At 47.0% G+C, this 71,063-nt stretch overlaps 3 protein-coding genes and 1 pseudogene across 3 annotated transcripts in view; all 4 read right to left on the reverse strand.

Moving 5' to 3' along the window:
* The window catches only part of LOC141998072 (zinc finger protein RFP-like), a 15,305-nt gene extending 6,511 nt beyond the window's left edge, over nt 1-8,794 (reverse strand). Inside the window, exons 1-4 of the mRNA XM_074970709.1 lie at nt 8,378-8,794; nt 5,490-5,585; nt 3,506-3,736; nt 1,871-1,893 (exon numbers count right to left, since the gene is read on the reverse strand). Coding sequence (XP_074826810.1) covers nt 1,871-1,893; nt 3,506-3,736; nt 5,490-5,585; nt 8,378-8,794 — 767 coding nt within the window. The remainder of the gene's footprint in view (nt 1-1,870; nt 1,894-3,505; nt 3,737-5,489; nt 5,586-8,377) is intronic.
* A 13,371-nt stretch (nt 8,795-22,165) lies between these two features.
* LOC141998073 (E3 ubiquitin-protein ligase TRIM39-like) lies at nt 22,166-37,697 on the reverse strand (annotated as a pseudogene).
* A 3,801-nt stretch (nt 37,698-41,498) lies between these two features.
* LOC141998280 (E3 ubiquitin-protein ligase TRIM7-like) lies at nt 41,499-54,337 on the reverse strand. Its single transcript, XM_074971008.1, has 7 exons — nt 53,915-54,337; nt 51,634-51,729; nt 49,652-49,882; nt 48,076-48,098; nt 45,606-45,721; nt 43,992-44,024; nt 41,499-42,034 (listed from the first exon to the last, which is right to left on the reverse strand). Exons 1-7 carry the CDS (start codon nt 54,329-54,331, stop codon nt 41,499-41,501), a joined length of 1,452 nt encoding a protein of 483 aa, XP_074827109.1. The 5' UTR covers nt 54,332-54,337.
* A 12,365-nt stretch (nt 54,338-66,702) lies between these two features.
* Nucleotides 66,703-71,063, reverse strand: part of LOC141998234 (zinc finger protein RFP-like) — a 15,900-nt gene continuing 11,539 nt past the window's right edge. The window contains exons 6-8 of the mRNA XM_074970921.1: nt 68,684-68,716; nt 66,784-67,270; nt 66,703-66,739 (exon numbers count right to left, since the gene is read on the reverse strand). Coding sequence (XP_074827022.1) covers nt 66,703-66,739; nt 66,784-67,270; nt 68,684-68,716 — 557 coding nt within the window. The remainder of the gene's footprint in view (nt 66,740-66,783; nt 67,271-68,683; nt 68,717-71,063) is intronic.

The following is a 71,063-nucleotide window of genomic DNA, read 5'->3' on the forward strand; positions in this document are numbered from 1 at the left end:
TGGCAAATAAGACAGACTTTTTAAGAGTGTGGGTGAATTAACCATTGGAAGAAACTGCCAAGGGAAGTGGAGGATTCTCCATCTCTTGATGCTCTCTCACTCTTAACCTGCCTTAAAGGCACGTGATGAGGGGAGGGGGCGTAGAGGAGCGAGCAGGGGGTGGGGTCTCAGGGGAAGAGGCAGAGCAGGGGTGGGGCCATGGTTTGGCCACTGGTGGCCCCCCACTTCGAGGGAGCTTCAAGCGTTACTGTCTCTTGATGTCTTTAAATCTAGACTGAATGGCTTTCTGGACGGTGCTTTAGTCAACGCACATTGGGATTTAGTCAAATACAAGTTATTGGGCTGAATACAGGAATAACTGGGTGAAACTTAAGCACCTATGATACATAGGCACCCACTCTGTGCGTGCTCCGGCGCTGGAGCACCCACGAAAAAAAATCATGGGTGCTCAGCCCCACCAGCAGCCCCACAGATCAGCTTCCCCCCACTTCCCGCCAATGCCTCCTGCCTGTTAGTGGGCCCTGCTGATCAGCTCCTCCCCCTGCCTCCCAGCGCCTCCTGCCCACCGGGGATCAGCTGTTCAGGAGCAGGCAGGAGACACTGGGGGGAAGGGGGTGGAGCAAGGGTGGGAAGAGGCTGGGCATGGCAGGAAGAGCAGGGCAGGGCCTTGGGGGGGAAGGGGTGGAGTTGGGGCAGGGTCCGGGGCCGAGCAGGGGTTGAACACCACCAGGGGAATGAGAAAGTCGAAGCCTGTGCTGTGATATACAGGAGGTCAAATGTGATGATCTTACGATCCTTTCTGGCCTTCAACTTTATGCATCTATGAAACTCAGCAATACCATGAGGCAATGAGTTCCATGGGTTAATTATGAATTGTGTAAAAAAAAAGTATTTCCCTTTCTCAGCTTTACACTAGTTGCCTTTCAGCTGCACTGAACGTCCCCTTGTTCTTGTATTGTGAGTGTGGGAAGCAGGATCCCCTGACATATCCTGATACCATTTAAGGGAGATAATTAGTGACAATCCTTGTGGGGATGTCGATACCCATCGTACCAGGACCTGGGGTGAGACCCACTAACCCATTTCAAAGATCATTTACGTTCTTATTTCGTTCTTTGGATACATAAAATGGTCAGTCCACTAGCACAGGGGTTCTCAGCTTACAAAGGCTAGTGTGTGTCCACTCCACCCTGAGCAAGTGGCAAACGACTTAATGACCTTGCACTGTCCAACGGAGCCTTGAGCAGTGTGAGTCGGTGCAGTTCTGGGGGGCAGGGCTGGAGCTGGGGGGAACTGGCTAGCGCCTTCTATTGCTGGTTCATCAATGGCTGGGAGGTGAGTCGTGTGACACAGTTGGGTGTGTCCCTGCCCATGGGTGTCTGTGTAAGCGCAGGGCCCGTCTGACAATAGCACATTATAAATTCCTTAGGGCAGGGAATGTCTCTTCTATCATATCTGTTGCCACGCCAAGCCCACTGATAGAGCTCACTGCGTAATAAGAAACAATGAATAAACAGCTCATTGAATAGCCATCAGATGGCCCTGACTTTCCATCCCTACCAACCTAGGTGGAGATGGAGTCTATGACCTAGAAATGAAAAACTCATTCTCCATCCCCAATCTCCTGAGGTCTCCATTCCACCAGCCGCACTACAAATAACCCTATCTGTAGGTAAATCACTCTTTTCTCAGGCTGCTCTATTCTGGAGTCTAGTCAACATGACAAGAGCCCCAAGATTAGATTTAACAGAGGGAGACTGGGAACCACCCCCACATTCTGCATTGCTGGACCATGGGGAGCCATGTCTCATGTCCAAAATCACTTCTCTGCACTGGGAAGTGAAAAGGAGAGTGAGAAGGAGCCACCTACCTGGTCAAGGTGCCTTTGATGTCCTAAAGGAGAAAGATAAAAGGAAATTCAGTCCCATTGATCATATACTGGGGATCCCTTCTGCTCTGGAGGGGACTCACTTTGTCTTCACAGTTTTGAGTTTCCAAGTGAAATTATTTGTTCTTTATTAGTAAAAACAAAAAATATCAAACATGTTGCCTTTGCTCGTTTGGATAAGTGCTCTGACTGCAGGATCTGGGCCCAGGAAGTTTGTCTATGGAGGCACACTACCTCTTCAATAGAGTGACATCTGGATAACCAGCTGGCACATGGAATCAGAGGGCTCAGTCTTACGATGTGTTTGGGGAAGATCCACTCCTGGAGACTCCAGTGGATCCAGAAGGAGAAATGCCCCCAGGCTGTGCTGCTTCAATGCTGTAAACTTTCTTCCCACTGCCCCACAAACATTCGCAAGGCCCATCCTGTGGACTTCTTGACCTCCACAGGAAGTTGGGGCTGGGTGAGAACAATGAGGATTGGGTACAGAGTAACAGCAGGCCAATCACTGCCCTACACACCAGGTTCAATGTAGGAGATCTGGGAATTGAAGAACGCTGCCCACAGCAGATATTGGACACAACAGAGAATATGACCCTCGATATCAGCTAGAGAAGTCCAGTAGACTAAGATTTATTTCTCCCTTCCTTTTTTGCTACTTAGAGGCACTTTTTGAACATTAAAATAATTAGAAGGCTTTTGGAATTCTAACAACTACTTAAACTTTCAGGGTACCATAAGTAACGAACGCCTTGCCTAACTAAACTTCAGTTCTGGCAGAAAAAGTCACACCAGCCTCAGGCCTCATGTATCAATTTTGAGGCCAATCTTTTTCCTTTTTTGTGATATGTATTAAGAGAGGCAAAATCAGTCTTAACATGGAACAGGTTGAACCTTAGCTTTTTCCATAATTAAAGACTGGCTCTATCTTAGATCTTCTGAAGTTAGCATTTGGAACACAGGAAATGATCAACAGGATCAGACCTGAGGTCCATCTAGTTAGTATCCTGTCTCCAAAAGTGGACAATATCAGATGCTTCAGAGGAAGGTGTAAGAAAATCTGCTCCTCACATTCTCATGCTGCTCTCTAATAGCGAGAGACTGGCTGAAGCAATGAAGAATGAAGTTTAATATCAATTAATTTTTTTTGTTATTTCTTATAACTCTGGATATTCTTGTTGTCCATATAAATGTCCAATCGCTTTTTGAGTTGTGCTAAATTCTTGGTACCAGTGACATCCTGTGAGAATGAGTTCCATGGTCTAATTAGGTGATGTGTGAAAATGTTTCTTTGGATCAATTTTGAATTTGCCACCTTCTAATTTTATTGAATGTCCCTTTGTTCTTGCATTATGAGACAGGGAGAACAGAGTTTGGAGTTTGAGATTTTTGGAGGAGTGTTCTCCCACTAAAATTCAAAAGAAGAGCTTTTTTTATTCTTTTTAGGGCTGTATCCAATGACCACTGGAGTCAAGAAGAATATTTCCATTGACTTTAATTGGCATTTGATCAAGCTCTTAAAAAAATGTATATTTCACTCTTATACTCCAAAAGTGAAGGGTTAGGAGACTTTCTTTCCCTGTGAAAGGTTCTGGAGTGTTTCTAACACTGTCTCACCTGCAGGAATTCACTCGCTGGCAGCTGGCACTTCTGCTCCATCTCACTGATCAGGTGACTGAAAGAAGATATTTCCTCAGATAGTTTGGCAACATACTCAGCTCTCCTCTTTTCAATTTCCTTATTCAGCTCTTCCAGCTGGGCCAGGAGGAGTTGCTCTTGTTCCTTCAGTAACTGGTGCAGTTGCTGAACTTCAGACACAAGCTTCTGCCTCTCAGTTTGTAGCTGTTTCTGAAATGAAGAGATACAAACAGGGAAAGCACAGGTCAAAGCCAGGAACACGGGAAAATCATGGGATAGTTTATAAAGACTTATGTATGAACATGGAAGCATATCAGAGGCCACCTGCCAGGTCAGACCCCACACTCTATCAACCCCATCAAATTTAACGTCTGACATTTTATTGAGTGCATACTCTATGCTCAGTAGACCGAAGATTTTCCAATAGATTTTCAAGAGTCCTAACTGGTGTTTAGAATTGTGGCGCATGGCTAGAAAGGTTTAAACATCCTGCAAAATAAATAACCCACAGAAGACATGTGTGGAGATAATGTTTGTGCTTTTGTGTATTTATATATGTATGAGTAGGGTGGACAATGTAGTCAACGGTCCCTGCCTCTGCTGTATTCTGATAATTCAGAGGTCAAAAGAACATCCTATCGTGTAACTGAATTGTAAACACGAGATATCTCAGTATTCATCTCTCTTTGACATGTACTGTGAATGGTGGAGGAACAAGCAAATGGCCTTATGTTAATTGGGATAGCTAAGTACCGGTGACAGACCTCCTTCAAAGTCATCCGAATTACTTTTGTTCCCTGAGGAATTCCAACTTGACAAAAGACATGAAATTGTATAAAGGCTCCTTGGGTCCTGATTCTGTCATCTCAGATCTGCTGAGACTTCATCAGGGGAAGTTTGAGTCGCAAGACTGAGGTCCCAGTTACGCTGGTATGCCCTGGTATGAGATTTGGACATTGGACTATGACCTATGAACTGAATTTGAAAGGAACTCTTTGCATCTACAAAGCTCACCATCTCTGCTGTGAATCTGAACCTCAATGGACTGAACTCATGTCTGTATGTATACTGATCTTTTAACCATACTTCCTCTCTCTTTTGTTTTTTAATAAATTTTAGGAATTAGCTGTAGCATGTATTTGGGTAAGATCTGAAACATTCGTTAAACTGGGAGGTGACGTGTCTGATCCTTTGGGATTGGTCGAACCTTTTCTTTTATATGATGAAAGATTTACAGAAGTTTTCATCATATTTGACATGGGTACCTGGATGGAGGCCTGAGGCTGGATGACTTTAAGGCTTGGTAAATCTAAGTATTGGAATGTCCACCAGCTTTATGGGGATTGTCTGCCCCATTCTTTGCAGTTCATTCTAATTGAGTGACCGCAGCTGGCTCCCCACTAGGACCCCGGGCAAAAGAATATTCATTTTTGTGTTCTCATTGATTGGCTAAAAGGAGTGAGTCAAAAGGGAAAGAAAAGGATACAAAAAATTGAAATTTTGAAAATTTTTCAATTTTTTTAAACCAAAATTAAAATTTCAGTTTGAAATGACACAAAAATGTTTGCTTCATTTTGAAATGTCCTGTCAAAAAATGAAAAATTTGTTGCAAATGATTTTTTCCCATGAAAAAAGTTGTTTTCTACTAAACCCCATTTATCTACAGGAAGGTTTTTTGGCTGAAAAATTTTAACCAAACCTTGTTGAAAGACTAAAGGAGAAACTACTGTTAAGCAAACAAATGACAAATTACACTCACATTATCAGTAAAAATATTTGGATTATTAAAGCTCTTTCCTTAATGCTCCATTTTCCATAAACCAGAAGTTTCTCTTTACAATGACAATAAATAAGTAATAGTCTTTCAAAAAAGGGAACTTGTTGCTCCCTATTTCTCTTATGACACACAGACGAAGCAGTGTGTTGATAATGTCCATGTGCACATTTGCTTCTCGGTACCTACCAGCAGTTCCTGGCTTTTACTTTCCCCATTCAATTTAAATGTCAGAATCTTTTCTCTCTCTTTCTTCAAAATCTCCAAACGGCTCTGAATTTGGTCCTAAAAAAAGAAAAAGTGGTTTAGTTTTGGTGCTTTTGGAGGGTTTTCCCATATTTTTTTATATTTTCAAGAATATTAAATACATAATAAAATGGGTGAGTGCTCTAACCACCTGGCTACACAGTCATTCTCATGCGTCTGGTCTCTCTCTCTCTGGTCCAAATGACTTTTTATCCCCAGTGGAATAGCTTTGACAGAGGAGATGGAGGGAGCCCCACATCACAATATCCCATAGTCCATGGTTAGGGCACTCACCTGAGAGGTGGCTGATCCCTGTTCCAATCCCTTCTCATTAGGTGGAGGAGGGACTTGAACCAGTGTTTCCTACATATCAGGTGAGTACCCTAACCCCTGGGCTAAAAGTTAGAAAGGAGAGCCTGATCCGGTAGGTGTGCTCAGAGGCCACCTGCTAGGTCAGACCCCACACTCTAGCTAGGCAGCCAAACGCCTGTCTTCCTCCAGATTGTGAATCACTCTGGGGCTTAAGTCAGAAATAGGCATCTGGATACTTAGAAAGAGACAGCAGTGTGCATACCCAGAGACAGAAATATAGGGATGGTGATGGTGTAAAAGCTGGAACGAGCCAGTAAAGCCCAGAATGGCATTTTAATCAATAAAATGGTTGAAAAGACCAGCAGATACTGTTACAGACCGTTAAGAGAACAGACTCATAACAAATTGTGATTACCCTGCTGTCATAAATATAAAGGGAAGGGTAACCACCTTTCTGTATACAGTGCTATAAAATCCCTTCTGGCCAGAGCCAAAACCCTTTCACCTGTAAAGGGTTAAGGAGCTAAGGTAACCTCGCTGGCACCTGACCCAAAATGACCAATGAAGGGACAAGATACTTTCAAATCTGGACGGGGGGGAAACAAAGGGTTCTCTCTGTCTGTGTGATGCTTTTGCCGGGAAGAGATCAGGAATGCAGCCGTACAACTCCTGTAAAGTTAGTAAGTAATCTAGCTAGAGAATGCGTTAGATTTTCTTTTGTTTAATGGCTGGTAAAATAAGCTGTGCTGGAGGGAATGTATATTCCTGTTTTTGTGTGTTTTTGTACCTTAAGGTTTTGCCTACAGGAATTCTCCATGTTTTGAATCTGATTACCCTGTAAGGTATTTATCATCCTGATTTTAAAGAGGTGATTCTTTAATTAATTTCTTTAATTAAAATTCTACTTTTAAGAACCTGATTGATTTTTGTGTTGGGCCTGTCCTGTAGTAGGTGACTTCTGGGAACTCTTCTGGCTCTATCAATCTGTTTCTTCACTTCTGCAGATGGGTATTGTAGTTGTAAGAATGCTTGATAGAGATCTTGTAGGTGTTTGTCTCTGTCTGAGGGGTTGGAGCAAATGCAGTTGTATTGCAGAGCACTGTTCTTAAGATCCAAGGGTTTGGGTCTGTGTTCACCTGTACCAATTGGTGAGGATTATTATCAAACCTTCCCCAGGAAAGGGGTGTAGGGCTTGGGGGGATATTTTGGGGAAAGACGTCTCCGAGTGGTCTCTTTCCCTGTTCTTTGTTTAAAATGCTTGGTGGTGGCAGCATACTGTTCAAGGACAAGGCAAAGTTTATACCTTGGGAAAGTTTTTAACCTAAACTGGTAAGAATAAGCTTAGGGGATCTTTCATGCTGGTCCCAACATCTGTACCGTAGAGTTCAGAGTGGGGAAGGAAACTTGACACCTGTTTTGGCCCAGAACCATATTTTAAACACCAAAAAACACCTTGAGGACAATATCTTACCAATGAGAACTGCCGACTAGCACACCGTTATCAACCCATTCCATCCCAGAACCATTTTTAAATGCCAAATAGGATCTGGAACATACGTTTCCAAAGTGACCCAGAGGATTAAATGTAGACATCTAGCATATTACCTTGAGGACAATATTTTAGGAATGAGAACCGATTAGTAGCACACGCTTATTAACTCATTCCAGCCCAGAACCACTTTTTAACACTGTCGAAAGTTGTGGAGCAGAAATATTTAGGCCTATCTAAAAATTACCAGTGAAAAATAACAGACTCTAAGGTCTCACCTCCAGATATGAGAGTGACTCTTCTCAAAAATACAGAATAAATAAAAAATAACATGAAAAACAGACAAGCAGAATCAGTCACAATGACTTATGTGGTGAGTATGACTTTCACTGTGCCCTGGAAGGGTTTGTATGTCAGTACACCCAGGTCCCTGAAAATCTCTGTAAATTGGACCTTCCAGAAGTTACTGGTATTTTTAAAGAGGTGACAATATTGAAGCCAACCGCACTTGTTCATATGCCACGTTTCAGCTCGGAGACTTTTACTCTCCCCCTTCGTGTGCCTTTTTTGGAGGAAAATCCAGCAGTTTCTGTGGCTGCACTGGTTCATGACAAGCGCACAACACACGCACACGCACACAAGATTACGGTTGCCAACCTTCCAGGATTAATTAAAGATTAGGTTATGAATACTTCCGACCAAAATTGGCAACTACATAAAAGATGTATTTTTAATTTCATGCAAAATATGTGTCCCAGGTCAGCAGCAGTTCCACTGTAATAGTTCTGTGCTATATCTATAAATTTCAGCCCTGAGCCAATTCGGAACTGACTTTTCTGAGTCCTTATTGGTGTTAAAAATGGTTTGGATGCAGAAGTGGTTAATAACAGTGTGTTATAAGTCTGTTCTCATTGCTAAAATATTGTTCTTAAGGGTCTCTAACAGTATCTGCTCTTTTTTGCAATAAATTTTTTATTTAAAATGCAGTTCTTGGCTATTCCAGCTTTTACACCGTCTCGTGATTTCTTACCTTGTAATCCTCGGCAGCCTCCTCTATGGGAACCACAGTGTGTTCTTTGTGACCTCGGGACAGATGGCAAACCAAACAAATGGGTGTTTGATCCTCTTGGCAGAAGACATCTAAAGCCCTCTTGTGTGTTTCACACACTCTCTCAACTTCTGGTTCTTTTGTTGACTTCACTGTAAGCATTCTGGAAGCTTCTACAATATTCCTCAGCTGTCTGTTTGGTTTGAAGTTTCTCTGGGAGAAAGTTCTTCTGCACTCAGGACACCAGAAGTTTACACGCAATCCCTCCCAGCACTGAGCGATGCAGGCTTGGCAGAAATTGTGCCCACAATCTAGAGTCACTGGATCTTTAAAATAATCTAGACACACTGAACAAGTCACTTCACCTTGAAGAATTTTTGCTGGATTCGCAGCAGCCATGGCTGCTTCTGCAGAGAAGAGACTAATTTAGTTTCCTTTTCCTGTTCTCAGAAATGGGCTGATTCTAAACCTTGCACACAAAACAGGCACTTCCTGTGTATTTATTGTCTCATGTTACTCTTGTCAGGCCGGAAACACCTTGTGGTCTCAGTTGGCAAAGGGAGGCTGTACCACGAAAGACTGGCATGGCAGCACCGGACGCTGTTGGTCCCTGCAATGGTGCAGCACGGCCACCCTGCAGAACAGCATTTCTTCCCGCCATCGCTGGGTCACTGCGTTGTGGGACTCCGGAGGTACCTACAGCCTAGCTCATGGCACAGCTCTCTGCAGCAGGTGGTTCTGGGAAAAAGCACTGTGGTCTTCCAGTGGTATTTCAGTTTTTAGAGAGGGAACATCCTAGAGTCATACACCCCCCTGAAAAAAAAAAACAATAACTGTGGCAGTGACCATCTTTTATTCTGCTTAATGTTTGCCCTCTGTGATTGATACAATAATTTCTAAATACCGTCTTCTGAGCCATGTTCTCACAGGTCATCAGGGTACATACTCATGCTCTGTGACAGAGCAAGAGGGAAAACAAGTGGCTGGAATAGTGGCGGCCAGAGTCACTGCCTGATTCTCATCAACTGCAGCATGAAAACATTTTGATATCTTGAGCCAAGGGCTTTGCATGAGGCACAGCTGGCCTTCTTCGCCTCCAGCTAACTTCTGCAAAGTCCTGATGGGCAAAGTTATTCCAAGGGACAAAAAGGGCTGGTCAATCTATGTTGCTTCCAGTGACATATGAAATCAAGTAGTTTTCATTGTGAGGGGGTTTTAACCCATTTCTCAGAAAATAACCTGCGGATTCAGACCAAATTTTCAGATTCCAGAGCAGTGGACTTATCTTTGGGGGACAAACACTGTCAGTATGAGCCACTGTCACTTGCCAAGGTAGTGGAAGTTCCTGCTGCTCTTTGGGTTATAACCCGTGAGTTAGACTCTAATAAAATCCAGCTGGGAGACATTCGGACTATTATCAGAAGCGATTTAGGGCAAGAAAGCGTCCCAATAGGCCCTTAGTAAAGAAATCATTTTTTGACAGTAAAAATCTTCTCAGTTATTGTCCTGTCTATTATCTCCTTTTTAAGGGAAAGTTCATCAAGAATAGTAGCCTGGGACAGGCACAGATTGGCAGAGGAAGTGTCTTCCCAGTGCGGGGCTGAGGTGGGCCTTAGCCCCCCTCGCCACGGGGCCCTGCCCCCTGCTCCTCCTCTCACCCCGAGGACCCACCCCCAGTCAGGCCTGAAGCCGGCCATGGTAAGAGCCCCGGGGGGCCATTTCAGATTTTGGTAGGGGGGCAACTTTAACTGTGATTCCAGGAGCTACTTAGGCACCTGAAAACTATAGAGGTTTTTTTGCAGATTATTACCTAGAAATTAGCTGACAGGACACTGTATCTAATTCCTATTAGGGCTGTCAATTAACTGCCGTTAATGCCTGCGATTAATGCACAGCACAATTAACGCGTTACATTTTTGAGCTCAGCCCCACCTCTTCCCCAAAGTTGCTGGCCCTGCACCACCCCAGCCCCGCCTCTTCCCCAAAGCCCCGCCCTTTCTCCGCCCCAGCCCCGCCTCTTCCCCAAAGCCCCGCCCTTTCTCCGCCCCAGCCCCGCCTCTTCCCCAAAGCCCCTCCCCTGCTCCGCCTCTTCCCCAAAGCCCCGCCCTTTCTCTGTTCCAGCCCCGCCTCTTCCCCAAAGCCCCGCCCCTGCTCTGCCCCCACCCCTGCCTCTTCCCACCCCTGCTCCTCCCCAGCCCCTCCCCCACTCCCCTGAGGACTCCAGCCACAGTCGGGTCTGCACTCACCGGCAGCAAGAAGTGGAACAGCCCGCTCCGCCAGCTCGTGCTGGGGGGCAGTTCCCCCCTGACCTGCAAGCCTGGGGAGGAGATGGAGCGGTGGGGAAGGGGCATGGGATGAGGAAGAGAAGGGGATGGGGGAAGCAGGGGCCCAGCATGTGGATCCCCTTGGCAACAGCTGGGGCACCCCTGTTAAGCAGTTAATCCGGCCCCGCGCACAGAGCCTGAAAATGGAGCTCACTGCAGCTTGGCTGGTGAATTGTGACTTGCCCACAATGGGTTGTGCTTTAACCTTGATTTCTCTCTGCTAACCTAAGGACTCCCAATGCTCTGTTCCAAGTGATGAATAAACCCTACTCTGTTTTGAAAATGCTGTTTGCGGTATCCCTGCAACTACCAGCTGGGGTGCATTAGTCCCCGAAGAGTGTCCAAGTCTCTCACCAGGAGTTGGACTCACTGAGCAGAGCTCATGGTGTGAAGCCCCAGAAATTCAGTCTTAGGAGGCTGTGAGGCAACATGGCCCACCATGAATTAAGAGTGAGACCCCTTGGGGGTCTGGCAAACTAAAGGGGTTCCTCCAAGAGACTCTTCAAAAGCAGGGGGCACAACACCGATCCTGTGGCTCCGTGAGAGCCTTGTACCATGACTGTGAATTCTTCAGGGATGTCTTTTTAGTTCTGTTTGTAAAGCACCTATCCCCATGGGGTTCTGGTCCGTGATGGGGGCTCCTAGGCACTATAATAACAACAATATAATCTCCCTGCGTCTAAAAGTTCTGAGCGGTCCAGTCTACTTGACACACTGAATTATTGCATTTCTACTTGTGTCCATGGCAGCATCTAAGCTTCCTGGGTGGTTTCTCCATGCTGACCTAAGGGAGGTGTCATCACTTCCACTGTGCAGCCCTGTGCCCTAACTTGGACAACCTCACTACACGTCCTGCTAGTGCTTCTAATCACTTGCTGGAAGATAAATCCCAAGACTAGAAGAGGATGAACCAAGTTACACTATTAAATCTACAGCCCAAGATGAGAAACTCCAGATACCCACTCCAGGGTAGAATTATGGTACTTAGCACTTCAGATTTTCTGAAGCACTGAATATTGATCAGTATTTTAATACTCAGTACATATCTCCCATCTGAGACACATAAAGCACTTTATAAAAATGAATTAATCCTCAATGTCCCTGTGAGGTGAGCAAGTGTCTCCATTTTACAGCCGTAGAAACTGACAATCCGACGGCCAGTTCCCTCCTTCTCCCCTGCTCTTCGCACTGCTGCCAGCCTGCAACCTGGCTCTGGCTGTCTGCCAGTTATTCCCCTATGACTCCCATGGGTGCTGCCAGATACACTGCCAGCATGGCAATAGCTCACGCTGGGCATATACCAGATCAGTGAGGGTTTGTGGCAGCAGAGAACTGAGATTCAGGGAGGGCTCTGGCAGTGTGAAGGCAGGTCACGTGGGGAGCATACGCCAGGGATCAGAGACAGTTTGGGGCAGCACGGAAGCGGGGCAGGGCAAGAGTTACTCTAGGCAAATATCTCCGGCTACTGGTACCTATCAGCTGATGTAAGACTTCTCTAGTAACAGACTTCCTCCCAACTTCCCCACTGAGCTCCTGGACACCACAGAACACAGTTAGCGAGCCCGGGACGGGCCACCTCTAAACTAGCTCATTTCTACTGGCTGATAACTCAGGCTGTGTCTACACGGCATACCTCACAGTGGCACAGGTGTGTTGCTCCAGCTGTGACCTTAGAGCTCTCCTGCCAGCAAAATAAACCCACCTCCAATGAACGGCGGAGACAGGTCAGCGGTACAATGGAGAGAGAGCAGGGTTGGACAGCAGCCAGCAGGAGCTACGTGCCATGCAGTGCGCAGAGCGTGATGGTGGCCACTAAGTTCTCACCAGACTTGCCCTGCAAGCCAAGAGAGCGCTGAGTAGACATCACCAGATCTTCTGGTGTACGTAGGTGGTAGTGGCACGTATTGGGGAAAGAGGGAGGTTGAGTTGGTTCAATGAAATAAAGAGCAGAATAGCCAACACCTTACAGAGGGTCCTTCAAGGGAAAATGTGTGTCATGCTTCAATAAATTCTGCTTCTCTCACTTCTCCGTGCTTGTGCAGCCCAAGAGCCCCAGCACTTAGCAGCAGACTGGATCTACCCGCTGCAGCAAGGGCCTCTGGTTTCTGCTGTGTTCCACTGCGGTGGGTGAGCTGAAAGTTCAGCAGCAGAGTCTGTCCGTTAAAAATGCTTGTTCATTGAACAGCAAAAATATGCGTAATCCAGTCTGGTGAAACTTCCACTGGGTTATTTATTTTGATGCTACATTTCCTGCTTTCAAAGAACGGCAGTTTTTTATTGATTGGTGACTGCATTGTGGATGTTGGTTATCAAATGGATATTGAAGGAAAGCTGCAGGTTTTGTTGGCTACGCAGAGGATATTTGGGGCTTTTGGCACTTGGGAAGCAGTTTGAGACTGTATAATACATTGTATTAGTTGGGTCTTGAGTCCAAAATGCCCAGCTGTGAATGGTTAAATAGTGAATTTGAACTCAGCACTCCTGAAAAATCGGGCCTCAAACTGGTACCAGATATTCTTTATACTGAATCATTCAACTAGCTCTATGTTTTGCACCATTATTTCACTGATCTGCAAGTGAGCTCGTCAGAGAAAATTTGGACCTCTTTATTGATACCAGCTGTGGTGCTGACAAACGAGCTAAAATGTGTTTGACCCTTAGAGGCGTAACAAGAGGCATTGCTATTGTAATCAGGACTATTCACTTGTGTGAGAGTATCAAAGAAATGTTAATTAGATTAGCAATCACTAACTTATCCATGTGTAGTGATAAGGATTAAGGGTAGACACTAAATGTATGTGTCTATGTTTACCTACATTCTGTAGGAATCAGAGTAGCAGCCCTGTTAGTCTGTATTCGCAAAAAGAAAAGGAGGACTTGTGGCACCTTAGAGACTAACCAATTTATTTGAGCATAAGCTTTCGTGAGCTACAGCTCACTTCATCGGAAGTGTATCACTGTAACCAAATTAGTTCCAAGCACAGTTCCCATAATCAGGGTAATAACAATTTATTCTTCCTGCCCCAAAAACAGAGACACTGGGGATCCTACAGCAGCCAGAGTGACCATTTGGGCAGCTATGGCCTCATTCTAGGCGGGGTGGGTGTGCCTATGTAAATGAGATCGGCCCCTGAAGTTCTTTTCCACAACTTGCCACACCTCACCACCAGATGTCAGGGTGGAGCTCATCCTGACACTGCTTACATCCTCCCCCCAGCCAAGAATTTGTCATCCCGACAAATCACACTCCTTTTATACCAACTCATTGGTTTCCTCCAAAGGGCCTCAGGAAGCCCACTTTAGCTTCCACAAGCCTGTGTGCTAAATGTATTGGCTCCTCACTAGTCACCCCAGGTGCATCATAAGTTAACCGTTTTGCTGGTCTTATCACCCTGTCTCGTCTATTAAGAATCTTTGTTGCCGAGGTAGGGGGAACATCCTCTTGAGTGACGGATGGAGAGGCTTCCTTTGAGGGTCCCTTGGCTACTGGCGTAGGCCCCTGCACTCCTAGTTCTAACGCTGGAGGGTCCAAGGTGCCCAGGACATCCTCTACCTGTGTGTCTCCATTGTCCAATAACCTGTGTGTGTCATCACACGGGGGTCTCATCAGCGGCACAGGGGTGTCAGAAATGGGCCTAAATAATTCCGCCATGGGGTTTAGGGTTGAAGAGGGAGAACTCTCGTTTGGTTCAGCTGATCGAGACTGAAATCTTGTCTCCATCCCAGGATACACCAGGGTTGTGTCTTCCTCCTCAGACTCACTCTCAGATGTGCAGAATAGGGGTAAGTTAGCTGCACGGGGCCCGTTGTCTGTGTTGGATGGTGGCTTTGGTCTAGCACTTCTGTTCTGCCCGGCTGCCCTGTCGTGGCCCATCTCATAGGGGGTGCTTACTAATTCCCCCCCAGGGAGCAAAAGCTTTCTATGCACCGTCTTTATTTGCCCTGGACCATCTTCAGGTTTGATCTTGTAGACCGGCAGATCTCCCAGCTTTTCCATCACCAGGTAAGGTATTGCCTTCCATCTGTCAGCTATCTTGTGTTTGCCAGCAATACCCAAATTTCGCAGCAGGACTCTGTCCCCCGGCTGGAGCTCCTGCGAACGCACTCTAGCATCATATCGATGTTTGTTGCAGTCTGCGTTCTTCCGAGCCGCAGCGGTAGCTAAGTGATAAGCATCCCGCAGCTTTTCTCTTAGTCGGGATACATATTGCTGATGAGTTCCATAGCTATCTCCATCCTCTGATACACCAAAGCACAAGTCTATGGGTAATCTTGGTTCTCGCCCAAACATCAAGAGATATGGGGTGACTCCCGTAGCAGCGTTCTTTGTGGCATTGTAGGCATGCACCAGAAATGTGACATGCTGGCTCCAGGTTGCCTTCTGCTCTGGTCACAAAGTTCCCAACATATCTAATAGGGTTCGGTTGAACCTCTCTGGCTGAGGATCACCTTGGGGGTGATAAGGTGTTGTCCTAGACTTTTTAATTCCTGCTATCTTCAGCACCTCCTTCAGAAGGTGACTCTCAAAATCCTGCCCCTGATCAGAGTGTATCCAAGCCGGGAATCCATAGACTGAGAAATATTTGTCCCACAATACTCGAGTGTGGGATATGCCTGTGCATACCGTGTAAAATGGTCAGTCAGTACTAGAATGTTCCCAACATTCCTCTTGTCTACCTCTACAGACAAGAAATCAACGCATACCAATTCCAAAGGTTTGTTGCTGGTGATGTTCTTGAGATATGCAGCCCTCGTGGGCAGAATTTTCCTTTGAACACATCGAGCGCAAGTCTCACATTTCCTGCGAACATCTTCAGCCATTCGGGGCCAATAGAACCTACTACGAATAAGTTCCAGGGTCCTCTCCATCCCTAAATGCCCAAAGTCATCATGCAGAGCCCTCATGGCCAGGGCTCTGTACTTTTTTGGCAGTACTAGTTGTGCTCGTTGTTTTTGTAAAGGGTCGGTGGTCATTCAGTGTAGCACTCCCTGAATCAGTTTTAGTTTGGTCCATTCTCTCAATAGTAGTTTACTCTCCGGGTTAGGTGGAACAACCGCAGCTGGGCTTCGCCCCTCCCTTTTGGCAAGTAGTGTATCACGAATGTCAATATCTTGCCGCTGGGCTTCTTGCCAGTCAGCCAAATTGAGCATGGGCAAAGGAGATTGGTCCAATGCAATATAGTTCACTGAAGCAGAAGGCATGTATTCAGGGGGCAGGCCCAAAGCTTCTGCAACACATCCCTGAAGCTCTCACGGGCCTCTGGCTCTCGGCGACTCACACTGCAAATAGCTCTCACTCCATCTGTGGGTATCACAGCAACTTCTGGAGCCTGCGGATGCCTGAACAATGCATCTGCATCTACATTGCTTCTCCCTGATCGGTACTGAATGCTGAACTCATAGCTAGCCAAGGCTGCCACCCATCTCTGCCCTGTAGCATCCAGCTTAGCACTTGTTAACACATAAGTCAGTGGATTGTTGTCTGTCCACACCTGGAACTGAGCACCATACAAGTAGTCTCGAAATTTCTCAGTGATGGCCCATTTTAAGGCCAAGAATTCCAGCTTGTGGGTGGGATAGCGAGTTTCACTATCAGACAATCCTCGGCTGGCAAAGGCTACAGGTTTACGTTTGCCTTCCACTTCCTGGTACAGGACTGCTCCCAGACCCTCCAAACTGGCATCAGTATGCAGGATAAAGGGTTTGCTTGGGTCAGCAAAAACTAGGACTGGAGCATGAGTTAGGCAAGTAATGATTTCTCAAAAAGCCCTTTCACATCTCTCATCCCACCGTGGCCCAAATGGTTCAAAGGGGCCATAGTGTCTCTGCACAGGAGGCTTTGGGGACCTCCCCTTATTCTTGGTCTTAGATTTGTTCTTGCTGGACTGATGTCCCCTGGTAAGATCGTTCAGAGGCTTTACAATCGTAGCATAGTTTTTCACAAATCTGCGGTAGTAGCCACTAAATCCAAGAAAGGTCTTGAGTTCTCTGTAGTTACTTGGACGTGGCCATGTAGTGAGTGCTTCTATTTTATCAGGATCAGTACTCACACCCTCTTGGGACACGATGTGACCCACATACTTCACTGAGGTTCTGCAGAACTGGCATTTGTCAATTGAAAGCTTCAGACCATAATCCGCCAACCTATCAAGCACTTTAAGAAGTCTTTCTTCATGCTCCTCTAAGGTTCTTCCAAACACAATCAGGTCATCCAAATAAACTAACACTTGCAGTAAATTCATGTCTCCCACAACTTTCTCCATGAGATGTTGAAAGGTGGCAGGTGCTCCAGAAATCCCTTGGGGCATGCGTTCGAACTGATAAAACCCTATTGGGCAGATGAAGGCTGTCTTCTCCTTATCTTCTTCTCCCAGAGGGATCTGGTAGTATCCACTTCGAAGATCCAACACAGAGAACCACTGGCTTCCCAGCAAACAGTCTAAGGCGTCTTGCACTCGAGGCATAGCGTACTGGTCGACCACAGTACGGCTGTTTAGGGTGCGGTAGTCAATACACATCCGGATTTTCCCATTCTTTTTACGGACTACCACAATGGGTGAGGCGTATGGGCTGCAGGTCTCTGTAATGATGCCATTCGCAGCCAGCTCCTGAAGATGATGTTGCACATCTTCCATCTCAGAGAGAGCAATCTTTCTAGATCTCTCCCTGGAAGGTCGAGAGTCATGTAGTCTGATATTGTGCTCTACTCCTTTTGCACATCCCACATCCCACTCATGTAGTAAGAACACCTTGGATCTTTCACAAAGTTTCTTCCTCAGGCGATCTTTCCAGTCCTCAGACAATGGTGAATCTCCAAAGTCAAACTTTGCTGGGTCTATTGTCGGAACTTGAGTTTCACACTGGGGTTTTACAATCGACTCAGGCTCAAAGAGGTCTGCTATCTTTTGTCCTTGCTTCACAACAACAGCAGGACTCATTTCATTAGCAATCAGTATAGTCACCCTTTCCTGGGCTTCAGCAGGTAGGGTTATGACTCCACTGGGGATCAGCACTCCCTCAGGGAGCTCTCCTCCCATCGGCTGCTCTATCATTGCTAACGTCCGTTTACTGCCTTTCAGCCAGGTACTCATGACAAGCACTTCTTGCTCCGTCCTTGCAGGCACTACTAAGGGGGTCGTGCCCGCGTACTTCAGTGCCCCAAGCGGTAGCTCAGATGTGTCCCTTTTAGCACTCTCAATTTTCCTATAGGCTTCAGCACAAAGCGTATGGATCATCAGGGTATTCAGGTACTGGTCCCTGGCCCGCCTTCTGCAGTAATCCGCGAGTACCTTGAAGAGACTGGAGTTGGTCCCTATCAGCACAGACACATCAGAGGTCCCTTTAGGGTCAGGGCATATTAAGGCAGCTGTGTCTACCTCTTCTCTTACCCCAGCAACCTCCTCTGGGAATTCCAGGTGCACTATGACATACCCTTGGTAGGGGTATTCATCCATGCTGAGGCCACACAGGCCAAGGCCAGTCAGTGGCTGTATAGGCAGGTGCCTAAGCATCTGCTGGTAGAATGACTGAAATATAATAGTCACTTGAGATCCAGTGTCAAGCACTGCTTTACACTCCACCCCTTCAATCCTCACCGTGACCTCTGCTCGAGGCCCTATCAGTCCTGCGGGGATCCCAGCTGGACAGTCTTTTCTGGGGGAATCTTCAAATCCTGCAGACCTGGGGGGTCCCCGTCCCAGACCCTCTGTCAGCAACCGGAACTCTCCCAACTGATCCTCAGCTTTCCATACACTAAGGAGGGGTTTTCTTCATTACGGCACTTGGCAGCACTGTGTCCATCCTGACCACATCGGTAGCAGAAGAATTGACCTTTCCCCCTTCGCCTGGGTGGGATGGTGGCTGTAAGTGCGGGCTTCTCAGTCGCCACAGTTTGAGGCTTCTTATTCCTGGAAGTTTTAACTCGGTCAACGGTACTTTGCAGCTCAGCTATCCGTTCCGTCAGGACCTGCATTTGTTGGGCAAGTTCCTCTGTGGTGCTCACCATCAGTACACTGGCCGTTTGCAGTGGTGTTGTGCTGGCTGGATCCGATGTTTGGGCTTCCCAAAATTCACTGGCAGCCTGCCTTTCTTCCTCCTCTCTGACCTCTTTTATCAGCTGGGAGTAACTTGGGGGATGTTCCTGTCGTTCTCTAAGCTGGAGATGAAGTAGAATCGGGTTCTGATACTGAGTTCCTCTTACAATTTGAGCCAGTCTGGTCTGATCCATCTGCTCAGCAGTCACTGCTCCCCTCATGACAGCTCTCTGAAGCAGTCTCTCCAGTCTCTGTGTGTAGGCTGAAGCCTTCTCACCCTTTTGCTGTCGGGAATTAAGGAACTTACAGTAGCTGTCTTCAGGGCCCTCTATGCTCCCACAGGTGTGTTCAAGGGCCTCTAGGCAGTCCTTCACACTGACCCCAGGGTCAATGAGCTTCAGGGTGCGAATCATATCTAATGCTGGGCCGCCAAGGCTCTCTATGAGGCATCTTCGCTTTTCTGCATCTGGTACGGCCCACTCTTGCAGCATTTCAGTGGTATGCTCTAACCAGGGTTCAAACTCCTCCTCCCCAGCAAATAATCTAAACTTACGACAAGAGTTTGACGCAGCATGGGACAGCACAACCTTTTCCAATGTTTGCCCCAGAGCTTTTGTCCAATCATCAGCCGAGGCTGCAGCCTCTGAGCTAGAAGCTGCTGAGCCAGGGCCCAACAAACCTGACATATTAGCCATTATACAAACAGTAATTTCCTCAAAATATAAGCACAAACAAACAAAATATAAATTGTTTTCCAATGTAGTGGATCACTCAACAGGTGCTTGCGAGGGGTACTGACCCAGGGATCCCGGATGAGCCCCCAGAAATGTAACCCTTCTGCCCGTCAGAGTTGGCAGCAACAAGGGCCGGGTTCATTATCTAGGGGATCCATTCCAATAACACAATGCAAACCGGCTCGAGCCCCCACCCAGTGACCTGGGACAAATATATACCACCCCCGCTGGCACCTCCAAGAGGCAATACTTCCCCTCTCGCAAGCACATAGTCTGAGTGTAGCAAAAAGCTTTTTAATAACAGAGAGAAACAATGTGGCATTATGTTGGGGAAACACCACCAACAGGATTCATAACACAACCCAAGCAAATGGGGCATGCCCTTTCCCTTTGGTTCTTGAGTCCAGCAACCCCAAATCACCCAAAGTCCCAAAATTCCAATGACCCAAAAGTCTCTGTCCCTGGTTAGGGCAGCCCCAGAGTTCGAAAGTTTATCTGCGGAGCTTTACCTCCCAACCTGGGTGGAGATGGCGGGGCGGGGGAAAGAGAGGTAAGGGACACCTTACATGATCTGAAGCTGACTGCCCCACAGCTCCATAGGCCTTCGCTCCGCTCCACCAGCTGCCCCACGAACTGCTTTGCTCGGCTCCGCTCTGCGGCCCACACGCAGCTCCACCATCCCCCGAACTGCTCCACAATATATCTTCAGGCTCCCCCACTACTTAACACAACGCTCCGTGATTTCAGCTCTTAGTCAGTTCAGCTCTTTGGTGAATTCAGCTTGTAGTAGGGGATCCTCAGTGCTGGTGCACTATTAGCCCAAAGTGAGCTCAGCAGCCTGTAACTAGACTCCTAATGAATCAAAATTAGTTCTGATATTCCACAGTGGAGAGAGGAGAAAGTGCAATTAGCATGTAAGGCCCTCACACCACCAAGTATTAATACTTGTCCCCAGCCTCTCTCAATGCACAGAGTTTTGGAACCCATGTCCCTTGCCTAGCAAGTGCTACTTAGTTGATGGTGAGTCCCTCCATCATAACAAAAGGCCAAGTACAGTTCCAAGCACAGTTCCCATAATCAGGGTAATAACAATTTATTCTTCCTGCCCCAATAACAGAGATACTGGGGATCCCACAGCAGCCAAAGTGACCATTTGGGCAGCTATGGCCTCATTCTAGGCGGGGTGGGTGTGCCTATGCAAATGAGATCAGCCCCTGAAGTTCTTTTCCACAACTTGCCACACCTCACCACCAGATGTCAGGGTGGAGCTCATCCTGACACTGCTTACATATTGTTTTAAGGTTTCAGAGTGGTAGCTGTGTTAGTCTATATCAGCAAAAAAAATGAGGAGTCCTTGTGGCACCTTAGAGACTAACACATTTATTTGAGCATAAGCTTTTGTGGGCTAAAACCCACTTCATCAGATGTATCACTTTCATTTTTAGTTACAAAGGGGATTGGCTGCAGCGTGATTTTCGGGTAAGATCTAAAGTCTCTATTGACCTGAGGACAGGGGCTTTGGGACTGGAAGAACTTTACATGTGATTTCTGGATTTAGTAATCATTTATCACAAAAGACCAGTTTGGGTGGACAAGCCAGGAGCTGGAATGCCGAGAGGGGACTGTGCTTTGGCTTCCTGTTAACCAGTGTGGGGATATAAGAGCTCATTTTGTTACTGTTTTGGTGAATCTATATATAGAATAAACCACCAGTTTTTGGGGTGTATCTGCCCTGTCCCGAATTGGGTATTCTCAGTGGTGAATCATACCAGGCAACAGTCACACCAGTAACAATTCTACTGTCAGCAAATTTAATAATATGAACCCACACCGTCAAAATATGCATTCATCCACATTTTAGAAAGACCACTTTGGGAGAAAACTCAGATACAATAAATTGCTGACAGAAATATCAGGGAGATTTCTAAAAGAAAAATGAGTTACATGAAGAACACATATGGTAATTTTTATACACAGTTTGCACCTCATGAAAACAACTTGGATGTGACAGATGCTGGACATTTTTGTTTGAACTCTGTGCATCTGAAGGGGGTTTTCCATATGATCCATTCATTTTTATTTCATATTCCTGGTATTGCCAGAGTCATTCCCACCCTGACAGACTTAGGTGCTTTTGAAAATCCCACCTGAAGTTACTTAGCAGCACAAGTTCCATTGGAAATCAATGAGTCTGACGTCGCTTCAGTTCTTTTGAAAATTCCAGCCTTCGCACCTCGTACACACGCTGACAGTTGTATGCAAATATATATGAGCTGGTTTTGGCTAAATAACAGTCAGCTAACATGATTTTAAACACCCCTGTGTCCCCTCTCCCTAGCTTCCTCCCCCAGGGCTCCCCCGGCTCCCCTCCGCTCAGTTGAGGGGTCTCTCCCTGGCTCTCAGCTGGGTCCCTCCCACAGGGGGGCTCCCTCCTTCCTTGGTGGGACTCCCCTCTCCCCCCCACTCCACACTGAGTTGGCCTCCTAGGAGCATAGAGACCCAGCCTAGAGAGACTCACACAGACCTCCACAGCCATAGAGCTACGGGGAGAGCGTCACCCCCCGCCCCCCTTCAGCCCTGTCTGTGCGGGGGGAGACTGGCTGGCTGAGTCCTCCAGGTCACAGAGATCAGGAGGGAGGGGGCTAGAGGAGCCTGTTTCGGGGGGGCAGAGAGGGAAGCTCAGGGACACAGTGTGAGTTGGCAGCGTCGGCCCAGGGAACGGTTCAGTAAAGAAGAAGATCTTCCCTCGAATCCCGCACAGAAGAACGGGCGGATTCTCTCCCCGGCGAAAGCGGCCGGCGGGAAAGTGACAATCGGCTCCCCGCGACCAGCATCGAAAAACGTCACCTGCCCCTCTTCATAGTCCAGATAAACCCGGATCCTGCGGGGTGCCTGGCTCGGGGACAAGGGGGTGAGGCCATCAGGGGACGTGAGAGCCCGGTACTGATCTCCTCTGCCCTGCAGAGCCCAGATCCCCTGCTCAGGGGTAAAGCTGATCCGTCCCTTCCTGCCCACAGACTCTCTGGCCACCCCCACAGCCCAGACTCCCCTCCACTCCCCCTCCACCTCCACCTCCACCTCCCAGTAATGTCGGCCTGAGGTGAATCCCTCACAGCCCAGCACGCAGGGCTCATAGTCAAATCTCTCAGGGATGTGGGGCAGAGCCTGCCGAGTGCGTCCCCATGTCACACGTCTCCGACCCTCAGACAGGATGAGTTGGCGATGGGCCGTGTCTGGATCCAGAGTCACCTTCGCTGCAGAGAGAGAATCAGAGCGTGAGGGGCAGAGCTCAGCCCTGGGGCAGGGTCTGATCGTGTCTGTCACAGAACCTGCCCCAGCGGGGGAGCGAGTCAGAGAATCTCCCTCCAGGATTTACCCAGCTCTGCATGGGGAGCAGCGCTGAGATCTCAGCCATGTGCAGGGGGGATTCACACCCCTGACAGAGCCAGTTCAGTGACAGAGTGAAGGGATCAGCTCAGCTGAGCCAGGCTCCCAAACCCAGAGTCTGAGGCCTGGTCTACACTACGAGTTTATCGGATTTAGCAGCATTAAATCCAAATTAACCCTGCACCCGTCCACACAACGAAGCCATTTTTTCAACATAAAGGGCTCTTAAAACCGATTTCTGTACTCCTCCCCAACGAGGGGATTAGCACTGATATCTACATCACCGTTTCGAATTAGGGTTAGTGTGGACGCAATTCGAAGGTATTGGCCTCCGGGAGCTATCCCACAGTGCACCATTGTGACCGCTCTGGACAGCACTCTGAACTCAGATGCACTGGCCAGGTGTACAGGAAAAGCCCCGGGAACTTTCGAATCTCATTTCCTGTTTGGCCAGGCGAGCCCATCAGCACAGGTGATCACGCAGTCCCAGAATCGAAAAAGAGCTCCAGCATGGACCGAACGGGAGGTAGTGTATCTGATCGCTGTGTGGGGAGAGGAATCCGTGCTATCAGAACTATGTTCCAAAAGACGAAATGCCAAAACATTTCAAAAAAATCTCAGAGGCCATGAGGGACAGAGGCTACATCAGGGACGCAACACAGTGCCGCGTGAAACTTCAGGAGCTCAGACAAGCATACCAGAAAACCAAAGAATCAAACGGACGCTCCAGGACAGAGCCCCAGACATACCGCTTCTACGCTGAGCTGCATGCAATGCTAGGGGGGGCCGCCACCACTACCCCACCCCGTCCGTGGACTCCGAGGATGGGATACTCTCCGCTATGGCTGAGGACTTTGCAGACGGGGAACATGAGGAAGAGGACGAGCTTGGGGAGAGCACACAGCACACTGTTTTCCCCGACAGCCAGAATTCAAATGGGCGGCGGAGACTGCAGGAACTCTGGGATAGCTACCCACAATGCAACGCTCCGGAAGTCGACGCTTGTCTCGGTACTGTGGACACACTCCTCCGACTACATACACTTAGAGCATTTGTGTGGGGACACACACAATCGACTGTATAAAAACGCTTTCTACAAAACCAACTTCTATAAATTTGACCTAATTTCGTAGTGTAGACAAGGCCTGAGTCTCAGTTATTCCATCCTTGTTTTGGCGGAAAGACAAGGGGGGTTAGAGGGAGGTGGTTTTAAGCTTTGTCCTTCCTTTAGTCTACCTGGCCCCTAGTTACAGGGGCCTCAGGGCTGCAAAGCAGAGAGCAGCCATAGTGTGATGCATCCTGTCTATGCCCCCAGCTAATATGTGATGTCTACCTAACCCCTTTTGACATTTTTAGCATTTTTTTCTTTTCACTTATAAAGTAGAGAGATAAAACAGAAATGTATATTTTTGTATGTTGAATTTTCCTATTCTTCATTGTACCACTTGTGCATTTGCTAATAATAATCATGTGGCCAGGGGATGTGATGTATGTGCATAAAGAGTTCTGAAAATGAGGTGAGATGTTCCTCTCTGATTTTCCAAAAGGCTCATTTTTAAACTCTTAGATCTCTATGGAGATACCCTGCTCGCCCCCTCGCCCGCACCCCAGCCGCAGCTGGTTAACCCAACCACTAGTTAAAAATTCTAAATTATAATAGAGAAAAGAATCTACTTTTCTGTTTTTAGGAAAGATCTGGGTAGTCACCAGTAATATGGTGTTCAGCTCCTGTCAAATGCAAAATTGAAACAAAACTTGAAATATGGCGCTGCCAATGAGCCACCATAATTCATATGAAAGTTTTCACTCCCGCTTTTATACGAGAAATTTACCTTTGTCCAACTGCTGTCTAGACGACAGTGAGTCTAGAGGAAGAAAAGGATGAAAAAGACAAAATGTCAGGTTGTCGTGTTTATGAATATATTCACATTGTTAATGTTCTAACACAAAAGCCAAATGAAAAGAAAACAAACTTTATGAAGTTCTAGTTAAGGAGGTTAAGTGCAATTCAGACCAATACAAACCATTACACACATCACTAAAAAATAACCACAAACATTAAAAACTAAGCACATTACCTAAGATTACATGACATACTCAGAGATGTTTCACACAGCAATTAAACACCTGTGGCTGGCCCATGACAGCCTGTAACAAAGCGGCCTCTGGCAAGACACTACTGAGAGTATCAATTCAGGACAAATTGCTTAGAGAAGGGCAGTCACAGCCCAAGGGTAGGACGGCACACCAAACCAACCAACCAGAGAGGACTTCGGTCTCACCCTACTGGCTAACCAGAAGTCATACAAGCAATTCCCTCAGACAATCCCGTTTCCCAGTATCACCACCAGTGCCACTCCTTATGGGGATGCAGCAGTAAAAGGAAAAAAAGGTCATAAGGTGTATCTGCCTTCTCTCAATGGGTCACTTGATAGCTGATGGTCCTTAATGGGCCATCAAGCAGGCTAGGCAGTGCTGATGCCAAACTGTCTGAGGTGTCACCCAGAAGCATAGCACAAGTTTGAAATGATACATGCATACAGATAGCATAATCATAACCAGCAAATCATAACCTTTTCATAGACACGTTACTTGACCTCCTTTGTAAAAGATTTGCTGCCACTGTAGGACCTTGGTTGCAAAAATGATCTGTGAGGTCACACAGCCAACTTGGGCTCACAGAGCTCGGGGAATGGGGCTGTTTAATTGTGGTGTAGATGCTCGGGCTTCGGCAGAAGCCTGGGCTCCGGGACCCTGTGACAGGAGAGGGTCGCAGAGCCCAGGCTCCAGCCCCAGCCCAAACCTCGTGAGCCTGAGTCAGCAGCCACGGACCAGCCACAGGTGTTTAATTGCTGTGTAGACAAGCCCTCTGAAACACACACATCATTCACAGACAGACCAATACACAGAAACTTTCTCACTGATTAGCATTCAATCAACATTAAATCTGCCCCTGTACCATTAGTACGTAGTAAACCTGGCTCATCCTTCCTGACAGACCTGATGGTCTCATTATCTCCAGCTCAGGGGGATAAAAGGTGGAGAATATCTAAAGCGGGGGTGTGGAACCTACGGCCTGCAGTCCAGATCCAGCCTGTTGCTAAATTTCATCCGTCCCGCAGCACCACTTCCCTCCCCCGCCGCAGGGATGGAGCCGCAAGTGCCGACTCGCCCTGCCGCGGGAGGGGGGAAGCCCCGAGTCTCTGTGAAGAGCTGCAGGAACTGGAGTGGAGAGGGTGCTGCAACACCCCCCAGGTTTTGCACGTGGTCTTGAGCCTCCATGCACCCTCTCTGTCCCCGTGCGGGTGAGTGCCCATGATTGATTTTTTTCTGTGGGTCAATGGCCTGTGATAGAAAAAAGTTTCCTCACCCCTGCTCTAAAGCAAGAGAGGGACTCTGATGACACAGGAGGACTTGCAGACAAAAGATTGAAACAAACATACTTCAAAAACAGTTAATTCAGCAGAAAGCTCAAGCTCAGGTTCATGTTCATAGCTGCTAGGAAAGGAAAATCCCCAGGGAGTTCAAATTTAGGACCCTAACCCAGTGTGTATGTGCCGCATTGAGAGCTGAGGAGGGAATTCATAGGTTCCGAATGATTAGTTGACTATCTCCGTCCACAATTATTTTTCCTCAGACATGTCCCCAGCTCTGTCAAATATCAGCGTAATATATGTGAGAAAATTCCCCAGGTGACTGTTTATTACCTTTGAATTTCTTCATTATGGTCTCCAGAGATGCATTTCTTTGAGAAGATTCCCAGATTCTCCATTTCAGTTCCGAAGAAAAGGCCACTGGGTTCTGAAACTTCTCCCTCTCACATCTGAAGAACAACCCAGTGTTACTCCTTGTGGAGTTCATTCATATTTGTGTTTTACTAAAATGTATTTTATTCTAGTGAATGCCTGTAGCTCAGCAGACCCTGGAGGATTAAATTCTCTCTGGCCCCAGGAATAGGTCCACTACCAGCTTTGACACTACAAGCTTCCCCTTCATTTTGGTGAGACCGATATTGGAAAACTGCATCCAGTTCTGGTGTCCCCATTTTAAAATGGACGTTGAAAAAGGAGATGGTGCAGAGAAGACCCTCAAAAATTATTTGAGGGCTGGGGTAAAAATGCCTTGCACTGAGAACACCCTGGCACTTGAGTATGGGACATAAACACCGTCCCGGGGAGAAAATACTTGGTACTAAAGGGCTCCTCAGTTTAGCAAACAAAGGCACAACAAGGACCAATTGCTGGAAGCTGAAGCCAGAGAAATTCAAATGGGAAATAAGACAGACTTTTTAAGAGTGTGGGTGAATTAACCATTGGAAGAAACTGCCAAGGGAAGTGGAGGATTCTCCATCTCTTGATGCTCTCTCACTCTTAACCTGCCTTAAAGGCAAGTGATGGGGGGAGGGGGCGTAGAGGAGCGAGCAGGGGGTGGGGTCTCAGGGGAAGAGGCAGAGCAAGGGTGGGGCCATGGTTTGGGCACTGGTGGCCCCCCACTTCTAAGGAGCTTCAAGCTTTACTGTCTCTTGATGTCTTTAAATCTAGACTAAATGGCTTTCTGGACAGTGCTTTAGTCAACGCACGTTAGGATTTAGTCAAATACAAGTTATTGGGCTGAATACAGGAATAACTGGGTGAAATTTAAGCACCTGTGATACATAGGCACCGACTCTGTGTGTGCTCCAGGGCTGGAGCACCCACGGAAAAAAAATCGTGGGTGGTCAGCCCCACCAGCAGCCCCACAGATCAGCTTCCCCCCACTTCCCGCCAATGCCTCCTGCCTGTTAGCGGGTCCTGCCGATCAGCTCTTCCCCCTGCCTCCCAGGATCTCCCGCCCACCGGGGATCAGCTGTTCAGGAGCGGGCAGGACACACTGGGTGGAAGGGGGTGGAGCAAGGGTGGGAAGAGGCTGGGCATGGAAGGAAGAGGCGAGGCAGGGCAGGGCCTTGGGGGGAAGGAGTGGACTGGGGGCAGGGTCTGGGGCCAAGCAGGGGTCGAACACCCCCAGGAGAAAGAGAAAGTCAAAGCCTGTGCTGTGATATACAGGAGGTCAAATGTGACGATCTTACGGTCCTTTCTGGCCTTCAACTTTATGCATCTATGAAACTCAGCAATACCATGTGACAATGAGTTCCATGGGTTAATTATGAATCGTGTAAAAAAAAGTATTTCCCTTTCTCAGCTTTACACTAGTTGCCTTTCAGCTGCACTGAACGTCCCCTTGTTCTTGTATTGTGAGTGTGGGAAGCAGGATCCCCTGACATATCCTGTAGACCATTAGTGAGAATCCTTGTGGTGATGTCGATACCCATCGTACCAGGACCTGGAGTGAGACCCAGTAACCCATTTCAAAGATAATTTATGTTCTTATTTCGTTCTTTGGATACATAAAATGGTCAGTCCACTAGCACGGGGTTCTCAGCTTACAAAGGCTAGTGTGTGTCCACTCCACCCTCAGCAAGTGGCAAACGACTTAATGAACTTGCACTGTCCAACGAAGCCTTGAGCAGTGTGAGTCGGTGCAGTTCTGGGGGGCAGGGCTGGAGCTGGGGGGAACTGGCTGGCGCCTTTCTATTGCTGCTTCATCAATGGCTGGGAGCTGAGTCGTGTAACACAGCTGGGCATGTCGCTGCCCTTTGGTGTCTGTGTCAGCGCAGGGCCCGTCAGGCATGTAGGTTGACATCAACATCAAGGTGCGAGAGGCAGCCCAGGTCGGGGATTTGGAGGGCTCAGCAGTCCCACAGTCCATGTTGCACCCCGGCAACCCCGTCACACTGATGTAAATCTCCCTTGTTGCAAATTAAACCAATTACTTCTTGTTCTACCCGCACTGGACTTGAAGCACAACTGATCACCGCTCTCTGTAGAACAGCCTCAGACATATTTGAAGACTGTTATCAGGCCCTCCCTGAGTCTTCTCTTCTCTAGACTAAACATACCCATTTATTTCAACCTTTCCTCACAGCTCATCCATTCTAAACCTCTGATCATGTTTCTTGCTCTCGTCTGAAATCTCTCCAATTTTCCCCCATCTTTCTGAAAGTGCGATGGCCAAAACAGGACACGGTATTCCAGCTGAGGCCTCACAGTGGCAAGAAGGGTGGAACAACATCCACCTGGGTCACTCCTGTTAATATGCCATATGACAGTCTCGTTAATACATCTGTGATGGGATGTTCACCCCACATCAGCCCCCAAAAAGGATGAAGGAAGCTGAGAAAGAGGAGATTAGTGAGACAGGCCACACATGAGCGGTTTAGGCCAGAGAAGCAACCCCTGATGGGAAGATGAAGCTCAGCTGAGCAGTTGTGGGCTGGGCTAGTAGAAAGCCAGGAAACTGGCAACAAAAATTGGCTGCAGTGAGAAAGTCTCCAGCCACCCTCTGTGCATTAGTGAGGGAAAGAGGGAACCCAGGGGAAGAATAGCATGCTTGGAGCCTGGCCCTGAAGGAAGGGAGCACTTAGAATCATAGGGCTAGAGAGGACTTCAAGGGTCATCTAGTCTAATCCCTATAAGAGAGAAGGGTGGAGAAGAAAGCCTATGAGAGGTGAGTAGGAAGCAGCCCAGGGAGAGAGCAGACCTTGCCTGCATGTGGCCTACCATGGTCCCTGGGCTGGAACCCGAAGCAGTGGACGGGCTCGAGTTCCCCTACCAGCCACTGATGGAGGGTCATTGCCTGGACAGTGGAACCAGGGAGACTCTATACCACAGAAGGAGAAACCATTTAGTGATCAGGCTGGAGGGCCGAAGAGGAAGCTGCAGCTCCTGGAGCGAGAGATGAGGCTGCAGAGTGAGAGAGAGCACAACCAGGGGAGAGACTGCAAGTGGAGGTGTTGGACCTGGAAGCAGAACAGAACAGCCAGGAGGAGTCAACACCTGCGGTGAATACAGCAACCTGGGACAACATCCCAGAATGACATTTGCCTTTTTCACAACAGCATCACACTTCTGACTCATTCAATGTGTGATCCACGTGAACCCTCAGATCTTTTTCCACAGTACTGCTGCCAGCCCAGTTATTCCCCATTTTGTAGTTGTACATTTGATTTTTCCTTCTGAAGTGCAGTACTTTGTCCTTATTGAATGTCCCCTTAAATGTATTATAATCCTTCCTCCCTCCGCCCTTGTTCTCGTGTCTATTTAGAATGTAAACTCGTTGGGGCAGGGACTGTCTCTTTCTGTGTCTGTGCAGCGCCCAGCATGCTGGGCCCTGATTTTCCCTTGAGCCTCTCAGCCCTGCCATAGTGCTACTGATAAGAGCACATTATAAACTCCCTAGGGCAGGGAATGTCTCTGCTAGCATATCTGTTGCCACGCCAAGCCCACTGACAGAGCTCACTTCATAATAAGAAACAATTAATAAACAGCTCATTGAATAGTCATCAGATGGCCCTGACTATCCATCCCTACCAACCGAGGTGGAGATGGAGTCTATGACCTAGAAATAAAAAACTCATTCTCCATCCCCAATTTCCTGAGGTCTCCGTTCCACCAGAAGCACTACAAATAACTCTATCTGTAGGTAAATCACTCTTTTCTCAGGCTGCTCTATTCTGGAGTCTAGTCAACATGACAACAGCCCCAAGATTAGAGTTAACAGAGGGAGACTGGGAACCACCCCCACAGTCTTCACTGCTGAACCATGGGGAGCAACGTCTCATGTCCAAAATCCCTTCTCTGCCCTGGGAAGTGAAAGGGAGAGTGAGAAGGAGCCACCTACCTGCTCAAGGTGCCTTTGATGTCCTAGAGGAGAAAGATAAAAGGAAATTCAGTCCCATTGATCATATACTGGGGATCCCTTCTGCTCTGGAGGGGATTCACTTTATCTTCACAGTTTTGAGTTTCAAAGTGAAATTATTTGTTCTTTATTAATAAAAACAAAAATATCAAACATGTTGCCTTTGCTCTTTTGGATAAGTGCTCTGACTGCAGGATCTGGGCCCAGGAAGTTTGTCTATGGAGGCACACTACCTCTTCATAGAGTGACATTTGGATAACCAGCTGGCACATGGAATCAGAGGGCTCAGTCTTACCATGTGTTGAACAAGGATCTTCCTAACACACAGGTTTGGGGAAGATCCACTCCTGGAGACTCCAGTGGGTCCAGAGGGAGGGATGCCCCCAGGCTGTGCTGCTTCAATGCTGTAAACTTTCTCCCCACTGCCCCACAAACATTCGCAAGGCCCATCCTGTGGACTTCTTGACCTCCACAGGAAGTTGGGGCTGGGTGAGAACAATGGGGGTTGGGTACAGAGTAACAGCGGGCCAATCACTGCCCTACACGCCAGGTTCAATGCAGGAGATCTGGGAAGTGAAGAACGCTGCCCACAGCAGATATTGGTCACAACAGAGAATTTGACCCTAGATATCAGCTAGAGAAGTCCAGTAGACTAAGATTTATTTCTCCCTTCCTTTTTTGCTAGTTAGAGGCACTTTTTGAACATTAAAATAATTAGAAGGCTTTTGGAATTCTAACAACTACTTAAACTTTCAGGGTATCATAAGTAACGAACGCCTTGTCTAACTAAACTTCAGTTCTGGCAGAAAAAGTCACACCAGCCTCAGACCTCATGTATCAATTTTGAGGCCAATCTTTTTCCTTTTTTGTGGTATGTATTAAGAGTGGCAAAATCAGTCTTAAAATGCAACAGGTTGAATCTTAGCTTTTTCCATAATTAAACCCTGGCTCCATCTTAGATCTTCTGAAGTTAGCATTTGGAACACAGGAAATGATCAACAGGATCAGACCTGAGGTCCATCTAGTTAGTATCTTGTCTCCAAAAGTGGACAATATCAGATGCTTCAGAGGAAGGTGTAAGAAAATCTGCTCCTCACAGTCTCACGCTGCTCTCTAATAGCTAGAGACTGGCTGAAGCAATGAAGAATGAAGTTTAATATCAATTAATTTTTTTTGTTATTTCTAATAACTCTGGATATTCTTATTGTCCATATAAATGTCCAATTGGTTTTTGAGTTTTCTAAATTCTTGGTACCAATGACGTCCTGTGACAATGAGCTCCATGGTCTAATTAGGTGATGTGTGAAAATGTTTCTTTGGATCAGTTTTGAATTTGCCACCTTCTAATTTTATTGAATGTCCCTTTGTTCTTGCATTATGAGACAGGGAGAACAGAGTTTGGAGTTTGAGATTTTTGGAGGAGTGTTCTCCCACTAAAATTCAAAAGAAGAGCTTTTTTTATTCTTTTAGGGCTCTATCCAATGAGCACTGGAGTCAAGAAGAATATTTCCATTGACTTTAATTGGCATTTGATCAAGCCCTTACAAAAAATGTATATTTCACTCTTATACTCCAAAAGTGAAGGGTTAGGAGACTTTCTTTCCCTGTGAAAGGTTCTGGGGTGTTTCTAACACTGTCTCACCTGCAGGAATTCACTCGCTGGTAGCTGGCACTTCTGCTCCATCTCACTGATCAGGTGATTGAAAGAAGATATTTCCTCAGATAGTTTGGCAACATACTCAGCTCTCCTCTTTTCAATTTCCTTATTCAGCTTTTCCAGCTGGGCCAGGAGGAGTTGCTCTTGTTCCTTCAGTAACTGGTACAGTTGCTGAACTTCAGACACAAGCTTCTCCTTCTCAGTTTGTAGCTGTTTCTGAAATGAAGAGAGAGAAACAGGGAAAGCACAGGTCAAAGCCAGGAACATGGGAAAATCATGGGATAGTTTATAAAGACTTATGTATGAACATGGAAGCATATCATTGCATATGCATATCAGAGGCCACCTGCCAGGTCAGACCCCACACTCTATCAACCCCATCAAATTTAACGTCTGACATTTTATATAGTGCATACTCTACGCTCAGTAGACAGAAGATTTTCCAATAGATTTTCAAGAGTCCTAACTGGTGTTTAGAATTGTGGTGCATGGCGAGAAAGGGTTAAACATCCTGCAAAATAAATAACCCACAGAAGACATGTGGGGAGATAATGTTTGTGCTTTTGTGTATTTATAGATGTATGAGTAGGGTGGACAATGTAGTCAACAGTCCCTGTCTGTGCTGTATTCTGATAATTCAGAGGTCAAAAGAACATCCTATCCTGTAAATGAATTGTAAACACAGTATTCATCTCTCTTTGACATGTACTGTGAATGGTGGAGGAACAAGCAAATGGCCTTATGTTAATTGGGATAGCTAAGTACCGGTGACAGACCTCCTTCAAAGTCATCCGAATTACTTTTGTTCCCTGAGGAATTCCAACTCGACAAAAGACATGAAATTGTACAAAGGCTCCTTGGGTCCTGATTCTGTCATCTCAGATCTCCTGAGTCTTCATCAGGGGAAGTTTGAGTCGCAAGACTGAGGTCCCAGTTACGCTGGTATGTCCTGGTATGAGATTTGGACATTGGACTATGACCTATGAACTGAATTCGAAAGGAACTCTTTGCATCTACAAAGCTCAGCATCTCTGCTGTGAATCTGAACCTCAATGGACTGAACTCATGTCTGTATGTATCTTGATCTTTTAACATACTTCCTCTCTCTTTTGTTGATAATGTCCCTGTGCACATTTGCTGTTCAGTACCTACCAGCAGTTCCTGGCTTTTCCTTTCCCCGTTCTATTTAAATGACAGAATCTCTTCTCTCTCTTTCTTCAAAATCTCCAAACAGCTCTGAATTTTGTCCTAAAAAAAGAAAAAGTGATTTAGTTTTGGTGCTTTGGAGGGTTTTCCCACATTTTTTTATATTTTCAAGAATATTAAATACATAATAAAATGGGTGAATGCTCTAACCAGCTGGCTAGACAGTCATTCTCATGCATCTGGTCTCTCTCTCTCTGGTCCAAATGACTTTTTATCCCCAGTGGAATAGCTTTGACAGAGGAAATGGAGGGAGCCCCACATCACAATATCCCATAGTCCATGGTTAGGGCACTCACCTGAGAGTCAGCTGTTCCCTGTTTGAATCCCTTCTCATCAGGTGGAGGAGGGACTTGAACTAGTGTTTCCTACATAGCAGGTGAGTACCCTAACCCTGTGGCTAAAAGTTAGAAGGGCGAGCCTGATCCGGTAGGTGTGCTCAGAGGCCACCTGCCAGGTCAGACCCCACACTCTAGCTAGGCAGCCAAACACCTGTCTTCCTCCAGTCTGTGAATCACTCTGGGGCTTAAGTGAGAAATAGGCATCTGGATACTCAGAAAGAGACAGCAGTATGCATGTCCAGCGCATAGGCATGGTGATGGTGTAAAAGCTGGAACGAGCCAGTAAGGCCCAGAATGGCATTTTAATCAATACAATTGTTGCAAAAACCGGCAGGTACTGTTACAGACAGTAAAGAGAACAGACTCATAACAAATTGTGATTACCCTGCTGTCATAAATATAAAGGGAAGGGTAACCACCTTTCTGTATACAGTGCTATAAAATCCCTCCTGGCCAGAGGCAAAACCCTTTCACCTGTAAAGGGTTAAGGAGCTAAGGTAACCTCGCTGGCACCTGACCCAAAATGACCAATGAAGGGACAAGATACTTTCAAATCTGGACGGGGAGGAAACAAAGGGTTCTCTCTGTCTGTGTGATGCTTTTGCCGGGAAGAGATCAGGAATGCAGCCGTACAACTCCTGTAAAGTTAGTAAGTAATCTAGCTAGAGAATGCGTTAGATTTTCTTTTGTTTAATGGCTGGTAAAATAAGCTGTGCTGGAGGGAATGTATATTCCTGTTTTTGTGTCTTTTTGTAACTTAAGGTTTTGCCTAGAGGGATTCTCTATGTTTTGAATCTGATTACCCTGTAAGGTATTTATCATCCTGATTTTACAGAGATGATTCTTTTACCTTTTCTTTAATTAAAATTCTTCTTTTAAGAACCTGATTGATTTTTCAGGTTTCAGAGTAACAGCGGTGTTAGTCTGTATTCGCAAAAAGAAAAGGAGTACTTGTGGCACCTTAGAGACTAACCAATTTATTTGAGCATAAGCTTTCGTGAGCTACAGCTCACTTCATCGGATGCATACTGTGGAAAGTGTAGAAGATCTTTTTATATACACACAAAGCATGAAAAAATACCTCTTCCCACCCCACTCTGCTGCTGGTAATAGCTTATCTAAAGTGATCATTCTCCTTACAATGTTTATGATAATCAAGGTGGGCGATTTCCAGCACAAATCCAGGGTTTAACAAGAACATCTGGGGGGGCGGGTAGGAAAAAACAAGGGGAAATAGGTTACCCTGCATAATGACTTAGCCACTCCCAGTCTCTATTCAAGCCTAAGTTAATTGTATCCAATTTGCAAATGAATTCCAATTCAACAGTGTCTCGCTGGAGTCTGGATTTGAAGTTTTTTTGTTGTAATATAGCAACTTTCATGTCTGTAATCGCGTGACCAGAGAGATTGAAGTGTTCTCCGACTGGCTTATGAATGTTATAATTCTTGACATCTGATTTGTGTCCATTTATTCTTTTATGTAGAGACTGTCCAGTTTGACCAATGTACATGGCAGAGGGGCATTGCTGGCACATGATGGCATATATCACATTGGTGCATGTGCAGGTGAACGAGCCTCTGATAGTGTGGCTGATGTTATTAGGCCCTGTGATGGTGTCCCCTGAATAGATATGTGGACACAGTTGGCAACGGGCTTTGTTGCAAGGATAGGTTCCTGGGTTAGTGGTTCTGTTGTGTGGTATGTGGTTGCTGGTGAGTATTTGCTTCAGGTTGGGGGGCTGTCTGTAGGCAAGGACTGGCCTGTCTCCCAAGATTTGTGAGAGTGTTGGGTCGTCCTTCAGGATAGGTTGTAGATCCTTAATAATGCATTGGAGGGGTTTTAGTTGGGGGCTGAAGGTGACGGCTAGTGGCCTTCTGTTATTTTCTTTGTTGGGCCTGTCCTGTAGTAGGTGACTTCTGGGAACTCTTCTGGCTCTATCAATCTGCTTCTTCACTTCTGCAGGTGGGTATTGTAGTTGTAAGAACACTTGATAGAGATCTTGTAGGTGTTTGTCTCTGTCTGAGGGGTTGGAGCAAATGCGGTTGTATCGCAGAGCACTGTTCTTAAGATCCAAGGGTTTGGGTCTGTGTTCACCTGTACCAATTGGTGAGGATTATTATCAAACCTTCCCTAGGAAAGGGGTGTAGGGCTTGGGGGGATATTTTGGGGAAAGACGTCTCCAAGTGGTCTCTTTCCCTGTTCTTTATTTAAAACGCTTGGTGGTGGAAGCGTACTGTTGAAGGACAAGGCAAAGTTTGTACCTTGGGGAAGTTTTTAACCTAAACTGGTAAGAATAAGCTTAGGGGATCTTTCATGCTGGTCCCCACATCTGTACCGTAGAGTTCAGAGTGGGGAAGGAAACTTGACACCTGTTTTGGCCCAGAACCATATTTTAAACACCAAAAAACACTTTGAGGACAATATCTTACCAATGAGAACTGCCGACTAGCACACCGTTATCAACCCATTCCATCCCAGAACCATTTTTAAATGCCAAATAGGACCTGGAACACACGGTTCCTCAGTGACCCAGAGGATTAAATGTATACATCTAGCATATTACCTTGAGGACAATATTTTAGGAATGAGAGCCGATTAGTAGCACATGCTTATTAACTCATTCCAGCCCAGAACCACTTTTTAACACTGTCAAAAGTTGTGGAGCAGAAATATTTAGGCCTATCTAAAAATTACCAGTGAAAAATAACAGACTCTAAGGTCTCACCTCCAGATATGAGAGTGACTCTTCTCAAAAATACACAACAAATAAAAAGTAACATGAAAAACAGACAAGCAGAATCAGTCACAGCGACTTATGTGGCGAGTATGACTTTCACTGTGCCCTGGAAGGGTTTGTGTGTCAGTACACCCAGGTCCCTGAAAATCTCTGTAAATTGGACCTTCCAGAAGTTACTGGTATTTTTAAAGAGGTGACAATATTGAAGCCAACCGCACTTGTTCATATGCCACGTTTCAGCTCGGAGACTTTTACTCTCCCCCTTCATGTGCCTTTTTTGGAGGAAAATCCAGCAGTTTCTGTGGCTGCGCTGATCCAGGACAAGTTCACAACACACGCACACAAGATTACGGTTGCCAACCTTCCAGGATTAATTAAAGATTAGGTTATGAATACTTCCGACCAAAATTGGCAACTATATAAAAGATGTAGTTTTAATTTCATGCAAAATATGTGTCCCAGGTCAGCAGCAGTTCCACTGTAATAGTTCTGTGCTAGATGTATAAATTTCAGCCCCGAGCCAATTCGGAACTGACTTTTCTGAGTCCTTATTGGTGTTAAAAATGGTTTGGGGCCAGAAGTGGTTAATAACAGTGTGTTATAAGTCTGTTCTCATTGCTAAAATATTGTTCTTAAGGGTCTCTAACTGTATCTGCTCTTTTTTGCAATAAATTTTTCATTTAAAAGGCAGTTCCTGGCTATTCCAGGTTTTACACCGTCCCGTGATTTCTTACCTTGTAATCCTCGGCAGCCTCCTCTATGGGAACCACAGTGTGTTCTTTGTGACCTCGGGACAGATGGCAAACCATACAAATGGGTGTTTGATCCTCTTGGCAGAAGACATCTAAAACCCTCTTGTGTATTTCACACACTCTCTCAACTTCTGGTTCTTTTGTTGACTTCACTGTAAACATTCTGGAAGCTTCTACAATATTCCTTAGCTGTCTGTTTGGTTTAAAGTTTCTCTGGGAGAAGGTTCTTCTGCACTCAGGACACCAGAAGTTTACACGCAATCCCTCCCAGCACTGAGTGATGCAGGCTTGGCAGAAATTGTGCCCACAATCTAGAGACACTGGATCTTTAAAATAATCTAGACACACTGAACAAGTCACTTCACCTTGAAGAATTTTTGCTGGATTTGCAGCAGCCATGGCTGCTTCTGCAGAGAAGAGAGGAATTTAGTTTCCTTTTACGGTTCTCAGAAATGGGCTGATTCTGAACTTTGCACACCAAACAGGCGTTTTCTATGTATACATTGTCTCATGTTACTCTTGTGAGTCCGAAAACACCGTGTGGTCTCAGCTGGGAAAGGGAGGCTCTACCATGAAAGACTGTGGAGTGACAGCACCGGACGCTGTTGGTCCCTGCAATGGTGCAGCACGGCCACCCTGCAGAACAGTTGTTGGAAAACAGCACCTGCCACATCCACACCCAGCTCTCCACAGCATTTCTTCCCGCCATCGCTGGGTCACTGTGTTGTGGGACTCCAGAGGTACCTACAGCCTAGCTAATGGCACAGCTCTCTGCAGCAGGTGGTTCTGGGAAAAAGCACTGTGGTCTGCCAGTGGTATTTCAGTTTTTAGAGAGGGAACATCCTAGAGTCATACGCCCCCCTGAAAAATACCAATAACTGTGGCAGTGACCATCTTTTATTCTGCTTAATGTTTGCCCTCTGTGATTGATACAATAATTTCTTAATAGTGTCTTCCAAGCCATGTTCTCACAGGTCAGCAGGGTACATACACATGCTCTGTGACAGAGGAAGAGTGAAAACAGGTGGCTGGGATAATGGCGGCCAGAGTCACTGCCTGATTCTCATCAACTGCAGCATGAAAACATTTTGATATCTTGAGCCAAGGGCTTTGCATGGGGCATAGCTGGGCTTCTTCGCCTCCAGCTAACTTCTGCAAAGTCCTGATCGGCAAAGTTATTCGAAGTGACAAAAAGGGCTGGTGGATCTGTGTTGCTTCCAGTGACATATGAAATCAAGTAGTTTTCATTGCAAGGGGGTTTTAACCCATTTCTCCGAAAATAACCTGCAGATTCAGACCAAATTTTCAGATTCCAGAGCGGTGGACTTATCTTTGGGGGACAAACACTGTCAGTAAGAGCCACTGTCCCTTGCCAAGGTAGTGGACGTTCCTATGTCTCTTTGGGTTATAATCCGTGAGTTAGACTCTAATAAAATCCAGCTGGGAGACATTTGGACTATTATCAGAAGAGATTTAGGGCAAGAAAGCGACGAATAGGCCCTTACTAAAGAAATCATTTTTGACAGTAAAAATCTTCTCAGTTATTGTCCTGTCTATTATCTCCTTTTTAAGGGAAAGTTCATCAAGAATCTTTTGTCAAGGTCACTCTAGTGCTAGTTGGGGGGAACCTCAGATTTCCTTGACTCCTGTCAGTGTGGTTGTTAGCCAGCGTTTAGTACACAGACTACATTGCTAAAGGACCCTCTCCAGATCAGGGTGAAGATCAAGTCAATCATGCTGTCAGAAGTCTTTGATATACTGACTATGGTGAATTGTAACTTACACTGCTACACTTGAGTGGCTTTGTCCTTTTCTTTCCAGGAGGATCCCATGGGTAGTGCTTTGCAATTTTCTGTCTGCCCTGAGGACATTTTCATGCAGGCTGCCACAAGCTTCTATTCTCAAGTTAAGGAGAAAGGTCTCTGAGCTGCTTTTCCAAATTTTAAAACAAGACATTCAATTGTGCACTTTGTGTTGGGAGGTTTCATTTTTAGGATAGAGCAAATATGATAAGTAAACATCATAGTGCGTGGCAAGAGTTCATGGGCATAATAATTTAATCTAACCTTATCACTGCTAATCTGAAGGCTAAAGTCCAGCCCAGCCCTATTCTCGGAGAAGGGTGACTCTATAATTTATGGGAAATTACAAAACAGCATTAGGAAGTCCTGTATTGTGACTGGCCATTAGACATCATGTTGTGACATACATTGCAACCCCACGCAGTATCTTTGGTGACCACTGTATTACATTGATGAAAGGTTTATGTATGATTGTGTCTTCCTCCCTGGGGGAGGGTACCACAAGTCCTCCAGGAATTCGAAAGGGTGTGTGGGTGGGAGAGGGATTAAGGGGAGTCACTGAATACTGTAAACAGCCCCCAGAGGTGCCAACTGCTTCAGGTCTCCGCTCCTGTGATACGGCCACATGGCCTCCCATTTCACGCACACCCCACACCTTGTGCAGCCAGCAGAAAGGGGTGTCAAAGCTTTAACTGAATGAGGGAGGTAGAGTGTGTTCAACAACTCAACCTTCTTCAGAATATGCTGCGTCAGGGCCCTCACGGCCGCCCATGTTTTAACACAAGCGTAGTAGCCTGGGGCAGGCACAGATTGGCAGAGGAAGTGTCTTCCCAGTGCGGGGCTGAAGTGGGCCTTAGCCCCCGTCGCCACGGGGCCCCGCCCCATCCTCCTCCTCTCCCCCCCAGGACCCACCCCCAGTCAGGCCTGAAGCAGGCCATGGTAAGAGCCCAGGGGGGCCATATCAGATTTTGGTAGGGGCGCAACTTTAACTGTGATTCCAGGAGCTACTTAGGCACCTGAAAATTAGCTGACAGGACACCGTATCTAATTCCTATTAGGGCTGTCAATTAACTGCCGTTAATGCCTGCGATTAATGCACAGCACAATTAACGCGTTACATTTTTAAGTGCACGTTCATCGCAGACCCTCTGGGCAGGAAGCAGTACTGACGCCGGGCCCAGAGTCGGAAGGGGCCCCGGCCAGCCCGATCCCCTGGCCGGCTCAGCCAGCCATGAAAGCTGCCTCCACCCCTGCCCGGCCTCGTCCCCAAAGACCCGCCCTTTCTCCGCCCCAGCCCCGCCTCTTCCGCAAAGCCCCGCCCCTGCTCTGCCCCCACCCCGCCTCTTCCCCAAAGGCCCACCTCTGCTCTGCCCCCACCCCGCCTCTTCCCACCCCTGCTCCTCCCCAGCCCTTCCCCCGTTCCCCTGCGGACTCCAGCAGCAGTCGGGTCTGCACTCACCGGCGGCGGGAAGTAGAGTGACCCGGCCCCAGCCAGCTGTGCGCCACCGGCGAGTGCTGGGGGGTGGTTCCCCTCTGCCCCCCAGTCCCGAGTCCAGAGCAGAGCGGGCTAGGGCCGGGTCACTCCACTTCCCATCGCCCCGTAAGTGCAGGGTCCGGCCTGCCCTGCAATCACCGGGCGGCAGGAAGTGGAGTGACATATGGAGTGAGAAATGGAGTGACAAATATCCCTCTCGGGTCCATTTACTGCGGGACTTTAATAAGGTGAACAGGAGAACACAAGCAGTTTGCCCACACGGGGACAATTCATTATTCTAGAAAATATATTAACACATTAAAACTAAGACAATGGTAAACATGACTTCGGTGCTTTTGAAAATCCCACCTGCAGTTACTTGGCAGCACGAGTTCCACTGAAAATCAACGAGTCTGACGTCGCTTGGGTTCCTTTGAAAATTCCAGCCTTCGCACCCCGTACACACGCTGACAGTTGTATTTAAATATATATCAGCAGGTTGTGGTCAAATAACGATCAGCTAACAGGATTTGAAACACCCCCATTTCCCCCCACCCCGACTCTTCAGCCAGGCATCCCCCCCTGCTTTCCCCCCCGGCCCCCCAGTTGAGGGGTCTCTCCCTGGCCCTCGGCTGGGACCCTCTCCCACAGGGGGGCTCCCTCCTTCCTTGGTGGGACACCCCCCCCCCCCCACACTCCACACCGAGTTGGCCTAGGAGCATAGAGCCCCAGCCTAGAGCGCCTCACACAGACCTCCACAGCCATAGAGCTATGGGGAGAGCGTCGCCTCCCTTCAGCCCTGTCTGTGCGGCGGGGAGGACTGGCGGAGTCCTCCAGGTCATAGAGATCAGGAGGGTGGGGGCTAGAGGAGCCTGTTTCACGGGACCGGACAGGGCACCTCGGGGACCCAGTGTGAGCCGCACACTAAGCGCATGGTCCCAGGAGAGAGGAAAGGGAAATGAAAAGCAACGGACCAGAGAAGAGCGGGCGGATTCTCTCCCCGGCGAAAGAGGCTGGCGGGAAAGTGACGATCGGGTCCCCGTTGCCAGCATCGAAAAATGCCACCCGCCCCTCTTCATAGTCCAGATAAACCCGGATCCTGCGGGGTCCCCGGCTCGGGGAGAAGGGGGTGAGATCATCAGGGGACGTGAGAGCCCAGTAGCGATCCTCACTGCACAGCACAGCCCAGATCCCCCGCTCAGGGTTAAAATCGATATCTCCCTTCCTGCTCACAGACTCTCTGACCACCCCCACAATACAGACTTCGCCTTCCTTTAGCTCTATCTCCCAGTAATGTCGGCCCGAGGTGAATCCCTCACAGCCCAGCACACAGAGCTCAGTGTCAAATCTCCCAGGGTTGTTGGGCAGATCCTGCCATGTGTCTCCCCTTCTCACACTTTTCCGATCCGCAGACACGATGAGTTGGGGATGGGCCGTGTCTGGATCCAGAGTCACGTTCACTGCAGAGAGAGAATCAGAGGGTGAGGGGCAGAGCTCAGCCCTGGGGCACGGTCTGATCGTGTCAGTGACAGAACCTGCCCCAGGTGGGGGGTGAATCAGAGAATCTCCCCCCTCCAGGATTTACCCAGCTCTGCAAGGGGAGCAGCGCTGAGATCTCAGCCATGTGCAGAGGGGATTCACACCCCTGACAGAGCCAGTTCAGTGACAGAGTGAAAGGATCAGCTCAGCTCAGCCAGGCTCCCAGACCCAGTGTCTGATTCTCAGTTATTCCATCCGTGTGCTTGGGGGAAAGACAAGGGGGGTTAGAGGGAGGTGGTTTTAAGCCACCTTTGTCCTTCCTTTAGTCTCCCTGGCCCCTAGTTACAGGGGCCTCAGCGTTGCAAAGCAGAGTGCAGCCATAGTGTGATGCATCCTGTCTATGCCCCCACCAGAGCCGACCCTTGGGTAGGGTGAATCGGGCTGACCACTCTGGGCCCCACGCTTTGGGGGGAGCTGCAAGCAGGTGCAGTCAGTCGCAGAAGAAACAAATCTGTCACTTCAGCCCCGGACCCCACACGCCCCTAAGGACAGCCCTTGCCCCCAGCATGGCCCTCCAACCCGGCCCCCCAACCCACTCCTACAATAACGGCTGGGAGCAGACTTGCTGTAGACAACTTCACACGGACGGGGGTGGCTCCCTTGCACAGAAGCTATTTTCTGGGGACTGTTTCCATGCATATTAAGGCCCCTTTGCGCTGACAGAGCAGCAGCAAAGGGCCTGACAATCTTTCCCCATCTGCACCCACCTGTCCCCACAGATGTGATTAGAGATCCTGGCATCATAGGAGGCTCCCAGCAGATTACAGGGAATCCAAAGTCCTCCTGTATAAAATTGCTTTTTTAGAGACATCACAGGCCCCCCATGACTCTGTGTAGCTGCGGTGTGGTTGAGGACACCGCACACTTACTGAATGGCTGCTTGTCTTGTGCTGGTCTATCAGGGGACTTTCCAAACTCCACACTGATGGCCCCAAGGCTATACAATGGCTAATACAGTAATGCCAACTTCAAGAGATCAAATCTCATGAGATTGGCCCAAAAATCGTGACCTTTTTAAAAAGGACTATATTGTGATTTTTAGGTCTTGAGTTTGAACTCCCCTGGGCCCTCCCCAGGGCGTGCACATGTGACAATCAGTGTTGCCCACTCTCCCACATGTACGGGATAAGGTGATTTTGGCTCCTGCTGAAGGAGCTCTCACCCCCACATCTGCCCATCTCCTGCCCAGCAATTAATCCTGTCCCTCAGGCCCCCGTCAGTTCTGTCCCCACCCAACCCCCCTCAATTCAGTCCCCCAGCCCCCATCATCACTGCCCCATCATCACCGCCCCATCAGTTCAGCACCCCTACCCCACTGCCCTCAGTTCACCCTCCCAGCACTCACCCTATCTGCTCAGAACCCACCATCGATACAGACCCCCCAGCCCCCTGCTCACTTCAGGCCCCCTACAGCTCCCAGGCCATAATAAAGCCCACCCAGCCTCACCTCTGCTCCTTCTAGGGTTCTTCATCCTCCCTACGCCTGGGGGCTACAGTGAGGTCTCCTCACCCACTTCCCAGGCTGGCAGGGAAGGAGCCGCACCGGGGTGGCTGACAGCGGGATCCCCAGCCACACCCAGGGCAGCTGACAGGATTTCGAAGTAAAATTAAGCCTCGTGTTTAGAACTCTCAAATGTCGGGATATTTTTTCAGCCAGAGCTCTATCGCGAGATCATGAGTGAGTCTCAATTCTAAATTATCATAGAGAAAAGAATCGACTTTTCTGTTTTTAGGAAAGATCTGGGCAGCCACCAGTAATAACGGTGTTCAGCTCCTGTCAAATGCAAACTTGAAACAAAACCTGAACTACGGTGCTGCCAATGAGCCACCATGATTCATATGAAAGTTTTCACTCCCCCTTTGGTTCCAGAAATTTACCTTTGTCCAACCGCTGTCTAGACGACAGAGAGTCTAGAGGAAGAAAAGGGTGAAAAAGATTGAATGTCATATTCACACTGTCCATTCTCTAACACAAAAGCCAAATGAAAAGAAAACAAACTTTATGAAGTTATAGTTAAAGAGGTTAAATGCAATTCAGACCAATACAAACCATTACACACTCACTGAAAAATAACCACAAACATGAAAACAAAGCACATGACCTAAGGTTACATGACATACCCAGAGATGTTTTACACAGCAATTAAATACCTGTGGCTGGCCCATGACAGCTGACTTGGGCTCGGGCAATGGGGCTGTTTAATTGCAGAGTGGATGCTCGGGCCTTGGCAGAAGTCTGGGCTGTGGCACCCTGTGACAGGAGAGGGTCACAGAGTCCAGGCTCCAGCCCGAGCCCGAACCTTGTGAGCCTGAGTCATTGGACACGGGCGAGCCACAGGTGTTTAATTGCTGTGTAGACAAACCCTCTGAAACCAACACATAATTCACAGACAGACCAATACACAGAAACCTTTTCCCTGATTAGCATTCAATCAACTTTAAATCTGCCCCTGTATCATTAGGACTTAATAAAATTGGCTCTTCCTTCCTGACAGACCTTGTGGTCTTATTTTCTCCAGCTCAGGAGGATAAAAGGTGGAGAATCTTTAAATCAGGGGTGGGCAACGTACAGCCCATGGCCCAGATCTGGCATGTTGCTAATTTTCATCGGCCTGCAGCACCAACACCCCCCTCCTACCGCAGGGTTGGAGCCGCGAGTGCAGACTGGCCCGACATGGGGTGGAAGCCCCAAGCCTCTGTGCAGAGCCACGGGACTCGGCGTGCAGAGGGTGCTGCAGCACCCCCAGGTTTTGCGTGGGGGTTCCATGCCCAGGGTACCGGATGGCTGCCAGACCCCCACCTGGGGCTCTGCTCCCACCCCCAACTGTGGTCCCAGTCTCAGCCCCCTTACCCCTGTCCGCATTCCGCCTCCCCCGCGAGGTCACAGCCCAGTCTTGGCACCAGCTCTGGGCTGAGGGGGCACAGACATGGGTAAGGGTGTACGCCACGTAAAAAGTTTGGGACCACTGGCTTTCAGCACCCCCACTCTTCCAGCGCTACTGCTTCCGCACCCACCGTGGGGCTAGCGCCGCGAGCAGCGGCTTGGCCTGCTGCAGGGGGGACGTCCCAAGCCTCTCTGTCCCCCCGTGGGGGAGTGGCCTTCGATTGATTTTTTCTGTGGGTCAATGGCCCGTGATAGAAAAAAGGTTCCCCAGCCCTGCTCTAAAGCAAGAGAGGGACTGTGAGGACACAGGAGGACTTGCAGACAAAAATTCCAAACAAACATACTTCAGAAACAGTTAATTCAGCAGGAAGCTCAAGCGAAGGTTAACGTTCATAGATGCTAGGAAAGGAAAATCCCCAGCGAGTTCAAATTTAGGACCCTAACCCAGTGTGTATGTGCCATATTGAGAGCTGAGTAGGGAATTCATAGGTTCCAAATGATTAGTTGACTATCTCCATCCACAGTTATTTTCCCTCAGACATTTCCCCAGCTCTGTCAATTATCCGTGTAATGTATGTGAGAAAATTCCCCAGGTGACTGTTTATTACCTTTGAATTTCTTCATTATGGTCTCCAGAGACGCAGTTCTTTGAGAAGATTCCCAGCTTCTCCATTTCAGGTCTGAAGAAAAGGCCACTGGGTTCTGAAACTTCTCCCTCTCAAATCTGAAGAACAACCCAGTGTTACTCCTTGTGGAGTCCGTTCATATTTGTGTTTTACTAAAATGTATTTTATTCTAGTGAATGCTTGTAGCTCAGCCGACCGTGGAGGATTAAATTCTCTATGGCCTCAGGAATACGTCCAATACCAGCTTGACACTACAAGCTTCCCCTTCATTTTGGTGAGACCGATATTGGAAAACTGCATCCAGGTCTGGTGTCCCCATTTTAAAATGGACGTTGAAAAAGTGGAGATGATGCAGAGAAGACCCACAAAAATGATTTGAGGGCCGGTAAAAATGTCTTGCCCTGAGAGCACCCTGGCACTTGAGTGTGGGGTATAAACACCGTCATGGGGAGAACAGACTTGGTACTAAAGGGCTCCTCAGTTTAGCCAACAAAGGCATAACAAGGACCAATTGCTGGAAGCTGAAGCCAGAGAAATTCAAATGGGAAATAAAGCAGACATTTTTAAGAGTGTGGGTGGATTAACCTTGGAAGAAACTGCCAAGGGAAGTGGAGGATTCTCCATCTCTTGATGCTCTCTCCCTTTTTACCTGCCTTAAAGGCAAGTGATGGGGGCAGGGGGCTGAGAGGAGCGAGCAGGGGGCAGGGCTTTGGGGGAAGAGGCAGAGCAGGGGTGGGGCCATGGTTTGGGCACTGGTGCCCCCCCCCCCACTTCTAGGGAGCTTCAGGTGTTACTGTCTGTTGATGTCTTCAAATCTAGACTGAATGGCTTTGTGGACAGTGCTTTAGTCAACACACGTTAGGATTTAGTCAAATACAAGTTACTGGGCTGAACACAGGAATAACTGGGTGAAATTTAAGCACCTGTGATACAGAGGCACCGACTCTGTGGGTGCTCCAGGGCTGGAGCACCCACGAATAAATAAATAGTGGGTGCTCAGCATCCACCGGCAGCCCCACAGATCAGCTCTTCCCCCTGCCTCCCAGCGCCTCCCATCCACAGGGGATCAGCTGTTCAGCAGCGGCCAGGAGGCGCTGGGGGTACAGGGGGTGCAGCAAGTTCAGGAGGAGGCAGGACAGGGCCTTGGGGGAAGGGGTGGAGTGGGGGCAGGGTCTGGGGCCAAGCAGGGGTCGAACACCCCCAGGGGAATGAGAAAATCGAAGCCTGTGCTGTGATATACAGGAGGTCAAATGTGATAATCTTATGGTCTTTTCTGGCCTTCAACTTTATGCATCTATGAAACTCAGTAATACCATGTGGCAATGAGTTCCACAGGTTAATAATGAATTGTGTTTTAAAAAAAAAAAAAGTATTTCCTTTTCTCAGCTTTACACTAGTTGCCTTTCTGTTGCACTGAGCATCCCCTTGGTCTTGTATTGTGAGTGTGGGAAGCAGGATCCCCTGACATATCCTGTACACTATTTAAGGGGATAATTAGTAACAATCCTTGTGGTGATGTAGACACCTATTGTACCAGCACCTGGAGTGAGACCCACTTATCCATTTCAAAGATAATTTATGTTCTTATTTAGCTCTTTGGATACATACAATGGTCAGACCACTAGCACAGGGGTTCTCCGCTTACAAAGGCTGGTGTGCGTCCACTCCACACGTGAGGGAGTGGCAAACTACTTAATGACCTTGCACTGCCCAAGGGAGCAGAGGTGGGGTGTTTTTCCGCAGTACAGCTGCCTAGCCAGTTATTCCCATTTCATAGTTGTACATTTGATCTTTCCTTCCAAAGTGCAGCGGTTTGTTTTTATTGAATATCCCCTGAAATTGATGTTAATCCTTCCTCCCTCCGCCCTTTGTCTCTTTAGACTGTAAGCTCCTTGGGGCAGGGACTGTCTCTTACTACGTGTCTGTGCAGCACCCAGCATGTTGGGCCCTGATTTTGCCTCGAGCCTGTTATCAGTAGCAATATGACAACACATTACAAAGTCTTTAGAGCAGGGAATGTCTTTTCCATCGTACCTGTTGCCCTGCCAAGCCCACTGATTGAACTCACTGCATGATAAGAAACAATTAATAAACAGCTCATGGAAAGTCAGAGCCAGCTGATGACTATTCAATCCCTACCAACCTAGGTGGAGTTTGGAGTCTATGACCTCGAAATGAAAAATGCATTCTCCATCCCCAATCCCCCCTGCGTTCTCCATTCCACCAGCTACACTATAAATAACAACCTTGCCTGTAGGTAAATAACTTCTCAGGCTGGTCTCTTCTGGAGTCTAGTAAAAATGACAAGACCCCCAAGATTATATTTAACGGAGAGAGACTGGGAACCACCCCCCACACTCTGCACTGCTGGACCACGGGGAGCACTGTCTCATGTTGAAAATCAAGTCTCTGCCTTGTGAGGTGAAAGGGACAGTGAGAAGGAGCCACCTACTTGCTCAAGGTGCCTTTGATGTCCTAGAGGAGAAAGATAAAAGGAAATTCAGTCCCATATCTCAAACTAAGTATCCCTCCTGCTCTGGAGGGGACTCACTTTGGCTTCACAGTGTGAGGTTCAAAGTGAAATTATTTGTTATTTATTAATGCAAACAAAAACATTAAAGGTGTTGCCTTTGCTCTTTTGGAGAAGTGCTCTGACTGCAGGATCCAGGCCCAAGGAAGTTTGTTCGTGGAGGCACACTAGCTCTTCAGGTAATGACATTTGGACAACCAGCGGGCACATGAAATCTCCCTAACGCTCAAAGGCTTGGGGAAGATCCCCTCCTGCGGACTCCAGTGGGTCCAGAGGGAGGGACGCCCCCAGGCTGTGCTGCCCCCATGCTGTAAACTTTCTCCCCACTCGCCCACAAACGTCCTGTGGATTTCTTGAGGGTTGGGTGAGAACAATGAGTGTGGGATACAGAGTAACACAGGGCCATTCACTATCCTAAGCCCCAGGATCAATGCAGGAAACCTGAGGGGTGAAGAAAGCTGCCCCCAGCATTTAGCCCTAGATAGCAGCTACATATGTCCAGGATGGAACGTTGTTGTTTTTTTCTTTTCTTGCTATTTAGAGGCATTTTTTGACAATTAAAATCATTAGAAGGCTTTTGGAATTCTAACTACTCACACTTTCAGGGTACCATAAGTAATGAACAGCTTCCCTCACTAACTTCAGTTCTGACAGAAAAAAAAAACATCACCACAGCCTCAGACCTCATGTATCAATTTTAAAGCCAATATTTTCCCTTATGTGGCATATGTAGAAGAGTGGCCAAATCAGGCATAAAATGGAAACTCTGCTTCAATCTTAGCTATTTCCATAATTAATGACAGGTTCCATCTTTAATCTTTTGGAGTTAGCGTTTGGAACACAGGAATTGCTGGACTGGCTCAGACTGTAGGTCCACCTAATCAGTATTCTGTCTCCAAAGGTGGAGAGTGCCAGATGCTTCAGAGGAAGGTGTAAGATAATCTGCCTCCCACATTCTCATCCTTCTCTCTAATAGTTAGTGATTGGATGAAGCAATAAAGCATGAGGTTTAATATCACTCTGCATATTCTTATTATCCATATAAATATCAGATCCCTTTTTGATTTTTGCTAAATGCTTGGTCTCAGTGACATCTGGTGGCAATGAGTTCCACAGTCTAATTACGTGCTGTGTGAAAATGTGTTCATTGGATCAATTTTGAATTGGTCACCTTCTAATTTTATTGAATGTCTCTTTGTTCTTGCATTAAGAGACAGGGAGAACAGAGTCTGGAGTCAGCCATTTTTGGAGGAGTCTTCTCCCACTCGAATTCAAAAGAAGAATTTATTTTCATTTAGGGCTCGATCCAATGCTCATTATACTCAAGAAGTATATTTCCATTGACTTTAATGGGCATTTGATCAACGCTTAAGGAAAAATAATGTATATTTTAGCAATACTATATGTTCTGACCATTCACTCCTACACTCCAAAAGGAAGTGTTAGGAGACTTTCTTGCCCTGTGAAAGGTTCTGGGGTGTTTCTAACACTGTCTCACCTGCAGGAATTCACTTGCTGTCTGCTGGCACTTCTGCTCCATCTCACTGATCAGGTAATTGAAAGAAGATATTTCCTCAGATAATTTGGCAACATACTCAGCCCTCCTCTTTTCAATTTCCTTATTCAGCTCTTCCAACTGGGCCAGCAGGAGTTGCTCTTGTTCCTCCAGAAACTGGCACAGTTGCTGAAATTCAGACAAAATCTTCTGCTTCTCCGTTTCTAGCTGTTTCTGAAATGACGAGATACAAACAGGAAAAGCACAGGTCAAGGACAAGAATATGGAGTGAGTCATGAGACATTTTATAAAGCCATGGGACATTTTATGCACGTTGCAGCACGTCATTGCAACCCCACAGAAATTAACTTCTGACATTTTATGGAGAATATACTTTATGCTCAGTAGACAGAAGATTTTCCAATACATTTTCAAGAGTCCTAACTGGTGTTTAGGAGTATGAATTTTTCTTGCATGATTCAGATAATCTGTGATCAGTGGCTTCCAGAAAACCAGATCCGTCTAATAACAGGAAGCACAGCAGGTGTGGGATTTAGAACTGGACTGGCAAGGATTATTTTTGGAGAGCAAACAGTAGTGCTTCTTAGTTTGGGTTCTAGCCTTGAACTGGGGAACACATGCTGTCCACAAAATACATTTGGACATAAAGGGCATTTAAAAACAAAAAAAAAGTACTAACATTTGAGCTCCATCATGTGCTCTCAAAAGTTCTGAAAACAGTTTTGGATACATAAAATTTGGCACACCATAAATCTTGGATTGTAAGCCACACAGGGACCTTGAGCACAAATTGGGCTGCTGGGAAGACCCCTTTTTGCACATGCAAATCTGAGTTTGCAGATTGCTTAGGAATGAGTGCACGTGAACTGGTCAGACGTCCACCAATTCATGCTGTTTCTGGAGCACTCTCTGGCCCCTGGTACCCTAGGAGCAAGGAAATCAGACCAGATTTGGAACCCAGATCTTCTTCATGGCAATATCTAGCAGCGATATTAATAAGGGTCTGTTCCAAAGCTCACTGAACTGGCCTGTAGTCTTTCCAAGGACTTCCTTGTGCTTTGTTTTAGGCCCTAAGTGAGCCTCCTCCTGTGGGGCAGCAGATTCCTAGAGCAGCTGTACTGACTGTCCAGCTATGGTTATCTCTGTCGAAAGTACAGCTGGCCAAAACATTCCGGGGTGGGGAAATTTGCAAAAATAATTGACATTTCAAAGCGGTTTCCATTTGTCCGTTTTCAAAATGGAACTGCTTTTGATTTGTTTGAAAAATATCTTGAAATAACTTTTGAAAAGTTTCACATTTTTGTTTCTCCCTTTTCCTGAAGTGGAACAAAATAATGTTCATGCCCCCCCCTCCCCATTTTTCTTTTTAGTACTTCCTCCCTGTACCTCTTCAAAAGAGCTCCCATTTTTGAAAAAGTGGCAAAAAGAAAAAGGAAAAAACAAAGGTAAAAAACCCCTGTAAATTATTTTAGTGCACTCAGTAGAACAAAAGAGATTAAAAAACTGTCTTTTGTTTTCTAAAACAAAATGAAAATTTTAGTTTGAATTGACACAAAAAATGTTTGTTTCATTTTGAAATTTCTGGTCAAAAAATTGAAAAAAATGTCTTGCAAGTTGTTTTCTACTAAACCCCATTTATCCGCAGGGAGCTTTTTTTTTTGGCTGAAAATTTTCAACCAGCTTTAGTTGAAAGACTAAAAGGAGAAACTACTGTTAATTAAACAAATTACATGGGAATTATCAGTGAAAATATTTGGATTATTAGAGCTCTTTCTTTAATGCTGCATTTTCCTGCTGACTCTCAATTAAAGCAGAAGAGTTTTTCTTTACAATGAGAATAAAGAAGGAATCACCTTTCACGGATGAGACCTTGTTACTAACTAGTCCTTTTACGATACTCAAACTAAGCAGTGTGTTGATAATGTCCCTGTGCACATTTGCTTCTGAGTAATAACGGCACCTACCAGCAGTTCCTGGCTTTTATTTTCCACACTCAATTTAAATGACAAAATCTCGTCTCTCTCTTTCTTCAGAATCTCCAAACGGCTCCGAATTTGGTCCTAACAAAAGAAAAACTGGTTTAGTTTTGGTTGTTTTTGGAGGATTTCCCCCCCCATTTATTTATATTTGCAAGAATATCAAATACATAATTAAATGGGTTAGTGCTCTAACCACTATACAGTCAGTCATTCTCAGGCTTGTGGTCTCTCTCTCTTTGGTCCAAATGATGAAGGGGTTAATTATTACTAAAAACACTCTGATTGAAAGTAGCCCAGAGGATGAAAATGAGTTGTTTGCCTCCTACTGCATGGCTTTGGTTAAAAAGTCTGAGTCTCTCTTGCTCCCTTTTGCTTTGCAGCTGATTTGCTGCCTCTCTCGGTGTAAGCTCAAAAGCTTGTCTCACCAACAGAAGTTGGTCCAAAGATATTATCTCACCCACCTTGTCTGTCTGCCCCTGCAAGTCCATTTCCTTACTCTAACCTCACTCTTCCGTCACTGAACACTGAAAGTGCTCACTCATAGATCAGCTAAGATGTTACCACAGAAATGGGGTCAGGGAGCAGGCAGTGAAGGGGACAGTGTGGGTATTCCAGGAGGGCTAATACTCGCTTTCTTCCTGATTCAGAATCCATGTACCTGTGGGAACACCTGTTTTCAACCCGCTTTCACCTCTGCAGTTTGGAACCTTGACATTCCCCCCAGCACATAGCTCTCAATCGGTGTCGAGAATGCACAGAGCTGCTTAGAGGGTGTGAAAATCCTATGTGTGCAGTTGCATGGCACGTAAGTCTGTTCAGAATAGGCCACTAACCTCCTAGGTCCCTATCATTGTTGCCAATCATTGAGTTGGTAGTGTGTGTTGCTTAAATGCAATACATTATTCTACTTTAATCATCCTGCTCTAACATCTGTTGCGTCTTGACAATTGTCCAGTCAGTGGTGTGTCTCACCCGCAACTCTAATCTGATTTGCACAAAGCTTTGCAGAAGATTTAACAAAGCCTAAAGGTCACAGGTGCACAAATACAATAAAATAATTGTTTAGTCTTTTTTCCTCCAGTCTGTGTAGTTTATATATAAATAAATTGGGACCACTTTCACTGCAAGTAGCACTGGATATTTTAAGAAATCCTGTAAAGGACAAAATATTGACTTTTCCAGCTTCTAAGCCAAAAAATAATGGACAGCTGCTTGCATACAGTTATGAAAGAAAAGAGGACAAAAAAAAAAAAAAGATGACCAGAGGTGTGATCAAGACAAATGGATCCACAGAGGAAGACATCTTTTCCCAACGGGGGATCCTCTGGCAAGGAAGAGATATTTCCGAAGGCTGACTGATACAGATGAGGTTTTGTGTCACAGATATGGATATAAAATTCTTGATGGAAATGTGGACAAAGTGATTGTTCATTATTTGGGACAAGATTAAATACCTGACCCATGTGTGCCCTATAGGAATAGGAGACATTATCCTTGGAGATCTCATGGTCGTACATTGCCACCTGTACTGTCAAGAGTTGTGGAGCAGAAACATTTAAATCTCCCTAAAAATTGCCAGCGAAAAACAGCCTCTAAGGTCTCAGCTGCACGTATGAGAGTGACTCTTCCCAAAAATACACAACAAAAAAAAAAATTGTGTATGAAAAACAGAAAAATCGCATCAGCAACAATGACTTATGTGGTATGACCTTCACTGTGCCCTGGAAGGCTTTGTGTATCAGTACTGCCAGGTCCCTGAAATCCCTGTAAGTTTGGATCTTCCAGAAGCTATTGGTATTTTTTTAGGAGGTGATCATATTGAAGCGAGCTACCCTTCATATGCCACATTTCAGCTCGGAGACTTTTACTCTCTCCCTTCATGTGCCTTTTTTCAGGAAAATCCAGCAGTTTCTGTGGCTGCGCTGATTCATGACAAGTGCACAACACGTGCACACAAGAGGTTCTCGTTTCTAGCAAAATATGCATCCCAGGTCAACAGCAGTTCCATTTTAGTAGTACTGTGCTAGATGTATAAATTTCAGCCCCTGGGCCAATGCAGAACTGACTTTTCTGAGTCCTTATTGGTGTTAAAAATGGTTTGGGGCCAGAACAGGTTAATAACAGCATGTTATAAGTCTGTTCTCATTGCTAAAGTATTGTTCATAAGGGTGTCTAACCGTATCCCCTTTTTTTTTTGCCATAATTTTTTTTATTAAAATGCCGTTCCTGGCCATTCCAGCTTTTACACCATCCTGTGATTTCTTACCTTGTAATCCTCAGCACCCTCCTCTTTGGGAACCGCAGCCTGTTCTCTGTGATCTCGGGACACGTGGCAACCCGAACAAATGGGTATTTGATCCTTTTGGCAGATGACTTTTAAATCCTCGTTGTGTTTTTCACACACTGTCCCAACTTCTGGTTCTTTTGCTGGCTCCAGTGTAAACGTTCTGGAAGCTTCTACAATATTCCTTAGCTGTCCGTTTGGTTTGAAGTTTCTCTGGGAGAAGGTTTCTCTGCACTCAGGACAGGGGAAGTTTGCACTCAATGCCTCCCAGCGCTGAGTGATGCAGGCCTGGCAGAAATGGTGGCCACAGTCCAGACACACTGGATCTTTAAAATAATCTAGACACACTGAACAAGTCAGTTGAGCTTGGAGCTGTTGTGCTGGATTCGCAGCAGCCATGGCTGCTTCTGCAGAGAAGAGACTAATTTAGTTTCATTTTAGTGTTCTCAGAAATGGGCTGATTCTGAACTTTGCACACCAAACAGGTGTTTTCTATGTGTACATTGTCTCATGTTACTCTTGTGAGTCCGGAAACACCTTGTGGTTTCAGTTGGCAAAGGGAGGCTCTACCACGAAAGACTATGCAGTGACAGCACCTGACGCTGTGGATCCCTGCAATGGTGCAGCATGGCCACCCTGTAGAACAGTTGTTGGAAAAACAGCACCTGTCACATCCACACCCAGCTCTCCACAGCATTTCTTCCAGCCATCGCTGGGTCACTGCGTTGTGGGACTCCAGAGGTACCTACAGCCTAGCTCATGGCACAGCTCTCTGCAGCAGGTGGTTCTGGGAAAATTGTTAGCTGCCAGGGGTATTCCAGCCTTTAGAAGGGGAGGATCCTGGAGTCATGCCCCTCCCAGTCAACCCAATTACTGTGGCAGTGACCATCTTTTTTTCTGCTTGATATTTGCTCTCCGTGATGGATACAATAATTTCTAAATACCGTCTTCCGAGCCATGTTCTCACAGGTCAGCAGGGTATATACAGATGGTCTGTGACAGAGGAAGAGGGAAAACAGGTGGCTGGAATAATGGGGGCCGGAGTCACTGCCTGATTCTCACCAACTGCAGCATGAAAACATTTCGATATCTTGTTGTAGCGAAGCAAGACTCACCGCCGCGATGCCTCCTGCTGGTCATCTTGGGAATTAGCTCTTCAGCCTCAGAGCACCCTCTGCTGGCCAGTGGCTCGCCTGCCTTAGGCCCCCCGTGTCCCTCCCAGACCCCAGTGCCCCTTTACTTCAGGGTCTTGCCCCAACAGTACTCCCACACTCTGGGTCTCCCCTCCCCAGGGAGCCCCCAACCCTCTATACTCACCTTGCCTCAGTGGCTACTTCAAGTCATCATCTAGCCCCCTTTCACTGGGGCAGACTGCAGTCTGTAATGGCCACTCATCACTGGCAAGGGGGTTGGACCAGCTGCCTTTATCCATCCCTGGGCTGCACCTCTGCAGCCCCAGTACTTCTTAAGGCCTTAGCCTGAGGAGTTGCCAGGCTGGAGCTCCCCAGCTCCTCTTGCCCTTTTCCCCAGCCCAGCTCCGCTTCAGGTACCTTGCTCCCAGGCAGCTAGGCCCTTCCCACTCCAGGGCTATAGCGAGACTCCTCTGTCTCTTGGCCCCACAGCCATAAGTGCCAACGTTTCCTGGAGCTGGCGGGGGCGGGGGCGGGGGCGGGTGCTCACCCTCACCCTCACCCTCACCCTCACCCCCACCCCAGAGCAGCCACAAAGTCAGCACCTGCACCCACAGCCCTTTTATCCAGGCCAGCTGTGGACCTGATTGAGCTGGCCACACCTGTGGTCAGCTACTCACTCAGCTGCCCTCACTGCTTCAACAAACCCCTGGTCTCCAGGAGTGGGGCAGCCACGCCACTACACTTGTGCCGAGGGCTTTGCATGAGGCACAGCTGGGCTTCTTAGCCTCCAGCTAACTTCTGCAAAGTCCTGATCGGCAAAGCTATTCCAAGGGACAAAAAGGGCTGGTGGATCTGTGTATGCAATCAAGTAGTTTTCACTGTGAGTGATTTTTAACCCATTTCTCAGAAAATAACATGCAGATTCAGACCAAATTATCAGACTCCAGAGTGGGGGGGTTTATTTTGGGGGGACAAACACTGTCATCTCTGCTTGTGTATGAGCCACTGTCACTTGCCAAGGTAATAGAGGTATCTACCAAATCCAGCTGGGAGACATTGGGTCTCTAATCTGAAGAGATTTAGGGCAAGGAAGTGACCATTAGGGCCTTACTAAAGAAATTATTTTGACAGTAAAAATCTTCTCTGTTGTTGCTTTGTCTATATTCTCCTTTTAAAGGGAAACTATGAAGAATTTTTTGTCAAGGTGTAGCGGGCTTAAAACAGCCCAGGAGAGGGCTGGGGCTGTGGGCTAGAAGCTGGGCTGATTGGGGAAGTAGCCACAGCTGGGCCACGCCCCAATCAGGGCCCAGCTGGCCCTTATAAAGGCTGGGAGCCAGCAGCTCAGCCAGAGTCTCTCTAGTAGGAGAGAGAGGCCAGGTGGGTGGGTGAACAAATGAACTCACCCAGGGGACCTAGAGTGAGGCAGGGCTGGGGAAAGGTCTCAGGAGCTGGAAAGCCCTAGGCTAGCAACTCTCTAGGCTGCAGGGCCTGGTTCCAGGCCCATATAGGTATTGGGGTTGCAGAGGGGCAGCCTGAGGGTGGGTAAAGGCAGCCAGTCCAAACCCCTTCTTGCCTGTGGTGATTGGCTTTTACACTGTAGTCTGCCCCAGGGTATGGGGGCTAGATGGTGACTGGCAGTAGCCACAACTGAGGCAATGTGGGGATAATGGGTGAGGGTTCCCTGGGTTGGGGAGACCCAGGGAGTGGGGGTACTGCCAGGGGGGCAGCACCCAAGGCAAGGGCACCAGGTCCTGGGAGGGACCGGGGGCCAGCGATAAGGCAGATCACTGGCCTGCAGATGGTGCTCGGGGCTGGAAATTGAGCTAATTCCCAAGGACAGCCAGCAGGAGGTGCTGCTGGGTGAGTCTGAACACTTACACAAGGCAACTTGGGTCATTTCCTTGAGTGCTGTCAATCTGATTGTTAGCCAGCATTTTGTATACTGACTAAACTGGCAAAGGGCCTTGTTCTGATTATGGGTGAAGATCAAATCAATCATGCTGACTCTTTTAACATCTGTCACATGCCTTTGATACGCTGACTGTGATGAATTGTAACTCATAGCACCACTGGTGAGTGGCTTTGTCATTTCCTTTCAAGGAGGATCCCATAGGTAGTGCTTTGCAATTGTTTTGTCTGCTCTGAGGACCTTTTCATGCAGGCTGCAACAAGGTTCTATCCTTTAGGTTAAGGAGAGAGGTCTGTGAGCTGCTCTTCCAAATTTTAAAACAAGTCCTTCAACTTGGTACTTTGTGTTGGGAGGTTTCATTTTGAGGATAGAGTTAATATGGCAGGTAACCATCATAGTGATTGGCAAGAGCTTATGAGCATTAGGATTTCATCTAACTTTATCACTGCAAAGCTGAAGGCTAAAGTTCAGCCCATCCCTACTCTTGGAGCAGGGTGAATCTATAATTTAAAGGAAATTACAAAACCGTGTTAGGAAGTCCTGTGTTCTGATTGGCCATTAGAATTCATGTTGTGACATACATTGCAACCCCACGCAGTATCTTTTGGGACCATTGTATTAAATTTATGCATGGTTTGAATTTGTGATTGTGCCTTACTCCATGGAGGAGGGTACCCCATCTCCTCTAATCACTCCCCCCCCTCATTTTATTGAGTTCCTAAAGTGAGTTGCTAAAACTGTAAACAACCTGAGAGGTACCACCCAGTTCTGCTCCATGCTTCTTGGCTGGGGCCACCTGGCCTCCCCTTTCACACACCACACCCTGTGCAGCCAAGGGAAAGGAGTGTCAAAGCTTTAACTGTATGAGGAAGGTGGAGTGGATTAACCCATTTAAGCTTTTAAAAAGTGCTTTGGGTGGGGGTGATTACATCAATGGCCACTCCTGGCAACCCATTGCATTATTTAAACAAACAAAAAGCTTAGTTTAAACCAGTTCAGTTGCTAAGAGCAAATAATTCCCAGTTTAGAGCTATAAAAGACAGGAAATAAAGAGTAAAACCGACAGCTCTGTGGATGAGGGGAAAGCAGTAGACGTGTTATTCATTGACTTTAGCAAAGCTTTTGACACGGTCTCCCACAGTGTTCTTGTCAGCAAGTTAAAGAAGTATCGTCTGGATGAATGGACTATAAGGTGAATAGAAAGCTGGCTAGATGGTTGGGCTCAACGGGTAGTGATCAATGGCTCCATGTCTAGTTGGCAGCTGGTATCAAGCGGAGTGCCCCAAGGTCGGTCCTGGGGCTGGTTTTGTTCAATATCTTCATTAAGGATCTGGAGGATGGCGTGGATTGCACCCTCAGCAAGTTTGCAGATGACACTAAACTGGGAGGAGAGGTGGATACGCTGGAGGGTAGGGATAGGATACAGAGGGACCTAGACAAATTAGAGGATTGGGCCAAAAGAAATCTGATGAGGTTCAACAAGGACAAGTGCAGAGTCCTGCACTTAGGACGGAAGAATCCCAGGCACCGCTACAGACTAGGGACCGAATGGCTAGGCAGCAGTTCTGCAGAAAAGGACCGAGGGGTTACAGTGGATGAGAAGCTGGATATGTGTCAACAGTGTGCCCTTGTCGCCAAGAAGGCCAATGGCATTTTGGGCTGTATAAGTAGGGGCATTGCTAGCAGATCGAGGGATGTGATTGTTCCCCTCTATTCGACATTGGTGAGGCCTCATCTGGAGTACTGTGTCCAGTTTTGGGCCCCACACTACAAGAAGGATGTGGAAAAAATTGGAAAGCGTCCAGCGGAGGGCAACAAAAATGATTAGGGGAGTGGAACACGTGACTTATGAGAAGAGGCTGAGGGAACTGGGATTGTTTAGTCTGCAGAAGAGAAGAATGAGGGGGGATTTGATAGCTGCTTTCAACTACCTGACAGGGGGTTCCAAAGAGGATGGATCTAGACTGTTCTCTGTGGTGGCAGATGACAGAACAAGGAGTAATGGTCTCAAGTTGCAGTGGGGGAGGTTTAGGTTGGATGGTAGGAAAAACTTTTTCACTAGGAGGGTGGTGAAGCACTGGAATGCGTTACCTAGGGAGGTGGTGGAATCTCCTTCCTTTGAGGTTTTTAAGGTCAGGCTTGACAAAGCCCTGGCTGGGATGATTTAGTTGGGGATTGGTCCTGCTTTGAGCAGGGGGTTGGACTAGATGACTTCCTGAGATCCCTTCCAACCCTGATATTCTAGGATTCTATAACACATATCGCCCTCTCGCCCTGACACAATCCCTACCTCAGATACTGCCACTGTTATCTCTAATGATCAAATACTGACTGAAAATCCCCTCTGATAGTTACATGGCTTTCTCTTTTTCAAAAATCGATCTTGAGTCCTTTCTAATGTTGCCTGCTTTCCTCTCTACCTCTTGAATATATATTAACTTCCCTGCTTTGGGGGCTTTTTTCCCCCAGCAGCAATAAACTGCCACCACTTCTGGTTTTGGAGGGAAACTGTAAGCCTGAGTCATTACTGCACATTATGGACAGATGGTGTGGAAGGGGTTAAACCTCCTACGATCAACTATCCCCTCAGATTAAATCCCTTGTCTCTCCTATTATCAATTATTGACAAAATAGCCCATCAGATTTGGTCTAATTTTCAAAAACTGATACAAATTCTGAGGGCATTTTCTTTCTCTTTCAAATAATTGAATATTGATGTAAAATTGGCCACAGATCTTTGCCCCATTTCCATCCTAATTCTCAAATAGTAATAGAAAATCCCATCAAATGTGGCCCTTTGCTTAATTATTGACTGCTGATATAAATTCCCCTCAGATTTTGCAATACTGCCCTGCGTCACAGGGATGTTATGAAGCACCATAAACTGCGTTTTATACATGGGGATACAGGCACAGAGAGATGGAATGACTTGACCGACATCACGCAGCAGGTCAGTTTCAGGATCAGGAACAGGTCGCACCATTCCTGCAAGCCATTTAAGTGCCCTCTCACAGAACCATAGTTGCTGTATTAGAAATTCATGTCCTGTCTGTCATATTGGGGTGCAGGCAGGAGCAGAGAGAGGTCAGCAGTACAACGGAGGGACAGCAGGGTTGGACAACAGCCAGCAGGAACTTTGTGCTATGCAGTGCGTACAGCGTGATGGTGGGAAACTAAGGACGTTCTCCCCAGACTTGCCCTGCAAGCCAAGAGAGCGCTGAGTAAACGTCACCAGATCTTCTCATGCAAAAAGACAAAGGGAGAGGAGGGCAAGCACCAGCATAATGAAGTCAAGCTCTATATCTGGTCTGAACCCTCACGAGAGTGAAAGATGCTGCTGTATATAAGTGGCAGTGACATGTATTAGGGGAAAGAGGTAGGTTGATTTGGTTCAATGAAATAAGGACCATAACCAACACTGTAGAAAGGGTTCTTCAAGGAAAAATGTGTCTTGCTTCAATAAATTGCCCCTCTCACTTCTCTCTGTGTGTGTGCATTCCTGTGTGAGTATAAACAAGATCTGCAACGCTTTGCTGCAGACTGGATCTAACCGCTGCAGCAAGGGCCTCTGGTTTCTGCTGTAGTCCACAGCTGTGGGTGAGTTGAAAGTTCAGCAGCAGAATTGAAAATGCTTTTTCACTGAAAAACATCATTGTAAATAATCCTGTTTGGTGAAGCTTCCTTTGGGTTATTTTATTTTGATGCTAAATGTTCTTCTTTCAAAGCACTGCAGGGTTTTTTAATTGATTGGTGACAGCATTGTGGATGTTGATTGTCATATGGATATTGAAGGAAAGCTGCAGGTTTTGTTGTCTGGGCAGAGGATATTTGGGACTTCTGACACTTGGGAAGCAGAATTGTGCAATAAATCATCTTAGTTGGGTCTTTATTCTGAAATGGTTGGCAGTGAATGGTTAAATAGTGAATTTAAACTTAGTACTGAAGATCAGGCCCCAAATTAGCACAGGCTATTATTTATACTGAATAATTCAACTAGTTCTAAGGTTTGCACCATTATTTCACTGATCTGCAAAGGAGCTTGTCAGAGAAAATCTGGATCTTTTTATTGATAGCAACAACAATTCTACTGCCAGCAAATGTAATAATATGAACATACACCCTCAAAATATGCATTTATCCACATTTTAGAAGGACCACACTGGGTGAGAATTCAGATAAAATAAATTGCGTACAGCAAAATCAGGGAGACTGCTACAAGACAAAGAAAAATGAGTTACACGAAGAACAAAGATGGCCATTTTTATACACAGTTTGCACCTCATGAAAGCAACTCTGACATGACAGAGGATGGATATTTTGGTTTTAATTCAGTGCATCTCAAGGTTTTCCATAGGATCCATCCATATTCCGGGTATTGCTAGAATAATTCTCACCCTTACAGTTAGATTATTTACTTGGCGGTATAAGAGGGGGTGGAAGAGATGATCTAGCAGGATGGAACTTCAGCATCACCCCTATATTTTGCATCAATTTTATATTTGTCATCTTTTTGCCTTTATGTTTTATATTGGGCGGCAGGCACAAGAGATTGGAACGGGATTTCAGGTCTCTGTTCATTTTAAGTTTGAGTAGCAGCCCTGTTAGTCTGTATTCGCAAAAAGAATAGGAGGACTTGTGGCACCTTAGAGACTAACCAATTTATTTGAGCATAAGCTTTCGTGAGCTACAGCTCACTTCATTGGAATTTCTTTTAGCAGAATTCATGTGGAAACCAACCTTTTGGTTCTGTTTCAAAAAACACCTCACCTGGCAAACCAGAACTTTCTAGAAAGTTTCAACACTCAAATTGCCCTCTCGGGCCCATCCAGTGGGAGACTTTAATAAGGTGAACGAGACAACACAAGCAGTTTAGCTACACGGGGAAAATATATTAACACATTTAACGAACACAATCATTATGATGGGGATTCTTTTGAAAATCCCATACTAGTTATTTAGGAGCACAAGTTCCATTGAAACTCAATGAGTCTTAAGTCACTTCTGTTCTTCTGAAAATTCCAGCCTTTGCACCTCGTACACACGCTAACATTTGTATTTAAATATGTATTAGCTGGTTGTGGCTAAATAATGACCAGCTAACATGGTTTTAAACACCCCTGCTCTTCCCTTCCCCACCCTCTTCAATCAGGCCTCCCTTTGGTCTCCCCTCCCCCTAGCCTCTACAGCCAGGCCTCCCCTCTGCTCTCCCAATTCAGCCCAAATATAGCAATGAGTGTAGATTGTCCCTCAGTAAATATAATCCATCAGGGAAGTATTTCAGTTACTTTCCTGACTTCACTTCTCAATGGCACTCCAGCATCTCTCCTGGTATTGCTGATGGCCGGTGAGGAGTTCTAAATAGATGTCCCTTGACCACCTGGTAGCGCCTGATACCATGAGTTGCTGTATCAGCCAAGCATAGAGCTGATTAATTCCACATCCCGGCAACACTTGCTCATTACTGGGATCCCATCTAAAGCTCTGGGGAGGACAGAAATACCATTTCATGAAGGATTTCGAGGTTTTGATGTTTATCTTCATTCCACTTAGGAGCAAAACGTGTACATTTCAAAATTCTCAGTGAAAGAGTTTTTTAAAAAATTGTTTGGCATTAATTGGAAGTGTTTCATTTCCACACAATACTTCTATTTAGGAGAAAAACGAGGGTAAAATCTTTCAATGTCAAAACATCCCATTTTGACACTGTTAGAATGAAAGGTTTCAGCGTTTTATTCTGAACTGACTTAATTTCGATATTGCCTTTTAATTTTATATTCTATAATACACAATGAAGAAAATCAAAATGAAAAATCTTTTGCAAAATATGAAACATTGAAACTTTTCATTCAGAAAAATGTCAAAAGGGAATGATTTGACATTGTTGGAAATTCTTCTCCCTGGTTGTTCCCCATAATGAAATGTCTGCTGTCCGACGCTATTTTGTTCAGTGTTTCATCTTCTGCAGAAGTGCTTTCCTTGATGGAACATGGTTCTGTTGAAGTTTTTCAGTCGGCTGTAGTGTAACCCTTCTGCCAGGTGGTGTCGGTAGTGACAAGGGCTGGAGTCAATATCTAGGGCTTCCTCTTCACATTAAAAAACAACACCAGCCTGAACCCCAACCCAGTAATCTGGGAAAACTAAACACCACCCCTGTCAGTACTTCCCCACTCGCAAGGACTGAGTCTGTGTTTAACAAAAGAAAACTTTCATTAAAAAGAGGGAGCTCACCATTAATTTGGGAAGACACCACAACAATGATTCAAAAGTTTACAAACCATAAGTCAACACCCACCTCACAGTCTGTTCGGCAGTGTCCTTTGCTCAGTTTCCCACTTTGCAGTGTGACAGTCTGACAGACAAATGTCCCTTTAACGCACCCTCCCCTTTCCTTCTGCTGCAAACTACTCGCAATTGGTTATCCAAAATCAACAAAGTCCCAAAATAAAGGCGTGTGTTCCTGTGGATCCCCCTTCCACCCCTAAAGGGAGGGGTTGAGCAATGCCTCTGACTGCTCGGGGGTGGGGGGGTACCCATACTAATTTCCCCCTACTGTTACTCACACCTTCTTGTCAACTGTTTGAATTGGGCCACCCTCATTACCACTACAAAAGTGATTTTTCCTCCCTTGGTATTCTACTGTTAATTGAATGGTCTCGTTAGACTGACCCCCCCCACTTGGTAAGGAAACTCCCATCTTTTCGTGTACTGTGTGTATATATCTGCTCCTGTATTTTCCACTCCATGCATCTGATGAAGTGGGTTCTAGTCCACGAAAGCTTATGCCCAAATAAATTTGTTAGTCTCTAAGGTGCCACAAGGACTCCTTGAGGTTTTTACATCTAAACTGCCATTTGGTATCTAACCTTTTGGATGATCCAGAAAGACTCATTGCAAGGTAGCAGAACTACCATCTCTGCTATGATCCTGATCTACAGACTCTCTAGATCAATTGTAATGTAGATGATTCTTTTCACCATTTACTTTTTTATTGATAAACCTTTTGTTTTTAGGTTTCAGCATGGTAGCCGTGTTAGTCTGTATCACCAAAACCACAAGGAGTCCTTGTGGCACCTTAGAGACAAACAAATTTATTTGGGCATAAGCTTTTGTGGGCTAAAACCTACTTCATCAGATGTATCACTTTCATTTTTAGTTACAAAGGGGATTGGCTGCAGCGTGATTTTCGGATAAGATCTAAAGTCTCTATTGACCTGAGGACAGGGGCTTTGGGACTGGAAGAACTTTACATGTGATTTCTGGATTTAGTAATCATTTATCACAAAAGACCAGTTTGGGTGGACAAGCCAGGAGCTGGAATGCCGAGAGGGGACTGTGCTTTGGCTTCCTGTTAACCAGTGTGGGGATATAAGAGCTCGTTCTGTTACTGTTTTGGTGAATCTATATACAGAATAAACCACCAGTGTTTGGGGTGTATCTGCCCTGTCCCGAATTGGGCATTCTCAGTGGTGAATCATACCAGGCAACAGTCACACCAGTAACAATTCTACTGTCAGCAAATTTAATAATACGAACCCACACCGTCAAAATATGCATTCATCCACATTTTAGAAAGACCACTTTGGGAGAAAACTCAGATACAATAAATTGCTTACAGCAAAATCAGGGAGATTTCAAAAAGAAAAATGAGTTACATGAACACATATGGTAATTTTTATACACGGTTTGCACCTCATGAAAACAACTCAGATGTGACAGATGCTGGACATTTTAGTTTGAACTCTGTGTAACTCAAGGGGGTTTTCCATATGATCCGTTCATTTTTATTTTATATTCCTGGTATTACCAGAGTCATTCCCACCCTGACAGTTAGATTATTTACTTGACAGTATAATGGGGTGGAAGAGATGATCGAGCAGGAAATGTCGTGCATGATGGAATTCAGCATTATTCATGTATTTGTCATCAACACTATATTTCTCATCTGTTTTTGCCTTTACATCCTATATTGGGCAGCGGGCACAAGGGAACGGATTGGGCTTTCAGGGCTCTGTTCATTTTAAATCACTTTTGGTAAAATTCATATGGAAACCAACCTTTTGTTTCTGTCTCAAAATACATCTCACACAGCAAACCAGTGCTTTCCAGAAAGTTTAAACAGACAAATTTCCCTCTCAGGTCCATTGTCGGAGGGACTTTAATAAGATTAGGGTGCTTTCAATGACTTAGGTGCTTTTGAAAATCCCACCTGAAGTTACTTAGCAGCACAAGTTCCACTGGAAATCAGTGAGTCTGACGTCGCTTCAGTTCTTTTGACAATTCCAGCCTTCGCACCTCGTACACATGCTAACAGTTGTATGCAAATATATATGAGCTGGTTGTGGCAAAATAACAATCAGCTCACATGATTTTAAACACCCCTGTGTCCAGTGATGAGCTGCTAAAATCTTAATAACCGGTTCCCTATAAAAAGTTCTGATTTAAGGGATGTGCCCCAGTATGTATTTTTTGTACCAACAGGGCTACCATATGTCCGTATTTTCCCCGGAGGAATTTTTAAATTTTAAAAATTCCTCCCGGACGGCGATTTAAGAACCAAAAAACCTGACCTGTCCGGGAAAATACGGATGTATATTAACCCTGCCTAAAGTTCTTTTTAAAAAAGATGGGCCTGAACTAGAAATGAGCTCTGTTTCACATGTGTGGGTCCCTGCCACTCCCTGGGGGTGTGCTAGGGTGACCAGATGTCCCAATTTTATAGGGACAGTGCCAATTTTGGGGTCTTTTTTTTTATATAGGCTTCTATTACTCCCCAACCCCTATCCTGATTTTTCACACTTGCTGTCTGGTCACCCTAGGGTGTGCACATGTGTGGGTCCCAGCTGCTCCCTGCCCCCCTCATTGAAGCAGGTGTGCAGGGTTACTGCCCTGGGAACTGTAGGGCACCAGTGGATGTGGGGCCAGCTGCAGACAGGGGCGTGGGGCAGGGCTAGCTGGAGGCAGGGGGTGCGGGGCTGGCTGTGGGCAGGGCAGGGGGTGCGGAGCTGGCTGGAGACAGGAGGGTGCAGGGTTGTCTGGAGGCAAGGGGGTGCGGGGCTGGCTGGAGGCAGGGGCTGGCTGCGGGGAGGGTGGGGGGGCTCACGGGGGGAGCAGCAGGAGGCAGCCCAGGCCCAGCAGAGCAGCCGGGGACCCACCCGGCAGCAGCGGCAGCCCCAGGGCTGGTGCCCAGGGCCAGGCGGCAGCCCAGGTGGCTCCCGCAGCGCAGCGCCCCCGGCGGCCGGAGGAGGAATTGCAGCACTTCCCGGCCGGAGCCCAGCAAAGCCTCAGCGCCCCCTGCAGGGCAGCGGCGAAACAGCCGGTTCTAAAACCGGTTCCAAATTTAACAACCGGCTCCAGCTCCCCACTGCCTGGGTCCCCTCCCCCCAGCTCCCTCCCCCAGGGCTCCCCCGGCTCCCCTCTGCTCAGTTGAGGGGTCTCTCCCTGGCCCGTGGCTGGGTCCCTCCCACAGGGGGGCTCCCTCCTTCCTTGGTGGGACTCCCCCCTCTTCTCCCGACTCCACACCGAGTTGGCCTCCTAGGAGCATAGATACCCAGCCTAGAGAGACTCACACAGACCTCCGCAGCCATAGAGCTACGGGGAGAGCGTCACACCCCCCCCAGACCCCCTTCAGCCCTGTCTGTGCGGGGGGAGACTGGCTGAGTCCTCCAGGTCCTAGAGATCAGGAGGGAGGGAGCTAGAGGAGCCTGTTTCGGGGGGACAGAGAGGGAAGCTCAGGGACGCAGTGTGAGTCGGCAGCCTCGGCCCAGGGAACGGATCAGAAAAGAAAAAGAGATTTTCCCTCGTATCCCACGCAGAAGAACGGGCGGATTCTCTCCCCGGCGAAAGCGGCCGGCGGGAAAGTGACGATCGGGTCCCCGCAACCAGCATCGAAAAATGCCACCCGCCCCTCTTCATAGTCCAGATAAACCCGGATCATGCGGGGTGCCCGGCTCGGGGACAAGGGGGTGAGATCATCAGGGGACGTGACAGCCCGGTACCGATCTCCTCTGCCCTGCACAGCCCAGATCCCCCGCTCAGGGGTAAAGCTGATCTCTCCCTTCCTGCCCACAGACTCTTTGGCCACCCCCACAGCCCAGACTCCCCTTCCCTTCACCCCCACCTCCACCTCCCAGTAGTGTCGGCCGGAGGTGAATCCCTCACAGCCCAGCACGCAGGGCTCATAGTCAAATCTCTCATGGCTGTCGGGCAGATCCTGCCGTGTGCCCCATCTCACACATCTCCGATCCGCAGACAGGATGAGGTCGGGATGGGCCGTGTCTGGATCCAGAGTCACGCTCGCTGCAGAGAGAGAATCAGAGCATGAGGGGCAGAGCTCAGCCCTGGGGCAGGGCCTGATCGTGTCAGTGACTGAACCTGCCCCAGCGGGGGAGTGAGTCAGAGAATCTCCCCCCTCCAGGATTTACCCAGCTCTGCATGGGGAGCAGCGCTGAGATCTCAGCCATGTGCAGGGAGGATTCACACCCGTGACAGAGTGAAGGGATCAGCTCCGCTGAGCCAGGCCCCCAAACCCAGAGTCTGAGGCCTGGTCTACACTACGAGTTTATTTAGCAGCATTAAATCTGAATTAACCCTGCACCCGTCCACACAACGAAGCCATTTTTTCGACATAAAGAGCTCTTAAAACCGATTTCTGTACTCCTCCCCAACGAGGGGATTAGCACTGAAATCGACATCACCATTTCGAATTACGGTTAGTGTGGACGCAATTCGAATGTATTGTGGCCTCAAAGAGCTACCCCACAGTGCCCCATTCTGACCGTTCTGGACAGCACTCTGAACTCAGATGCACTGGCCAGGTGTACAGGAAAAGCCCCAGGAACTTTTGAATCTCATTTCCTGTTTGGCCAGGTGAGCTCATCAGCACAGGTGACCATGCAGAGTTCATCAGCACAGGTGATCATGCAGTCCCAGAATCGAAAAAGAGCTCCAGCATGGACCGAATGGGAGGTACTGGATCTGATCGTTGTATGGGGAGCCCCAGCCGCGCCCAGGGCCGTTGACGGGATTTCTAAGTAAAATTAAGCCTCATTTTTAGACCTCTCAAATGTCGGGGGGGGGGGGAATTGTTTCAGCCACAGCTGACATTTGAGAGCTCTATCGCGAGATCATGAATGAGGCTTCATTTTACTCAGAAATTGCATCTCTCACGCTTAATTCGTAAGAGTCGGCATGTCTCCTAATATGTGATGTCTACCCAACCCCTTTTGACATTTTTAACATTTTTTCTTTTGACTTATAAAGTAGAGAGATAAAACAGAAATGTATATTTGTGTATGTTGAAGTTTCCTATTCTTCATTGTACCACTTGTGCATTTGCTAATAATAATCATATGGCCAGGGGATGTGATGTATGTGCATAAAGAGTTCTGAAAATGAGGAGAGATGTTCCTCTCTGATTTTCCAAAAGGCTCATTTTTAAACTCTTAGATCTCTATGGAGATCCACTGCTGGCCCCCTCGCCCACACTCCAGCCCAGCTGGTTAACCCAACCACTAGTTAAAAATTCTAAATTATAATAGAGAAAAGAATCTACTTTTCTGTTTTTAGGAAAGATCTGGGCAACCACCAGTAATATGGTGTTCGGCTCCTGTCAAATGCAAAATTGAAACAAAACTTGAAATATGGCGCTGCCAATGAGCCACCATAATTCATATGAAAGTTTTCACTCCCGCTTTTATACGAGAAATTTACCTTTGCCCAACCGCTGTCTAGACGACAGTGAGTCTAGAGGAAGAAAAGGATGAAAAAGACGAAATGTCAGGTTGTCATGTTTATGAATATATTCACATTGTTAATGTTCTAACACAAAAGCCAAATGAAAAGAAAACAAACTTTATGAAGTTCTAGTTAAGGAGGTTAAGTGCAATTCAGACCAATACAAACCATTACACACCATTAAAAAATAACCACAAACATTAAAAACTAAGCACATTACCTAAGATTACATGACATACTCAGAGATGTTTGACACAGCAATTAAACACCTGTGGCTGGCCCATGACAGCCTGTAACAAAGCGACCGCTGGCAAGACACTACTGAGAGTATCAATTCAGGACAAATTGCTTAGAGAAGGGCAGTCACAGCCCAAGGGTAGGACGGCACACCAAACCAACCAAACAGAGAGGACTTCGGTCTCACCCCACTGGCTAACCAGAAGTCATACAAGCAATTCCCTCAGACACTCCCGTTTCCCAGTCTCACCACCAACGCCACTCCTTATGGGGATGAATGGTTATGAAAACCAATACCGCAGTAAAAGGAAAAAAAGGTTCTCCCGATCCCAAAGGACCAAGCCCCAGACCCAGGTCAATATACAAGTCAGATCTTACCCACAAATCGTGCTGTGGCCAATGTAAAATGTAAAGGTTTATTCGTAAAAAGAAAGAGGAGAGTTAAAATTGGTGAAATGGAATGATTTACATCCAGTGATGGCAAAGTTCTTGGTTCAGGCTTGTAGCAGTGATGGAATAAACTGCTGGCTTAAGTCAAGTCTCTGGAGCACATCCACAGCTGGGATGGCTCAGTCAGTCCTTTGTTCAGAGCTTCAGTTTGTAAAAGTCCCTCCAGAGGTCAGAAGCAGGACTGAAGACAAAATGGAGAAGGTGCAGCTGCCTTTTATAGTCTCTTGCCATGCGGCCTGTGCTTCCTTTGCTTCAAACACACGCTAACCAGCACATGGCTTGGAAGCCTTAGGGTTCTCTCCATAGGCATGTCCCTGAATGCCTTGCTGAGTCATAAGGTGTATCTGCCTTCTCTCAGTGGGTCACTTGTAGAGCTGACGGTACTTAATGAGCCATCAAGCAGGCTAGGCAGTGCTGATGCCAAACTGTCTGAGGTGTCACCCAGAAGCATAGCACAAGTTTGAAATACAGACAGTATAGCGCCAATACTTATAACTTTAAGTACAAAAATGATACTTGCATACAGATAGCAGAATCATAACCAGCAAATCATAACCTTTTCATAGACACCTTACTTGAGTTCCTTTGTAAAAGATTTGGTGCCACTATAGGACCTTGGTTGCAACAATGATCTATAAGGTCACAGTTCATGTCAATAACGTCACACAGCCAACTTGGGCTCGCAGAGCTCGGGGAATGGGGCTGTTTAATTGTAGTGTAGATGCTCGGGCTTCGGCAGAAGCCTGGGCTCTGGGACCCTGTGACGGGAGAGGGTCGCAGAGCCCAGGCTCCAGCCCCAGCCCAAACCTCATGAGCCTGAGTCAGCAGCCACGGGCCAGCCACAAGTGTTTAATTGCTGTGTAGACAAAACCCTCAGAAACCAACACATCATTCACAGACAGACCAATACACAGAAACTTTCTCACTGATTAGCATTCAATCAACATTAAATCTGCCCCTGTACCATTAAAACTTAGTAAACCTGGCTCATCCTTCCTGACAGACCTGATGGTCTCATTATCTCCAGCTCAGGGGGATAAAAGGTGGAGAATATCTAAAGCAGGGGTGTGGAACCTACGGCCTGCAGTCCAGATCCAGCCTGTTGCTAAATTTCATCCGTCCCGCAGCACCACTTCCCTCCCCCGCCGCAGGGATGGAGCCGCAAGTGCCGACTCGCCGTGCCGCGGGAGGGGGGAAGCCCCGAGCCTCTGTGAAGAGCTGCAGGAACTAGGAGTGCAGAGGGTGCTGCAACACCCCCCAGGTTTTGCACGTGGTCTTGAGCCTCCATGCACCCTCTCTGTCCCCGTGCGGGTGAGTGGCCCATGATTGATTTTTTTCTGTGGGTCAATGGCCTGTGATAGAAAAAAGTTTCCTCACCCCTGCTCTAAAGCAAGAGAGGGACTATGATGACACAGGAGGACTTGCAGACAAAAAATCCAAACAAACATACTTCAAAAACAGTTAATTCAGCAGGAAGCTCAAGCTAAGGTTCATGTTCATAGCTGCTAGGAAAGGAAAATCCCCAGGGAGTTCAAATTTAGGACCCTAACCCAGTGTGTATGTGCCGCATTGAGAGCTGAGGAGGGAATTCATAGGTTCCAAATGATTAGTTGACTGTCTCCAGCCACAATTATTTTCCCTAAGAGATCTCCTCAGCTCTCTCAATTAT

This window comes from Natator depressus, chromosome 14 (assembly GCF_965152275.1).
Source record: "Natator depressus isolate rNatDep1 chromosome 14, rNatDep2.hap1, whole genome shotgun sequence".
Taxonomy (NCBI): domain Eukaryota; kingdom Metazoa; phylum Chordata; order Testudines; family Cheloniidae; genus Natator; species Natator depressus.

Coding starts and splice junctions, on each gene's coding strand:
- LOC141998280 (XM_074971008.1), bottom strand. CDS start 54,331: ATGGCTGCTGCGAATCCAGCACAACAGCTCCAAGCTCAACTGACTTGT. Junction 51,730..53,914: donor AGGGTGCTGAGGATTACAAG/GTAAGAAATCAC, acceptor TTCTTTTGTTAG/GACCAAATTCGGAGCCGTTT. Junction 45,722..48,075: donor ATCAAAGGCACCTTGAGCAA/GTAGGTGGCTCC, acceptor GTTGTTCTTCAG/ATTTGAGAGGGAGAAGTTTC.